Source organism: Ixodes scapularis, unplaced genomic scaffold (assembly GCF_016920785.2).
Source record: "Ixodes scapularis isolate PalLabHiFi unplaced genomic scaffold, ASM1692078v2 PGA_scaffold1__304_contigs__length_218370807, whole genome shotgun sequence".
In the NCBI taxonomy this organism is placed as follows: Eukaryota; Metazoa; Arthropoda; class Arachnida; order Ixodida; family Ixodidae; genus Ixodes; species Ixodes scapularis.
This window is the reverse complement of record NW_024609846.1, coordinates 65,146,481-65,218,569: the sequence shown is the minus strand read 5'-3', so window position 1 is coordinate 65,218,569 and position 72,089 is coordinate 65,146,481. Positions and strand designations below refer to the sequence as shown.

The 72,089-nt window shown below is 43.8% G+C and overlaps 1 protein-coding gene and 1 pseudogene across 1 annotated transcript; both read left to right on the top strand.

Annotated features, from left to right (window-relative positions):
- Positions 1 to 14,840: 14,840 nt before the first annotated feature.
- On the top strand, positions 14,841 to 40,486 carry LOC115320999 (annotated as a pseudogene).
- A 3,387-nt stretch (positions 40,487 to 43,873) lies between these two features.
- On the top strand, positions 43,874 to 65,832 carry LOC115321022 (chymotrypsin BI). Its single transcript, XM_042290517.1, has 6 exons — positions 43,874 to 44,403; positions 51,221 to 51,431; positions 57,832 to 58,024; positions 58,108 to 58,237; positions 59,432 to 59,766; positions 65,707 to 65,832. The coding sequence occupies exons 1-6, from the start codon at positions 44,340 to 44,342 to the stop codon at positions 65,791 to 65,793; spliced, it is 1,020 nt and encodes a 339-aa protein (XP_042146451.1). The 5' UTR covers positions 43,874 to 44,339; the 3' UTR covers positions 65,794 to 65,832.
- Positions 65,833 to 72,089: the final 6,257 nt, after the last annotated feature.

The following is a 72,089-nucleotide window of genomic DNA, read 5'->3' as shown; positions in this document are numbered from 1 at the left end:
TTATTATAGGTCACCTGTGCCTGTGATCTTTCAAATCATATCAGTAAAAACATCTTAACACAAAATAAATTATTGCTTTTAATTCACTCTCATAATCTAGGTAAATACCAAAAGAACAAAAATCTCACTTATCCTCGTTACACGCACTCACTTGACTTTCAGAATGTGAAAACAAGCTTGGAACAGCTGTCGCTTTCAGTCTTCTCCAGCCGTCAGAGCACCTCGTCTGAAACTGGGAGGGCTCGAAGTGGTCCTGCAGCAAATAACGTTTTGGTCGACGTAAAAACTGTGTATTCAGCCGCTCAAGTCACAGTATAGTTATTCCACTGACGAGAGGCTCACGCTTTCAAAATACGCGATCTTACAAATCCATCATCGCACGACGCCACAGGCCTGAACCACTCGTCTTTCTGCGGTGAAGCGAAAGCGCACAGGACGCTTCCACGGCAATAGAGAATAGATCACGAAATAGACGGTTTTGTCACAGTGCACTGGCGTCCACCGTGCTCGCGTCACAATATTTACCATGAACAATGCCTCACCTCGCTCGCGTCACAATATTAACAATGAACAATACCTCACCTCGCAGGGGTACGTCCTGTCGGGAGGTTTCCACCCCGCGCCGCGCTTGATTCCTGAAAGCCACAGTTTCTGTCTCCTCGGGGATTTCGGCAGCTTGAACAAGCGAATTCCCCTGGAAGCTCTGTTCCGGCACTTCAGAGCAAAACAACGACCCATTTTTCAAACAAGACCGGAACGGCGGAACTCCCGCGGCTACACAAACTTTTTTTACGTTATTTCAACGCACGTGTCCGCGTGCACATTCGTTGATTCTACCATTAAAGATGGCTATGACGAAAAGCTCACATGCACCAAGTTTTCAGTCACCAGGCGTTACCTTTTTTAACTCTAGCGACGCTAAAATGAAATTACCGAACCCTGCTTTACTTGTGAGGCTCACGACCACCGCTAGGGGAGGTTTTGCGGCTTGTGATTGGTCACGAGCGGCCTGTCAATCAACTTTTCGGACAATAGATTTTCGCCTCATTGATACCAATGAATGGCTAAACTCTCCCAATATACGGCTCTGGGTCTTTGTTGTGAGTAGCGCCGTCTCGCAACTTTCATGGCCTATAAGGGGCGCACTGGTGCCTATCAAAATGGCTGTCATCTGGATGATCGTCGCAGAACAGCGGTATGAGGCTGGGACTACGACGCGTAAGTAATTTTGGTTTTGCTATATACGAGCGGTATTAGAGCCTTACGTTAGTTTCCCATGCCAGGAAGCTGTAGATAAGCCCATTTATTATGAGGCCAATCATCCAGGATCTAGGGTGCGAATTTCTCAAACCGCGGTACCACCATCGCTGAAAGTTGCGAGTTTTCTGGTTTGCGAGTTAAATTTCAATTATTTTTTTTTTCCCTTCGTGTCCAGTAAAAGATTTGCAACTCTCAGGCTTGGAGCAGCGCCACTGGCGAACGAAATCCTATATTCTTAGGTCGCTCCACCCACGTGCGTCACCGCGCGCTTCGACGTTCCTCAAGGACGCCGATCTGGCACAAATATAAATTGGAGAAGTAAAAGAGCAAGAACAAAAAACAAGTAACAAACATAAAAACCTAAAGCGAGGTATTCTTGGCGGTCGTTGATAGGACGTTGAAGGCACGAGGTGAATTTATATATTGCAAATTTGAGATCGATTTTTTTTCTTTTTTAGTTCGCTCATAAAATGTTTTACTGGCGTGGGTGGACGGGCGCTGACAGGAGTTCAAGCACGACCTAGGCCCGTTCCCGATTCGACGCTGCATTCTAAAACCGGGGCCATACTGCTTGTACATCATACAAGAGGCGGTCTGCACACAGATTTGAACGCAAGTCCCCGCGAGATCCGTGCGTCGAATGCCGCATGGCAATGAGTGCAAGGAAAAAAACTTGGCACGCGGCATTCGAACCACAAAAATTGTGGTGACTCGTGTGTGCAGACTGTTTTTTGTGTGATGTATCAGCGTTGTGACCGAAATCTGGAACCTTTACTTTCCCGCCAAGAACTTGGACGAGCCAATCGCCGCAATTTACGGAGGGAACTCGGCGAATGACGACGCTCAAGATATGCTAATTTTCCATAAATAAAACAGTCTGCGGTTTGGCACTGAGCATGCGTAAAACGTCAAGCTCAACGCCTAATGGCACAGGCTGTTTTTGTATACATTTGCATTGCATTTATTTCAACGCGTTTTATATTCCATCACGTAGATTGTGCCACATTGCAGACAATCATTGGTCATGGGGCAAAGAAATAAGAAAACGGTTGTGGGGATGATGATGACGATGGTGGTGGTGGCGGTGGTGATGATGACGATGACGACCACGATAACGTATTCGATGACGTGTTCGGCCTCGTCATTCTACGAGCGCCCGCCGCAGACTGCAGCGATCGGTTCCTCCCGGTGGTTTGCAGGAAAGTAGACGTTCCAGGTCCTTCTACTGTATAAAGCTCCACCTTATCAACATCTCCTAGATAACAAAGTCGCAGTGGCTGAATTTTCGTGGTCAGCTAAAGAAGAGCGACGAATCGAGGAGAGGAGTTTCAGCCAAACGCTGACGCAGCACTTAGGTGCAATGTGTGCCCCGCAAAACGCCCTCTTTTGGTGACGCCGTAAATTCAGCACTATCGGGCTTGAGTTACCGACGAGGTGTTGGCCTTACGCGTCGGCACGTGGTCCTAAATTGCGATGGAAAGTTCTGCACGTGTGCACACCGGGTGTTCCCCCTAGTGACTGATTACCGCACGCTGTTTTGGTGGAAAAGAAACAAATCCAACTTATCGTTGACCGGGGGCCCTAGTTCGAAAAAGTCGGCGAGATGCTCGGCGGCCGTGGTTGGCCAGCGCCACATTTGACCTTGGCGCCGACCAATCATATCATAGCCGTCGGATTTCTCGCCGAATGTTTCGCCAAGTGTCCAGATTAGTGCCCTGGGACGTACTACATCGTCCTCCGCTCTTTAATGTCGTCGGGCACTTCGATTTCGGAATCGTCATTGTTGGGACCGCAATCCTTCGATTTTCCCGCATTTTTCGCCGGGTTTCTTCTTCGTGCGGAAAAGCTTCATAGCGTAATCGTGTCTTACTGACGCGATCGCGCCACTAGCCCAACAGAAAGATTAGGCCTCTAAAAAGCACAAACAAACAAAAATGCGTACTTCAAAAAAAAATTTTTTTTGCTAAGAATTAAAATACTTACAAAGACGACGCCATCAATAAAACAGAACTAAGTACTTTATAAATTATTATAGCCTTATGTCCTTTCGAAACGGCCGGGGATCGTAAGACCGTGCCGTTTCGCCCCCCCCCCCCCCCGCCCCCCCCCCCCCCCCCCCCCATTACAATTCTGGGTTCATAAACGTATCCCAAACAACTTTGCAACGTGTTGATAGTTAAATATCTTGCGAGACATCGTAATTCTGCAGTAAGAGCATACAACAATCGTATTCCTAGGCGATCTGTTTGACACGTCAATCGTGGAACAGTGAAGTTAGCATACTGTATGGACCTTTTCTACGCTGGAGCCGCCATCTTGATCCGCAACACTTCCGGTATGCGGGAAAACATCGTTTTATTCTCGCCACACCACTGGGGCAATCCAGACTTGTACCGCACGCATTACAAGTAATCAAATTACTTGTAATCGATTACTTTTTTGAGTAATTTTGTAATCAGTTGATTACTTTTATTAGGCAGTAATCACAGGAGTAATCTGATTAGTTTTTGAAGTAATGAAAATTACTTCTAACCGTTACTATTTTTCCACGAACCCCCCCCCCCCCCCCCCTTCTCCCGCACATACCTTTTTTTTTTCCTGAAATGACAAAAATAGAATTTGCTTCTTTTTTCGAACAGATTGTTTTTTTTTTATTGTTTTTTTTTTGCGGATTTCTAGGAAACGGGGTCAGCCCCTTTGTATGTATAGCTTCTGTGGAATGTCCGAGTATTTTTTTTTTTTTTTTTTGAGCTGGGGCTCGGATAGGGATGCCCCAGGGAAGCCCCAGGGCGTGACAAAGGCCATTCAGGGCAAAGTTTGAGGGAGCAGAATGTAGCTTTGTAAGTCCTTCGTTCAAACTAGCCCCCTCACGCACACACACACAGAAATAAAAAGAATTCTGCTTACGGTACCTATTCGCAGCCCACAGGAGAACCAGAACCGAAAAATGTCTAAAACGTATGCAAAATATAACAAAGTCAGTTCAAATACACGTCAAGGTCCCGTATTTCCCCTACGTGGTCTTTATGACAAGCAAGGCTTCGAGGTTGGAAGTAGCTCATTCTTATGAGCGCTAAAGATAAAAGTCTTGACACAATAAAGTAATCGGAAATGTAATGGTTACTTCTTAAAGTAATGTGCAATTACTTTTGCCGTCGAGTAATGAAGTAATCTAATCGAATACTTTTTAGCCAAGAGTAATAGTAATTGTAATCGATTACTTTTTTTAGTAACGTGCACAAGACTGGGGCAATCCCACGTTTTAATCGCAACTGTAAATCGTTCTTGTTTTGCCTTTTCTGGATTATTTTACTTGTTCCAAGTTATATTGTCTATTTTTTGTTGGTATTTCGTTTGTTTGCCCACACATCTGTTTTCTTAGGTATGCGGCTGGGCAAAAGAGCAAAAAAAAAGGTCTATAGGTTCAAAACAATAATACGAACTTCGAAAAACGAAGAAGGTCCATAGGTTCAAAACAGTAATACAAAATTTAAAAAAAACGAAGAAGCTGCGTGTTTTTTTTTCTTCTTATCTGCTTCGTTCGTCGTCTTTGACGGTTTTATAGAGTAAACACAGTTACATCCCAAGGTTATCTACTCTATACACGATCTATTGAGAAACGCCCTGCTATCAGTTTGTTCGATCTGTAGCTCTATTCCGACTGACTTCTCCGACATCCGCGTGTCCATGAGCGTAGGAAGACGAAGACTTAACTCCGTGCCTCCTGCCTGCTTCCTCTGTTTGAGCCACGAGTCTGGAGGTCTCGGATCTTCCGCAACAAGGCCAGTCTTACTTTCAAACTTATCGCAGATCGTGCTATACTTTAATCTTCTTTTTGTTTTTGGTATTCGTCGTAAAGAGGAGGACCCACTTCCTGCCTAAAAAGCAGGTCTATGCATCGTTAAGTTGAGGATATGGTGCAACTGAATGCTTAAAATTATTCCTTTTTGCTGGTGAACTCTCCGTCTGCCAGAAGACCCGATAAGGAATCCAGAATCTACTATTCACAACATCGAGGAAGCGGAAGGAATACTTCGAAACGTGTGAGGCACTGACTGCGTTCTGCCTTGAAGTTGCACTCCAACGTTACATGTCAACAGCGAGTCGAAACTAGTCTGTAGATAGCATATTTAGACATCTCTGTGTCGACTAAAGACCGGAGCAGCGTCAGTTCTTCTGTTCCGACGACGGGCTTTTAAGTCGCTGCCGCTTTCAGAGTTTGTGCGAATGGCGCCCGCCGCTTTCCCAAGGAAGAACACGCGAGGGTGCTCGGCTGTGGAGATCGCACAGTTGGCTGGGGGATTGTAAATATTTCAATGGTGTACGCCATACTGAAATATGTTTCTCGGTTATTGGAAGCGTTATGCTAAGAGGCATGAACGCAAAGGTTGCAAAACATGCGAAAGTGGCCAGCCGGCACGATATCAATGAGAGTTGGGTTCGACTGAGAATGGGTGTCAGCAAGCACACCGGGTTTAGCATCGTTCGGGGCAGACTTGAAATAAAATTCCTATTCGTTCCATAACAGTGTTCACAAAATAAAATAAAAAAGTTTCATAATGCATGAGATGGAATGAAATAACGAAGGAGCGACCGTTTAAAATTGTTTAGGAAACATTACAAAGTTTTCTCGCGGAGGGAAGAAGGATTATTGATTATTACCAGACTTGTATGTAACGAGTTACAAATAACTGATTGCTTGTAATTACATTTTATTGTAACCATTTAAGGCTTCACTTACTTTTTTCTGTGGTAACATTCGCTGTCAATCAAGTCCTATTTTTCTGTAATCAATTACAAGTATTCAGTTATGTGTTTCCGAAAGAGTTAAAATTATTAACTTTAGTTTTTTACGTAAAAAATCGCTGTCTCGGCTCGCGCGTCAGTCGTCCATGTTTTAACAAACGATGGATATATTTTTGAACCCCTAAACAACTGAAAAAACGATACCACGATACCAGAAGGATTAGAATGTCAACGCGCCCAGTGACGTTTTTACTGTCGAGCTATCGAGAGTGCATCGTTTCCTGTTTACGGAAATCCGGAGAATCCGTCCACGGACAATTCTTTCAGCTTTTCGCCACCTCCGCCTGAAAAGCTTTCAACAGGCGGTCGCAACAGTGAAGCGCTTTGCTTCCTAGAGGACACGGAAGCGTCCGTCAAAGCACTGCGCAACCACGAACTGGTATGCCGAGTATTTGTGAGCTACAACACCGCTCTTCCCTCAAACGCATCCGTCGAGAGGGTCTTCGACGTCACGGCAGATATTTTCACCAGGAAACATGGGAAGATGACCGAGGAGAACTTCGAACGACAACTGCTGTTGAAGCATAACAATTGTGTGAATAACAAAAAGAAACAAAATGTAACTACTTTGAACATATGTATGCATTTTTGATTTCGTAATAAAAGTTTAAAAAAGTAACGTGAAAAGTAATCAATCGTTTATCTGATTTTTCAATTACTTTTGTGATGCAGCTATTGATTACTGTAATAAGTCACTTTTTTCAATAAAGTAATTGTAATTGTAATCTGTTGTAATCTTAACTACTATAATTTAGTGTGGTGTACCGCATCTTTATCAAATATCAACAAGTTACACCTTGAAAAAAAGGCTGTTCGCACAATACTCAATGTTAATTTCGACACACCATACCTCTCCACTGTTGAAAGAACTACGCCTAATATTTGTCCCAGACCTATATGAGTATACTCTACTGACACGCTATAGATCTGCCCTTCGTTCTAATGAGCCTTTCCTTGGACACAAATCAAACCTAACAACAAGTATAAAGGTACCCGACGTTCGTGAGGGGGAGGCTCGGAAAATACCAATAAATCGTACAAATTATGGGATCCAAATGGTGAAGTATAATCTTCCATTTGTTCTAAATAAACTCAAGAAGCTCAATTTGACAAATATCGAGGGACTGGATCTCAGTGCAATCAGACTGCATGAAAATTTCGCTTGTATTGTAGGGTCGTGTGCTCTGTATACTTCTGTTATCCTTGAGGTAATACGATTGTTTTTTTTTACAGTCCTGTCATGTACCTAAATATGTCGTCATGTGCCTGATATATATTATTTATTTGCTATCTTTGATTGTGTGCTTAATTTATACTGTTCTTTATGACTTTTTGTCTTGATCTTGAAAGCCTGAAAACTGTAAATATTAACACTTCATATGTAGTATGTCGCCGTGTACCAAATGTAAGGCTGCAGAAACCTTGTCAAGTCAAACCTCTGACTTTTTGCCCCTGCAGTCTACGTCAGTTTCTAATATATAATTCAGGATTGATTGATTGATTGATTGATTGATCTTTTTTTCAGTAGCAAGTACAAGGCTGTTTATTACCGGCCATCCCCCTCCTCTAAAAACATAACCCTGCAGTACGAAGAGTATCGTAAATAGTCGCTATTTATTCTCAACAGAAAAGGAGTAGCCACGATGTCAACGGGGCTACCAACGTCTACTTTTTATTATTTTTTGTAGTTGTAAAAAGAAAGATATAAAGACACGTGGGAACTGTATTAGGAGACAGAGGCATGCACCATAGTTGGTAAACGTGGACAAAAGTTCATATGGCTGCATCTTAAGAGGTTCTGGATGCAATTCTTGGTCAGCAGTGAGCAGGTATCGGCTTTACTTTGAGTAAGTGCTCGTGTACATTGCCATGCTTATCATGCTTACCAAACCGGTTGCGTTGATATGCCCCGCCATGGGATGTGCGCCGATGCAGGGACGGACGGGCGAATTTGTGTGAATAGGAGGTTCCGGTATAAAGCATATTATGCTCTAAAAGCTATCCAACGAACCATTAGTTTCTCACAATTTGCTATCATGTTTATACGTATGATAGCAGCACCAAGTGTTCAATTCGTATCTTTCGCAATAAAAAATAATTCAGTGAAGCGGGTAAACAAAACATCGCGCTTTTGGAACGGTTACTAAAGAATCCATCTGAATACTGAAAACATTGTTTTGCGCTCATGATTTTAGTCACTAATAGCTTCCAGTTTTAAGCGTACTGAAAAAAAAAAAAAAAAGCAATCTGCGTGCGCCTCGACTTCCAGACAACGTGAGGCTCGATGGCAATCGACGACCTTCATTACAAGCTGTCAATAAACAGGCCAAAAAATCTAACAACGACCTTTTAAGAAACGAGCCCATGTCTAATGAAATCCCAAATCAAATGATCTTTTTATTATTTTAATAATTAATTTATTTGTATTATTGATAAAAACAACTTGCCGCGCCGGAGCGATATAGCCGCTCTGTGTGTGCGGTAAACCGTCACGAGTAATGCGGAGAGCCAGTCGTCTGCTGCTTGCGCAGGTGTTGCGGTGACGTCAGAAAGACGCCGAGCTCTGATTGGCTCTGGTCGAAGGATAGCGGTTAAACCTCAAAGCAAGCTGCCTTGAGGTCTACCCACTATCCTTCAATCAGAGCCAATCAGAGCTTGCCGTTCTGACGCCACCACAACCCATAACGTTACCCGTAGTATGGTGCCTAGAGCGCATCTTCAACGGGTGTGTTTAGCGTCCTATGCTGCCCATGCATCAAAAGTGGTCCCGAAGTTGCAACAACTGATGTCGCAGAAGCCGAAGTGTCATACTGTTGCATGTCGCGATCCTGGTGGTTGGTCGTAGAAATGCTAACGAGAAGCTGCGAGTTGCACAACCGAACGCTAGTGTCGCTGTTGTCACGGCGTCCCAACATCTGGCTGCCGATGCTGCCGTGGACTGTCACAGTGGAGAGCGACCTGCAGCGGAACAGGCACCTGCCACACCCACCACAGCTGTTGGGACACCGCCAGGATCGCGACCGGCAACAGCCTGACACTTCTATGACGTCAGCAAGCGGAAATCGAGGAACCACTTTTTTGGAGGCGGTAAACACACCAGTCGGAGACGCGTTCAAGGCACCATACCCATAGCGCGTGACTTTTTTCGGTAACTTAGTAGCCTTCTCATTACGCTTTTCAAGACAGTAACAAATAACGTATTTACGTTAGTTATTTAGCGTAATGAACAAATAAGTTACGTTACTCGTGACAGCATCTTTCCAAAATAAAAAAAATAAATAAAAAAACTTACATTTAAATTGTTTTCGTGTGTGTGTGTGTTAAATTGTTAAGTTATATGTGTTACGTTATATGAATAGTCCTATATTTCAGGATTACCCAAGCATGAACGATATGCCGGGAATGCAGGTCTACGCTACGCACGCGCTCGCCTTCCTCGTATATGAGATTCGAAGTAAATGAAAGAAATAAGCAAACAACCCAAGCATCAAGGACAATGCAGGGATTGGTGTTCCACGTGCCACACGTGCCGGCTTCAGCAGTAGTAACTTTTCTAAAGAAAATGCCTAAAACAATTTGCACCTTGCATACGCGTTCGTTAACGCTTTATTTTGGTTGTTTACTTCGAATCTTCTATACGGGGAAGGCCAGGGCGTGTGGCCCGTGGAGCACCAATCCCAGCAACCTCTTTGGTGCTTGGGTTATTTAACAATATGCCAATTGTTTTGGGCTTTCGCTTTAGAACAGCCACTAATGCAGACGCCAGCACGTGTAGAGCGTGTAATTACACTCGTAGCATGAACCCTTTGTGCTTGGGTTGTTTATCGAAAGGTCTATTAATTCTTGTACTCATCCCACTTTCTTGAAATATGGCGCTGATGCTTGCCTGTAACTTCAAAAGAGTAAAACGTTTTAAATCGTAATAAAGTAATGCAATATCAACGCACGTTACTTTTTATTGGTAACGATAACGCATTCCTTTGATTTGCAAGTAACGATTAATGTATTTCGTTACTGTTCTTTCGCTAACGCCTACAACACTGTAGCATTTACAGCCTAGCAGTCGTACAAAAAAAAAGCTAGTTTGTGAAACATAAGCAGGTAATGAAATCAAGTTTAAAAAAAGCAAGTTTGAAATCAGTATTACTTTCTAAAAAGAAGCGAAAGTCAGTGTTGGAAACCGAACGTTAATAAAACAACGTGCACACTAAGCTCATTTATTATTATTATTATTTTTACATTCCAGTTTATAATACATTGCCCGTTTTATTTCAGTTTCAGAAATCATGCATGCCGTTTCGCGTTTCGCGCACTTCCATTTGTTACAATATTTTTTTTTTTTTTTTTTTCAGTTGGGTGAGACGACGGGGGCTGCAGTTTCAATCAAACTGTGCCTTGATGGGGCATCATCCGCCGGAAGTGTCGAGTCTTCGATGGACGTCGCGCAAATAAATAAATAGATGCAATAAAATGAAACGCAGCACTGCGCAACGGAGTGTTCCCGGAGCGAGAACGAACCGTGTCGGCACCGTGCGGCCGAGGTTGGAAACATGGATGGATGGATGGATGAATACGGCTGAGCCCTTTGGATCGGGCGGTAGCTTACGCCACCTAGCCATTTTGTTTTACCATTTAAGCTTAGAATATTTAAATGTGAAATCTATATTCACTCCGCAGTGCAAAGAAAGTGAGGCTATGAAACCCCCTTGCCATCAGTGATTAAGAAAATACCTAGTTTTCTCTCGATTTCTGCCACCATTCACTTAATCTTTGCTTGGTAATCTCTACAGTCTTGAAATCCACTCTCCCTTCGCTGTCTCTAAAACCCAATGACTTTATTAAATCTATGTTGTCTTCGGTAGGCATAGGGTGAAGCCCTTTACAGTAGAGTATCAAGTGCTCAGCCGTCTCGTCCTCCTCTCCACAAGCAGTGCACACTGTATCAATTTCCTGGTACTTCACTCTGTATGTTCTGGTTCGCAGAACACCCGTTCTTGCCTCAAACAGCAATGAGCTTCCCCTAGAATTGTCATAAATGCTTTCTTTGGCAATAACTCTTTTGTTTAATCTATAGCTTTCCAGAGCAGTCTTTGTCTGCATTCCCTCTAGCCACCGATCTCTTTCTGTGGCCTTAACTTTCTTCTTAACTGAGACTTGCTCTTCCGTATCTTCGCTATAGCCCAAAAACCTTCCTCTTAATTTCCTAGTGCGCTGTCTCCACTTTGTGTCTACACTCCTCATGTATAAATAGCTGAAAACCTTTCGTGCCCATTGCTCCCCATCCATTAGCCTCAACCTATCCTCAAATTCTACCTTGCTCACCGCTTCCCTGCTCTCAAATGATGCCCATCCCATGTCTCCTTGTACTCCCTGGTTTGGCGTTTTGCAATGCGCCCCCAAAGCCAGTCTACCTACTCCGCGCTGTTTTATTTCTAGTTTCGCATGCACTTCGGATTTCATGCATAGCACTGCGTTTCCAAAAGTCAAGCCAGGCACCATGACCCCTTTCCAAATCTCTCTCACCACCTCATACCTGTTGTAATTCCAAAGTGCTCTATTTTTCATTACAGCTGCATTTCTGTTGCCCTTACCTATTATATACTTTTCATGGTCTCTGAGGTATTCTGCACCATCACATATCCATACTCCTAGATACTTGTATTTACTAGCTCTCTCAACTGTAATATTCTGTATCTTCAGCCTCTCAACTTCATCCTCGTTAAAAATCATGACTGCCGATTTTTCGCTACTGAATTCTAAACCTAATTCCTCTCCTTCCCTACCACAGATGCTCATTAATTCCTGCAACTCTGTCCTGTTGTTAGCCATTAGTACAATATCATCCGCATACATCAATCCCGGTAAGGATTGCTGAATTTTTTGGCCTAGCTTACTGTAAGAAAGGTTGAACCCAAGCCCACTCTTCTCTAGTCTATCCTCCAATCCTCTCAGATACAACATAAACAGCAAAGGCGATAACGGGCACCCCTGCCTAAGGCCTCGTCTTATCTCTATTTTCCCTGTCGCCATTCCTTCCCATGTTATAATCACCTTGTTATCTTTGTAAATGTTCCTTAATAGTGCTGTTAGTCCTTCATCTAGGTTTAAGTTCTCCATTATGTCCCACAGGTTTCTTTGGTTCACATTGTCATAGGCACCCTTGATATCCAGAAATGCCAGCCAGAGCTGTCTGTTTTCTTTTTGCGCTATTTCTATACACTGTGTTAGAGAAAATAAGTTGTCCTCCAACCTTCTTTGTTTTCGAAACCCGTTCTGTAACTCGCCCAGTATGCCCTCGCAATCTACCCATTCCTCCAGTCTGTTCTTTATAATCTGCATTACCAACCTGTAAATAACCGGTGTCACGGTTATAGGACGATAATTCCTAATATCAGACTTATCTCCCTTTCCCTTATATATCATACTCATCCTACTAAGCCTCCATTCATCTGGAATATTTCCTTTTGTTATCATGGTACTCACTACCTCCCTTAGTTTTGCCTTAGATTTAGGACCCAAATTCTTCACCAGCTTGATAGGGATACCATCTGTGCCTGTCGACGTGCCACTAGGGACTCTTCGTTCCGCCTTTTCCCATTCTCTTTGTCCAAAATCCGCGATGTCACAAACTGGACTGCTACTTCCTTCGGTTCTCCTATCTTCCACATGTACCCGTTCCCGAAATTTCTCCTCCATCACTGCTCCTATATATTGTATCGCATCATCTCCCTCTAATTGATCTCCCTGATGCGAGAGTATAAACCTCTGTCTAGCTTGCGTTGTTTCACCGAGTGAGTTCAAGTGCTCCCAAAACTTCTTGGCAGCATTTCTATCTTTCTTACTTACATTACTCATCCATTCCTCACCCTTTCTCTGAATTTTCGCATTGATCAAACTGGATGCCTCTCGGCGACATGTTACAAAATTGTCCCATTTTCTTTTTACTTCCGTTTCGGACTCCCCACTACGCTTGGAATACCTGTGTTCTCTAGAGGCTTCCTGACGTTTTTGTATCGCTTGCTTCACTTCTTTGTCCCACCAACTTTTTGGTCTATGTCCTTGCTTCCCCTTTCGTTTACTCTTAACTTTGTCTAGTTCTAGAGAAAAAAGCCTAGTTAGGCTCTCATAGGTCCAATCTGTATGCCGTTGCCCTGAAACTGCTGCCTCTATTCTTTCAACAACTATTTCCAACTCTTTGTCGCTGCAGAAAGTTTGCTTTGAATTATGTTGTCTAGTTTCAGCATTTACTTCTCTGGCAAAATTCAGCTTAATACGTTTGTGATCACTACCAAGACTTTTGGAACCTTCTTCATCTATTTTCATTACTTGTAACTTACCATATATTTTGTGTGACATGAGTACGTAATCTATAGTTGAATGCAGATTGCCAGTTTCCCAAGTTATGTGCCCGTCACACTTCTGACTGGTATTACATAAAACTAAGTCATGTTTTTCCACCAGTTCTAGTAATATGCTTCCAGTTGAGTCCGTATACCCATCCAGACCCTCAATATGGGCATTCATGTCTCCCATAATAATTATTTCGGAGCCTTCCCCTAGTTCACTAATGTCTCTTGATATGCAATCAATCATTTTTCTGTTTTCCTCTTTAGCACCTGTCCCTGTCCATAAGTAAACCACTCCAAGGACTGTTGATTCCCCAGCGACTTTTCCTTTCAGCCACAAATGTTCGGCGCACTCCTTTCTGATCCTTTGAAAGTTCATATTCTTCTTAATGAATGCTCCAATTCCACCTCCCTTCCTCGTTCCCTCCATTCTGTAGGGAACGAGGTATCCCCGCTATGCGAAAGCGGGGATACCGCCGTGCGTCGTCTGCTACGGGCGCACGTTCAGAAGCATGGATCTGGACGATGCAAGCCCGTTTGCGGCTGCGCTGGACTCTCCTTATTAAATGTTTGATGTTTTTGTTGTTGTTTCTGTGTTGTATCGTTCCACACGCGTGGAAATTCAGCAAAGCGATAAATATTAAGTAGGATGTTCCTATAATCTGAATGGTGTGGTTTGTAAAACTTTTGGTCTTACGTATTTTTATCTCGCACAATCCATAGCTTTCATAAAACATTGAATCTTGATTGGAGATAGGGTTTCATTAAAAAATTAACCCTACTGATCACCACCCTTTAATAGACTAATCAATCAATGAATTTGTTAATTGATTATTCTTCAGTCATATTACACGAAAGACGTTAAAAGTACACATTGTATTTACTATTTTTTCTAAGTCATAAATGCTACATTGCATTCCCATTTTAAACTTCACGTTGTGATGCCTAAAAAAAATATGAGCAAAGAAACGCTACGTTTATAATGTAATTAAATGCAGAGGTGCAAGCGAGTTGGACCAGGCGGATTTTTTCGGTCGCGCACCACTCACCTAGCTGTGTTCGGAGATTTGTGTTTGTCCTTTGTCCCTCTTGTTCCCCTTCTCCGGGGATTATTTTCGTCAAGGAAAGGCTTTTAAATTAAATACATTTTTAAGTTATTAATTAAACAGAATAATCACCCTCGATGGCAATCACAAACATGCTGCAATGGTTTACCGTGCAAGCATGTGCCCTGGAACAAATAAATACATCAAAAATATTAAAGCGGGCATTTCTTACTTACTTGGAATGGGGAGCTGGTTGAAGGATAGAATAATCACCCTCGATGGCAATCACAAGCATGCTGCAATGGTTTACCGTGCAAGCATGTGCCCTGGAACAAATAAATACATCAAAAATATTAAAGCGGGCATTTCTTACTTACTTGGAATGGGGAGCGTGCTGGTAAGGGTAATATTAATCGTTTGTACAGAGATCAAATACCGTGTCATCTAATGAGCTCCATGGCGCAAATGAGATGACTCATTTACAGGGAGCTTTGGTGAAACGTCACTACCCGAGGCGTTTTGTTGACGAGGTCAAAAACAAAATGAAACAAAATGTGGAACCGTGAGAAAGGGAAAGAGATAAGAATGTAGTGTGCATCCCCTATGTCAAAGGAGTCTCCGAACCTCTTAGTCGCGCTTTGAGGCCCCTTGGCATCCGAACTGTTTTCAAGCCATACAGAACTATTGGAAATTCCGTTTCCAAACCAAAGGACCCAACCCCGGCGAACGTCCAAAGAGGCGTTATCTACAAGATTCCCTGCAGTAACTGCCCAGCATCCTACATTGGTGAAACCGGACGGAGGAGAGATACCAGACTCAAAGAACACAAGCGTGACGTCACGTACGCATCCCACGCGACGCGACTGAAGACTGAACTGGTGGACCATGCGTGGACAATGGGGCATTCTTTCGACTTTCCGGCCGCGACGACCTTGGCGAGAGAGGACAGATGGGGGCCCCGAAAGCTTCTAGAATCGTGGTTTCTTCGCAGGGACACATCCGTGTGCAACAAAAACCGCGGCCCTCTCCACGAAGCTTACACGGACATTCGTGATAAATAGCGTTGAGTTTAGGTTGAACCCTGCATTTGCTGTGTAACTACTGATGATGCCTCCCGCATGGGAGGCGAAACGTCTAATGAAGTTGTTTTTTCTGTTATGTCAAGTCGGTGTACTTATTTTAATTATGACGTCTCCCGGCTTTTGGAGTATTTTTGCAATTATATTAATAAAGGGAAGAATGTTTGCTTCCAGTTGGGAAGAGTCTTGTCCGCCCTTCTCTTTAATGTTCTTTCTTCTTTTTTTCTTCTTTCTTTTTCTGATTTTCTTCAGCACGAGATTCCGATTCAACGGCAAAAAGAAAATCGCAATGGACCTTTTCCGAGAAGCGTTCTGCGCACGCGCGAGCGCCCGATGCCAAGCGGTGGAAGTCGGCACGAAAAAATCGAGGAAATTCGGAATGAGGCTGTAAATCGACGAGTAGAACACGTAATTGCAGCATATATATAATTGTGTTACACAAAAAAAGAAAGTGGACGGAAAGAAAAACACGACGTTTGGGTGGACGCTACGGATTTCCTTCTTTAAAGTCGCGCTAGGCCTACCTCGTTGCGTTGGGCGGTTGGGCACGCGACGCTGCTCAGAGAGCGAAGCAACTGGTAACGTAGCTCCCATTATCGATGGTAGCGCAGGTAGGTCACTTCCTCGATTTTTAGTTCGTGCAGCCACCGCCTGGTGCCGTCGGTATTTGGAAAAGGTCCATTAAACAATCACTCAAATAATCTTAAGGTTCGTTGATGAACTGCCAGTTCTGATATGCGTTAGGCGGACGGTGATCAAAAAGCCTCGTGAGAGACACTAGCCCTCATCAGTAAAAGAATGTTGCTGCGACCGATGCTGTCTGTGTCGTGGTGCGGGTCGTTTGTAGGAGTTGGAGAGTCTATTATGTTTGAATAGAAGATTATTCAGCAATATATTTATAATGTTCGCCTTTTGACATCCGCAGTCCTCACCGAGAAAATTGAAGCGGGTGAACTCACACTACCGAGAAAAGAACACGCACGCTACTGCGTTACTCGGTTACACTGGTTTGTTCCACTCGCGGCAGATATATTAGAATAGTTTGTTTCGCTTGTTTCAGTTGTCCTGCCAACGAACAGTTTGCGGGTCGTAACCAAAAGAGGCTCTCTCCTCATAGCAACGTAGTGGAATTGTTCCGACTCCGAAAGACGTACCCACACCATGGCACAGTAAAGGAAACCATTGTCTGCAGCGGAACTTAATAGCAGGCTAAGTTCCAATATAGAAATAACTTCTTTTCATGCCAAACAGTTATATTACTGCAAAAGCTAAAAGTGAAAACAAAATGCATAGAACCTGCGCTTTTACATCCCACAGTACCAATACTAAGTAATCTGGGTTGGAATTCATTGTTTTGTCGAATTGCCAAGCTGGTGAACCTATTCATCTATTTTAAAAGAAACAAATATTTAACATAAATAGTGCAGTTCACCAGGAGACAGGCATCCCTCGTCGTCTGCCTAGAGCAGACGACGCATGCACACGAGTGATTATTTAAATTTAGGTCGTACGCTAGTAACACGATTTGATCTTCGCTGAAACAACGAGCGGTACCGAACCCTTTTCCGCTAAAACTGTTTTCTCAGCGATACTATAGAGAGTATTCACTGGCGGCCATAGCTGTGTGCGCGACTGCTCAGCGGTTGCTGACAGCGTGCTTCCACAGTTCTTTCGCCACGTGGATTCCGCACCACCAAGATTACCGGCCTTAGCAGCCTATTAACGTGAGCTCGTTCCGTGCATGCGCTCTAAACATCGCCCTCAAATATGGCGTCCGGTGAATACTCCCTATACGACAAAACAAATGCAAGAATATACACCATCGCGCGCGCGAACGTGGAAAGCCTATGGGGCGACAGCGCTTCTATCCCCACTTTGATGATGATGATGATGGCGCGACAGTAGCGCCACCTCTAGGTCGATCTCAAGGCTAATACTGGAAACTCCTCCAAAAACCCATAGGAGCGCCGGCGAACCCAACAGTGGCGCCTCTAGCGGATTCGGAGTCTACGGAAGCAGATGACGCAGTGGAAAAGTAAAGGCTCCACGATGTCCTCAAGCATTGCGAGCACCGTATCGCTCCCCCAACTGAAACAATTAATTACAGCCAGTCCGCTTGCAAAGCGGAATCCAATGATCGCAACTGCAACGACAATCAAATAACAACGCGCGCACAAACAAAGATAGAGCAGTTTATTTAGCGGTCTCAGACGACACTCAGTGGATCATAATCTGGGAAGCGGAAAGAGGCATTTAGCTACTCGAACTACGTCGTAAGAGGTTGACGTTGATCTGTTACAAACCAATCTGTCACAATTTCTTACCTAAAAACGTGAGGAATTAAAACGTGCGCAAACAACATGTTAAGATTACCAGAGCAAGCGCACCAGCCACTGCAGCATAAAAAGAATAAAAAGTAACGAGAAAAATGACCGTGCAAACACTTTCCGAACTATGCAGGAAAGACAGCTAGGGTCCCCATCCCAGACAAAAATAAAAAAATAGTTAACAGTCTCGAACAAGAGCGGATAAAGCTAGGGAGTTAGGAGACGGTACAAAGATAAAAATCACGCGGCAAAGTAACTCCATTAACGATGACGATTGTTCCGCAGGTGGTGGTCGCCATAAGTGTTAAGTCCCCAACAAACAAAGCGGAAGCAAGAGGACAAAAGTAATCGGAAAAGAAATTACTTTTTTTCAGCTGCTTGTTACACGTTTGTTTATTTCCTTTCACGGCGTTGGTAGGAACTAATAACAGAGTAGGGGAAAGGAATAACGTAGTCCAGCTCGCACTGCCCGCTAACTAAGAGTCGCAAGCAGCAACTTGGTACTATCGGGAAAAAATGAAATCCGAACAGAGGAGCGCGTGGCTCGCGGTACAGGCTGCGCCGCCTGGAAGTGAGCCTAGGAGCGAGGGTGCGTGGCCTACTCCGACGTGTTCACGCCCCTCCATCTGCGCTCCCCAAGCTTCGGCAGTGCGCCTCTTAGTGCGCTGAAAGCTATCACCGCTATCTTTGCTGGCTCAGCGCGTGCGATGCAAAGAAGCTCGCCGCACTCGCCGAGCAGGCAAAGATAGCGGTGACAGCTTTCAGCGCACTAAGAGGCGCACTGCCGAAGCTTGGGGAGCGCAGAGGGAGGGGTGTGAACACGTCGGAGTAGGCCACGCACCGTCGCCCCTAGGTTCACTTCCAGGCGGCGCAGCCTGTACCGCGAGCCACGCGCTCCTCTGTTCGCATTTCATTTTTCCCCGATAGTACGTGCAAGCAGTGTGTGACCTTTTTCGCTTTTGCATTTCTTTTCCCAGTGACTTTGGCAGGTTTTTTGTTTGCTGGCTCGACGATGCCGTTCAAAAGTGCATTCAAGTTCTTGTTGACGTACGTGTCCAGGCAATCTTTGCGCACCGTGCCTTTGTTTCGAGTGTCCATCAGCGGACTCAAGCCCGCCTTCAGCTGAACTTTTGTCTGGTGCAATATATCCGTGAAGTGTGTCGAAGGTACGGCTGATGTTAGCAGTTAGGTGACAAGCTACGTCGAAAGGTGGCGTCATATTCGCATGCGAATATTTCTTGTTCTTCACCAGAATGTCTTTCAAGGTGTTCCGTATTTCTGATCGCAGTTGGACTTAGCAAGCATGATGACAGATCGGACAGGTTTCCCGGCTACATAGAACTGAGTGTCCAGTTGTGCATCTGGTCTGTCGTCCGTGAAGTTCTTCGCAATCTCCGAGGAATTGTCATAATCGTCTGTTGAGGTGTCAGTAGCAATTTTTTAAGCCAGACTTGAATAGCTCTTCCAGTTTAATTTGAATGCTGCAGTAACTTAATTGCTCACATTTATTCGGTCTGCGGGAAACGGAAGAACAATTTCCCACCACATCGCAAAAAAACAAACAAAAAAACTTGTTTTTGCAGTGGTAAGCAACAAATGGCATGCCTGCCATCTCCAAGAATGCGCTAGTGTATGCCCGAAGGCGGCCGGTTGATCAACAAACGATGACCCATAGCAGATTTACCCGCGTACAGAAATAAAATCCGAATAGGAAATGTATAACAAGATTAAACGTTTTAATATATATAATAAACATCGAAACGCACATATGAAGATTTGGGATTAGAAACTCAATCGAAAGCGAAACTAGATGGTTATCGCAGATGGCAGTGAAAGAAAACAACAACAAAATTGCAAACGGCCCTCAAAAAGTCCGGGCATAGCGTAGCAGCCGAAACGACGGTAGTAAGCGTCGAAGTGAAGGAAAGGGAGTAAAAACTAAGCCAAACAAGGCAAAGCAACATAAGTGATGGTTCTAAAGTCAAGTCAACAATATAAAGAAAAAAAGGAACAAAAAAAAGTCAAAGCCGTTTACAACTCCCTGTAACACCGAATTAGAGCGCAGCTCTTGAGGAGGAGGAGGGAAGGGTACTGAAGGGAGGGTATACCCCTCCTCCTCCTCCCCTCATTCTTCAATCTCCTCCGGGGGGGTCACCTGACCTCGGGGGGAGGGGGCTCACGTGACCTCGGGGGGTCACATGACCTCGGGGGGTCACGTGACCTTGAGGTTACGCCGACGCCGACGCCGCTCAAGCCGGAAACGTGCCCCGAAGAGCTGCGCTCTAAAACATAAAAGCAAGAGGAACAGCGAACACGCCGGCGTTGCTTCGCTTCAACATAAAAAGATAGTGGACTTTGGAAAATGGAAGGAGTTGCAAGATGGTCCAGCGGGGGCCGGCCTTTATCGTAAAAGTCGCAGAAAACGTTAGTCGTCCTGACGGTAACAATCGAAATTCGTGCACCGTATATAACGTCACCGAAATCACCTTTATTTGCGCTAGGACGCTCTCCTCTTTTTTCTTTTGCACGCGCGCGAAGTCTGCTTTTTTGTAACTCCGCTTTTATTAATTTCAGTAATGGCGTGAAACTTGCTTGTGTAACATCGACTTCTTCAAGAGCATACTGATATCGCAGTAACGTGCGTGGTTCAAAAGTGGTATTTTGCTTCCTCATCCGGAAGTGTGAGTCTGAACCAACAGATGGTGGTGGGATCGCCTTCCAGACCTGTACATCAATGCGAGAAATCGTGTGTGGTGGCGCTTCGATACATTGGGGTATTTTTTTATATCCTGAAATCGACATCCCCGGTCCTTTGCTTGTTTTTCGCTGCACGAGCTTTCTTTGGGACGCGCACGGCCGCGGCAGTTTACGTGCAAAAAGGCTAGTTGCCTACGCCCCGAGCTCACGTCTCCAGCGTATGTGGTCAGAACAAAACGCGAAAATCGTCCTTGGCCAAATGGCGAAACACATACACAACAAAACAACTAACGCGTTGAAAAATGTGGAATGGCCTGTGCGTCGTTAGCACCCCGCGGGGATTTCGGAGGCCAATTACATATATTTTAATGCGATTAGATTTAAATAACGGGCCGGCCCTTTTGTCGTGCATGTGTTTGACTCTTTGTGGAATTTCCAGGAAAGCGTGATGGCGCGATAGACTTGGGTTTCCAAAGTTCTAGCTTGATGAATTAAATACCTCAAAAATCAAAACAAAAGAACTATCTTTTGGACGGTCAGGTGCCTCATTTAGGTAGCTGAGTGTTTATTTTGACCAAAACCACGAGATTGAAAAATACAAAAAATGACACTCAGGTTTAGATATTGAGCTTGGTGAACCCAAAGTAGGACTGGCGCGGGAGTCATAACAAAAGATACCAAGGTTAAAATTAACTCAGATCAATAAATGATAAGAATTAATTTTAATGCGAGTTTACTGATACATTCAATGACTGTCCAGGCAAAGGTTCTTTGTCTGTAGATAGCTTTTGCACCGAATTTAGACAATGTACACGTCTTCACTTGGTGATATATGCGCGCAAGTAGTGGTGTGCAAAAATGAAAACAGGTGCAAACGGGTGGAGTTTGACGTTGCATAAAATATAGTGTGAGCACGCACATGGTACGCTAATTAAGACTGAAACAACGCTACATTTTACACTACCGTTTAGCGTATCGAAAGCTAAGGGTGCATCGAAAGCTAAAGCTTGTACACATATACTGCTCAGTCCGTTACGTTTGAATGTCCATCGTAGTTTACTACCAACACTTTTGGTGAAAATTGTCTCCTGACTGCTTGCAATAGAAAGGAAGAAACACTGTGTCTGATACACACTGCCGTCTTACCTCCACCCAACTACACTAACTGCTGTCTCAAATTTCAGTGAACTCTTAGAAGCTGGTGCGTGTATTCTAACTTCCAGTCCATTTTTCTAATCGAAGTCCTCTGCTTAGATATGTTTAACAGCTGAAATTTTATACGGTGTGGGCTATAACAGGATTTGTTGTTGTTTTTCTAGATGGTTCATTATGATGAGAGGTGACGAATTTTGTGAATGTCGTAGTACGTTAACGTTGATTCATGTATCCTACATACTTTGTTGTGAGCTAATCTTTGAGAGCGAAGTTTTGCCTGATATTTTTCGCTTACCTTCGTTCTCATTTATGTCGGTTCCTTATCTGGTATGCGGTACGAAAAAAGAATAAAACATTTCAATCTGAAATAAGCGAGATAATATAGATGAGGCAAAACAAGAATTGTAACAATCACGGATCTCTCGTGAAGGAATTCCAACAGCGTAGAGAGATCAAAACGATGTTTTAATGCATAGCAGAAGCGACGGAATTCAAGATGACCGCGCCCTTGTGGAAAAGGTGCATAGAGAATTGTAAGAAAAGCGACTGCCCGCCGCCATGTCTTTGCTCATGTGAACAAGCTAGTGCAATTGCAAGCTTGCCCAAGATATGTTCACGCGCAAGATGCGCGTGCTTATACACATGGTGCACAAGTCAGGGCGTCATGCTTGCAATAGACCCTTTTCAAAAGTCACAGTCATCTTGTGGCAGTCCCAAAAGCTTCAATATTGCCGCTCTAATGGCTGTGGCATGGGGTCATGAACACCTAAACCAAACATCCTCGACTTCGTTAATCGATTGGACGTAAAAAGACCAACATCTTTTTCGCTTTCTGCTTTAATGGCGGCGTGTGCAAACTACAGGAGGGCGCTCTCTAGCTATCATCATCATCGTTCGTGACGTCACGGGTAGGACATGCTGGGACAGAACGCGCAGACCTTGGATACCTCAGCTCGTCAGCTCGCTTCATGCACTGTTTCGCTAACGCACGTCAATGCCTGTTTCACGCATTGTGTTTATATCTTGAAGGGATAACTGTAGTAGGATATTTTACCAAAGTTTGAAACCGCACGTGGCACGGGTAGTCGTGCCAACAAACATTTTTAGCTATGAGGTGTCGAAGCGTTCGGATGGTGGGATACTGTTATCTACCCCAGTACAAAAAGCTATATGATGAAAATAGAATATTCAGCGCTATATTCCACTACAACCTCTACCACGGAATATTGTTGAAAGTTAGAATGATTAGTAGCTTCTTTTTTTTTTCGAGTTGTGTTTATTGTGTTTGGTTTTAAGGCACGCTAACATCACGGACCTACAGTTTGCTTCGGAACAAGAAAAAGGTGCAAGCCCGACTACTACGAACAAGAGATTAACACCACTTCCCAGCAGAATTCTTCCGGTGTAACAAGTGAAGCCGAAATGGAGTGCGGAAACATAGAACAGATATGTGCCCCACGTGAACTGGGTAACTGCTTCGCTTTGCCGGTACGTAGAAAAGAAATAAAATAAATACGCGCGAAGAATAATTGCGCGAACAAAACAACAGAAAACACGCGTACTGATTTCAGGTAGATCTCGGTATTTTGAGGCTGAAAGAAAGAGTGAAATTCAACGAACTTACCAAGCCTATTTGTCTTCTCAAAGATTTTCAAGACGTATGTCTCAACGCTACCCTCTACATAGCAGGATAGGGTATGGGTAAGTTAAAACTGTTCTAATCGCTTGCCTTTGCGAAAGAAAAAGAAAGCGTGATTATTCATAATGTTTATCACTCTAACGTTTCTCGTCACTTCAAATCTCAAGTAGCTGACAGCTCAAATGACGATGAAGTAATTAAACAAAATAAAAATATACTTTTTTTTTTTTTTTTGGTTGGGTAACGGGTAGTATTCCTTTTTTTTTCTGTGCGATATCAACAGGTGCCACACCTAGATGGCCCGATCTTTGCACTTGTTCGGGGTTGTAGTTACATCATGATTCAAAAGTGAATACACCTCCGAATTCGTATAATTTTCCTTTCTGAGTTGACGGTGACTTTTATGTTCACAAAAGGAAAAAAATATTTAAAAATTTAGTAAGGTAACAATTGTAAGCAAGACATAAGAGTAACTTAGAGCACGTTACGTGCAAAATTGGATTTATATAGCGATCTACGTGACGAAGGTGAAGAATATACTTTAAGTTCTCAGAAACCTATAGGAGAAAGTAAAATAACCACGTTTTGGAGAGGGAATTTTATTTGTACACGTTTGACAATTACAAGGTTCTTTTCCCCCATACACACTTTTTCAATTCCCATTTACTTGGACCGTCTTATTACTGTGGTGTATCGCTTTAGGTTAGCACTACACCATCAACAACACGCTCGAAGTTATAGGTTTCTACGACATTGAAACATAAAGAAACCGATCTGCTAAATAAATGTTTATGGCTACAGGGTCAACCGAAAAAGAAGTGTCCGTATTCCATCACGTTTCTTGTCGTCGGTGTGAAAAAATTGAACATCAACACTCAGATTCTTTCGCATGTTTGACTAGATATCTGTCATGATATTTGAGTATACGAGTATCGCTCCGGCAATCTCAACTGGACAGATTTATCAACATGCCTTGTTTATTGTTCGGGACTCTTATCTTGACCGCAAAATGGACCTCTAGCTGTAGACGTTTTATTTCAGACATTAAGAAGATCAGTGATACTGACGAAGATCATACCGACGAGGAAGCAAACGACGAAACTAAAAATGAAACTCACAAGTTTGAGGTCTCTGCATCTAGCAGGGAAATAAACGACCGTAATAAATTTGCCGAAAAGCTTGCAAGTGAAAAAAAAAGGGAGATAACAGGACACAGTCGTCAGTAAGCTTCCTATTGATTCCAGCACTACAAGTCAATCTCTTGGAAACTCAAGTTAGCTACATCTCGCAAGAGGGGTGTAGCAATGAGGCGAAAGTTGCAATCCCTAGCTATATACGCTGCTCCAGCCTGGAACCAGCTGGTGGCTCCGAGGTTAGTCTCAAAACTTAGATAAATTTGTTATCCTTTTTTGTGACGAATTCTGAAAACGTGGCACGACAAACACATCAACCCTTGTCCCTGACGTCACGATAGACAGGTGGCGCTGGCTGCCAGAGATCCTGAGATGCATCCTGAGATTTTTTTTTTTTGTAGGTTACAAGCATGTGCAGTGCACATCATGGGTCCCACGTGCAGACGTGGCTGTTCGTAAAGAAATTAATTTATGTATACCCCGCCACACGCACCTCAGCTCCGGGTGCTCGCCTAGCCTCATTTGCCGGATATTAACTTAAAACATTCAAATATACAATTATGTAATAGGCTTATGCATACTAACGTAATACGTTCAAAATAGCCGACAAGTTGGTTTTAAAATTATATTATGCTTACAAATCTGCTTGTCTTAATCAGTTCGAACGGAAACCGATAACTCTGAGTATGAAGAGCGATTTCATTCTGTATAACTAGATAAGATCGCGAAGAGAGAGCTCAGGCTTGTACACGTTGGTAGAATAGAAAATGAGAGTTCTGGACCATCCCCCATTCCCCCGATTTCAAAAAATGACCTTCAAGAAATAGCATAAAAACAATATACAAAAATCACCCTGTAGGAACGTATTTCACCACGTCCTTTTTATAAATCGTTCAAAGTATATCCTCTCCGTTCATGTCAACTATCGGTATTACGGAACATCGGCGCTTAAAACTTATCCGATTTCGCCATATCCGGTTTCACCCGGACTGTCAATTTTTTTTTAGTTGATTGAGTTCTTCCTGCTCACTTCCGAGAAACGAACACGATAAGTCCTTATCAGAAACGAACTGTATAAAATAAAACGTTTTCATTTGAAATAACAGCATTTTAAAAATACGAAAAAAATGTATCTTATTAATGGAATCTTTAAAAAAAGATCTCCCGCTCAAAGGCCTTCTATCCTCTGGCTAAGGAGTTGAAGATAACAAACCCAAAGGAAAAAAAAGGAACAAATAGTCCATGAAATTATTATGAACGATGACTACGAAAAATGTCTACGCTTTTTTTCCGTATTTAGCGATGATACGTGCGATAAATCAAAACCCAAAAAGACTAAAAGAAGATATATAAAATGTACATGCGGTCAGCAGATAAATTAATCCTACACAAAGACCTTCATGAACGGAATTCAAAAAGACATCGAAAGTGTGAAGTGACATCAGAGGCCCAAGAAAGCAGTGTGTAAGACTTATACTATGAGAACCTCGATGAATCCTTAACCATTCATGAATCTCTCGAGTTATTTCAAGACAACGCGATGCGAAAGATATTCGAAAGTGTGACAATTACAATAAAGGAGAAAATTCGTGTAAACATTCGTTTAGATGTTGAAATAGAAAGAAGACCAGATCATTGAGTATGGTATAGTCCTTCCGAAGATTGATATCATGAAGAACCTAGATTGAGAAAACGATTCATAATGATGTTCTCATCACATTTCAATAACGTGAATTAGAAGGACCCGGTTGAAACTTTCGAAAAGCAATTAGAATGAATATGGCAGTCACTAAATTGCAACCATTGAAAGGGGCAACAAACATTCCTCTACCAGATGACATAAAGATTAAAAAGGCTGTGATCAATGTTCAAAATACGGACAATAACTGCTTTATGTAGGCTGTGCTCTGAGCATTACACCCAGCAAACGATCATATTTATAGAGTTTCCAAATCCGAAGATTATAAAAATGAACTAAATTTTGACGGCATTGAATTTCCGGTTGGTTTCAGCCAAAGATCATATAAAGTTTGAAAGACAGAATAAAATAAAAATTAATGTGTTTGCCCTGGATGGCACTGTAGGTGAACTCTATAATGGTAAAAAAAACTTATTATAAACGCATAGAAAACCTCCTATTTTATAAAGAACACTATTGTAGGATAAAAAAATCTAAGGAGATTAGTCTCCCACTCAGAACATAACGGAAGGGTATACATGCGAACGATGTGTTTATCAAACTAGGAAGGAAGACATTTTGAATGATCACAAAGAAACTTGCAAACATACCGGAATTGGAAAAGTCGTATTACCAAGACCTTGTCATATTGCATTCAAAAAGTATTTTCGTAAACTCAGAGAAATCGTCTTTTTACGATTCAAAATCACAAAAAAAAAAAACGATTTTGAACCGATTCTTCAGCCAATTTTATTTTTCATTTTATTTATTTCATTTATTTCACCTTAAAAGCCCAGTTAGGGCATTACATAAAGGGGAAGGGGCAGTTTATTAACGTAAAACAACAGAAAAACGCACTAATGGAGAATAATACAAAGAAAGAAGAAACAAGTGTAGTAAAAGTTATACAAAATATAATACAGCAAAGTAGCACACTCATATAAGATGGATTTGAAGGGCACTTAGGAATGCAGTAGAGTCGTTAATTTTAACTAAAGATGATGGCAACTGGTTCCATTTAGAAATGGATAGAGGAAGAAAGGATTAATTAAGAGCATTGATCTTACCCAAAAATTCGTTTGATAGCACAGAGTTATTGAAGCGAGATTATATTCTTTCTGGGGTGGGGGGGGGGACAGCAGTGAGTCCTTAATGTCTGAGCAGTGATAATAAATTTTGTGAAGGAGGCAGAGTCGGGAGAGTTTCCTTCGGCAGTGCAAAGGCGCTAGACCGAGTTTATTTTTTAACGTAGAAACACTGGTGAAATGATCATATGATGATAAGATGAAACGAGTCGCCCGGTTCTGCACTGCTTCTAATGTATCGACAAGGTATGATTGATGTGGGTTCCTAATCTATGCTGCATACTCTAGTTTAGGTTTAATGTATGTTCCTAAGCCATCTGTCGAACGTGTGGAGGGGTCTCTCGTAAGTTTCGTCTCATGAATCCAAGAGTCTTCGACGTTTCTGCAGAAATGATTTCAATGTGGGTTGTCCAAGAAGAATTAGTAGTTAATCTGATGCCAAGATATTTGTACATGGAAACTGGTTCGATAACTTCGTTGTCTATGGTATACTGATATGCTAACAGGGACTGCTTTCTGCTGAATTAGATTAATTTGCACTTGAATTTGTTGAGCGACATCAACCATTTTCTGCACCAGTGGCCAATTTTTTCTAGATCATTTTGAAGTTGGAAGTTGTCTGTTACTGATGAAATCTTGTTATATATAACAGAGTCATCTGCAGAAAGCCAAATTATTGAGGCGATGGTACACGGAAGGTCGTTAATGAAGATTAAAAAAGCAGGGGGCCAAGAACGGAACCTTGTGGAACCCCTGACGTAACGCTTGTTAGTCTTGATTCGTGATCGTTAGTGACTGTATTGAACGCAAGATGCAAGAAAATGATTAATCCAGGAAAGTACTAAGGGGTCTAAGTGCAGTGATGAGAGCTTGGAGAGAAGACGTCGGTGAGGAACACGATGAACGCTTTTGAGAAGTCCAGAAAAATGGCGTCGCTTTGTACACGACTTTCAAGGTTTGTGTACAATTCGTGAACAATTTCGCACAGCTGAGTCTGGCAAGAGAAACCCCTGCGGAGCCATGCTGATGTCTGAAGAGAAAATTGTTTGAGGAAAAGTGAGTCATGATATGTGAATACAAGATGTGCTCTAGAAGTTCAGACGATATGCAGGTTAAAGATGAGAATACAGGAACAAGATACCAAATCACACACCATCCAGTTTTGTAATTTACGTTGTCAGTGTTTACAGTAATATAAAGCGTCCACTGCGTGTTTATCGAGGTAAAAATGCTGCAAAGGTATTTTGTGAAAAGATCACAAATATTGCTAAAGAAATTCATAACTTACTCGGGTTAAACAAAGAAATGATTCCTCTTGATAAAGAACGAGAAACTTATGCGGATATGACTGTCATGTAGTTATTTAAAAGAAAAACCTAAATTATGACAAACCAGATTGGAAGCTTTTTCTAAACAATAAAGAAAATATATATCATTCTCGGAAAAGCTAAAAGAAAAATTGATATTTCTAGATAACTTTAACTTTATGAACAAAAGTTTGAATTAACTTATTTCAAACCTATTTAAGGAACAGTAAGAGAGGTCTCCAAATATCTCAAATATGACATCGTGTTACGAAAAGGTGCATTTCCTTAAGATTAATAGATTCCATTGAAAAATATGATAAAGCCAAACTTCTTTAAAAAAAATAAATTTACAAGTAAGATGACAGGATATGAAACAAATGATGAAGAATGCGAAAAAAGATTACCCGTCTATAAAAATACTGTAAAACACTAGGAGAGTACTCTGACCTGTATCTCAAACAAGAAACAAACTTCCGAGATGTTAAACAACTCCAAGTTTAGAGTGGGACGCGATGTTAAAATTGACTAAAATCAAACTTCAAAAGATTAAAAATATGGATATGTTTCTTACGATAGAAAAAGTTATGAGAGGTGGAATGGCCTATGTAACACAGATATGCGAAAGCAATTAATAAATATTTACCAGATTACAATGTAAATAACTTTTATGGATGGGCCATATCCCAACCGTTACCCTAATGATGGTTTCGAGGTTATAGATCTTCATGAGCCCTTATCCAAAAAAAAAATGGTTACATCCTCGAAGTCGATCTTAAATATACCAAAACATCACACGATAATTATAATGATTTTCCACTGTTCCCAAATAATCAACAGAAAACTTCTCTTAACAATAGAAGATAAAAAATACGTTGTTCATTACGGGGCCTTAAATAAATACATTAAACTTGTGATAAAAGTAACCAAGATACACAGAATTCTTAAATTCAAAGAGAAACCCTTTATAAAGGATTACATATACCTAAACAAAAAATCGAAGTCAAAGCAAAAATGCCTTTGAAAAAGATTTCTTTAAGTTAATGAACAATGCTGTATATGCAAAAGACAATTAAAAAAACGTAAGAAACAAACAGCTTATAGAATTAGTTTTGGATCTCAAAAAGCTTCCAGAACTTGTAAACAAAGTGAATTTCAACTCCAGAAAGTATTCAGTGCGGATTTGGTTTCTATTCACTTTCACATAACAAAAATAGTTGCTGACAAGCCAATATATATTGGAATGTCAGTCTAGAGTTGTCAACAAAGTTAATATACGACTTTCACTATATTTTTTTGAAAAGGCAATACACTGAGGGGTTAAAGATTCTTTACAAAGACACAAATAGTTAGTATATGACATTCATAATAAAGACATCTGCAAAGATATAAAAAAATTAAGTATTTTAATACCTTGGATTATGCAAGAGATCATGAACTATTTACTGGGGGTAATAAAATGTAATAGGTAAGTTTAAAGATGAGTTGAGTGGAAATATTTTGTGGTGACAGAGCAGCAAAGAAGAAGACGTCCATCGAATGCTGGAGCGCGGGGCTGAAAGGCGCCCAGCGCGCGTGACGGATGAAAAAAAATTGTCTTGGCCCGAGCTTCGTCGTATCCGGTCCCTTTCCTTGCTTCTCCACCACACTGGTGACCCGAGAACTATGGACACGAACATGCAAGAAACGGATCGCACGGGCGAGCCTCCCCGTACCCTCAACCACTAGGTTGTACGCCTTCCGCCCTTGTAGCCACAGCACCGGAAATCAGGCTTCTGCAGGTTGAAGCCCGATTCGGCGTCTCGAACGTCACATCACAAGCGACACGTTTCGGCCACCTGGTAGCTGCCCTCCCCAACGAAGTGGCATTGGAAGTCTACGACCTTCTCTCAAATCCGCCCACCGCTGCACCGTAAGACACGCTGAAAGCGGCAATCCTAGACCGAACGGCGGTTTCGGAACGCAAGTGCCTACAGCAGCTGTTGGAAGCAGGAGAGCTCGGAGATCGGCGACCTTCACAGTTACTCCGTCACATGTAAGCCCTGCTTGGCGAGCGCGCAGCGACATTTCATGCGACATTAATAACATAAATTTTCCTAGAACGATTTCCTTCTACTGTCTAGATGCTAGTTACAAGAGCAGCAGATTTGACCCTGCCAGCTCTGGCACTGCAAGCCGTCGTACCACCACAGCCTTTTTTGCACAAAGGTAACGTGCATCAGCTCTCTGAAGCCCGATAGCAGAGATTCGCCTCCTCTGAACATATGACGGCCCTTCGGGAGGAACTAAAGAACCTAGCCACAGTCGTCGCAAGCTCCTTTGTTCGTCATTCACAGCGATCCCGTAACCTGTCCCGTTCTGCTCGATCTCCCAGCCGAACATCACAATCGCGACAATTTTCCCCTTCAAGAAGCCAGTCTCCAAACGTCCAACCTTGCTGGTACCATTGCAAATTTGGTTTTAGAGAAGAACGCTGCGCGCAGCCTTGTGGATGGTCGGGGAACGAAACCAGGGAACACTAGCAGCGACAAGTGCTCATCCAAAACCTTCTGACAGTCGCCTGTTTTTCCTCAAAGACGGAATGTCAGATGTTCAGTTTCTCATCGACAAAGGGTCCGACGTCAGTATTTTTCCGTCGCAAACCGCTGTCAAAAGCTTCCCTCCCATCTGCTATCTACGAGCAGTAAACGGCAGCAGCATCCCTGTGTACAAGGGAAGGATCCCTTGCTGTCCAACTAGGCATTCGGCGTAGATTTCGTTGGGCATTTCTCGTTGCACCAGTCAGCCACGTCATCCGGGGTGCGGACTTCTTATCACATTTCACACTTTTAGTTGACATGGCACACAAGAAACTCACTGAATCTACCACCGAATTCTCCTTGATGGGCATGCTCACAACTATCTCATCGTTCGCCTTTACAATAAAATGCTCTATTCAAAGAATTCTCGATTTTGACTGCCTCTCCTGACTGAACCAAACCTGCGACGCATGACTTTGCACACCGTATCATCACCCGCAGTCAGCCTACTCATGCAGTTCTCCGGCTATTATCCCCTGAGAAACTTCGCATCGCCCGGCAAGAATTGGAACAGATTTTGGAAATGGGAATCGTTAGGTCATCCTCGAGCTGTTGGTTTTCGCCCCTCCACATGGTTCCCAAGAGAACTGGCGTCTGGGGGACTTGTGGGGTTTACCGTGCTTTAAATTTGGCCACGCTTCCCGATCGCTACCCATTGCCCAACATTCAAGATTTTACTGTGCAACATCAGAGGATCGACTATTTCTTTTTTTCCGAAATAGACCTCACGAAAGTATACCACCAAATTCCTGTAAGCACAAAAGACATCCCCAAGACGGCCATCACGACACCATTTGGCCTGTTTGAGTTCACTCGCATGCCATTTGGGTTAAGAAATGCCGCATAAACTTTTCAGAGATTTATCGACGTCGTGACAAGGGGACTTTTGTTTTCGCGTACGTCAACGATATTCTTGTCGCAAGCACATCACCAAAGGAGCACCTCTGTCCGGCTCCTGTTCAGATACCTTCGAGGCTACAACCTCATCATAAACGAGGACAAGTATGAGTTCGGAGTTCCTTCGCTGGTCTTTTCAGGAGATACGGTGGACAAACCAGGCATTCGACCACTAACGACAAAAGCCAAGGCCCATCTCTGAATTTCCTCACCCTGAATCCCTCCGTCAACTGCGTTGTTCTCGGGGGTTGGAAAATTTTGCCGCCGTTTAATACCACATTGCGCGACCATCCTCCGACCTCTTGAAGCAATGCTCACGCAATACAAGTCTCCAGCAGCTATACTAGCTCTCTTGGACTCAACAGGCCAATAACACTTTCTCCGCTGCTAAGACTAGTTTAGCCCATGCGACACTGTTGGAACATCCCCAACACGATGCTCTTACAAGCATTATGGTAGACACTTCCGGCGTCACTGTCGGTTCTGTGGTACAGCAGTACCCTGGTGGAGCATGAAAACCGCTCTGTTTTTTTCTCGAAGAAATTGACCACTACCGAGAAACGGTAGAACGCTTTTGGCCGAGAGCTATTAGCTGTCTATTAGGCTGTGAAGCATTTCTGATATTTTCTAGAAAGACACCAATTCATCATCGTCGGGGACCACAAGCCGTTGACTCGTATTTTCTAAGCTGACAGAACCAGTTACTCTCCAAGCGAGGTCAGGTACCTCGCTTTCTTGGCAGAATATTCCACAGACATACGACATGTCAAAGGCATGCAAAATATCTCTGCAGACACGCTTAGTCGCATTGCTTCAGTCAACGCCCCCAATTTGTCGCGGGAAACGTTCGCTAGACTGCAGTAACAGGACGAAGAGCTCAGGAAGCTACGCCACTTCTCAACCTTTCTACAGCTCACGGACGTTCCTCATTTTTCGTCAGACATCACCATTGTGCGTGACACTTCCACAAGCAGACAACGCCCGTTCGTCCCTGCAGAGCTAATTACACCGACGAGTTTTCGACTCTTCACATTCTCTCGCTCACCCTGGAATTCGAGCATCTCAAAAACTGACTGCGGAACGCTACTTCTCGCCGGGTATGAACAGCGACGTCCGACAATGGGCAAGAGCATGTTCGCCATGTTTGCGAGCGAAAACGCATCGGCACACTGTAACTCCACTTGCCAAGTTTCTGCCTCCCGACAGCCGTTTTGAAAAAGGCCACATTGATCTGGTCGGGCCTTCACCAGCCTGCAACGGCTACCGATACCTTTTCACGGTTGTTGACCGGTTCAGTCGTTGGCCGGAGGCAACACCGATCCAAAACATCACAGCCGAGACCGTTGCATCAGCTTTCATTATAACTTGGGTTGTGCGCTTCAGAACACCTATCGATGTCGTCACAGAAAAGAGACGACAGTTTAAATTGCCCCTTTTCAGATGCCTCTCTGAGTTACTAGAAACCACACACATACGGACAAATTCCTATTATCCGCAAGCCAATGGACATTTGTTGAGAGATTTCACCGTCAACTGAAAGCTTCTATTATGGCTCACCAAGATCCAACTCGTTGGCCCTTCCTCATTATTTTTCTTGGTCTTCGTGCAGCTGTCAAAGAAGACCTAGCTCGCAGCCCAGCCAAACTCTGCTATTGCACTTCACTTCGTTTGCCGGTTGAGTTGGCAACTCCCTTGCACCCCACAGCAGCGCCTCCCAAGATCGAGCCAAACGTCAAGAGACTAAAGAATATCTTCAGAAAAATCAGGCCAATACCCACCCGGGCAAAAGCAAGAACCAAACCATTCATTAACAAAAATACCTTTGTGAAACAACTCATGTTGTTCTCGGGACAGATGCAGTACGACGCTCTCTTCAGCCACCCTATAACGGCCCACATCTTGTCCTTGCGAGAAATTAGAAAAGTGTCACCATCAAGATTAACGGACGACAGAAAGTGGTTGCCACGGACCACCTCAAACCGGCCTACCTCGAGGCAATCCCAACATTGTGTTTCGACGCCGAAAAACAATGCTCATCGAGGCAGGCAGCTTCCGGCTGACCAGCGACTTTCATTTCAAGACTTCATCAGAAAACTGTTCGTTGGAGCAACTCCGTCTCTGGAGAGGGGAGTCATGCGGTGACAGAGCAACAAAGAAAAATATGTCCTTTAGATGCGGAAACGCGGGGCTTAAAGGCGACAAGCGCGCGTGACGGATATAAAAAAAATAGTCTTTGCCCGAGCTTCGTCATGCCCGGTTCTTTTCCTTCATTCTCCACCACAATCCTAATGGAATTTGTGGCACTTACAAAAAATGTTATTGATATAAATTTATAATACAGGAATATCAAATAAGGTTAAAGTAGTTAATAATATGTAGTGAAAAAGGATCTATACTTTGTCGGTTACAAAAAAGTATTATAAGATAAAAAGATGCAGGCATAAACCAAAATGTGTCAAGGTCGAAAAATTATTATACACCGAGATAGTAGTGATGAAAGCTCTAACCGTTCAGGATGACAAAAGAGTTATCTTAGAAGATGGTGTGGTTAAAGGACCGGTCAGGGGACGGGCGATTCAAAGGCGCTCTATTTCGGTGGTGTCTAGAAAGGAACTTATCCTCGTAAGTGTATAGCTCACGCGCGTCTTTTTTCTCTTTTTCTAATCATGAGACCGGACGGGCCTAGTGTTGCGTCCAGTCCCTACAGATATGCCCCTTCCCCTCCTTAGAGAGAAGTTGGACGAACGATCAAATCACACAAAGATCCGGTTGCAACGAAGTTTCTTTGTCGTCTGGTCGATGTCAGCTAACGCTATTTCTTGCACATGCGCTTGCTCAATATGTGCCGGCTTCAGTGATTTCACAGCGACGGTGTCGCTTTTGCTGTTGTCACACAGGTCAAACGTGTCGCTTCTGTTTTCGACCACTGGAAAAGGTCCCATGTAATGTGGGCGTAGTGGCTTTTTTTGCACCTGTCCTACAAAAACATGAGTGACGTCTTGGAGATCTTGGGTCACATAGTGAGACTTAGAAGTCACATGCCGGGTAGGCACCGGTCGCAAATTGATAAAAAAAATTGCTTAAGTTCCTCTACATAGTCCAACTGCTTTTCATTTTGAGGCAGTTCTATTTAAAAAAAAAAAATCTGATGACAAGCGAAGTGCATTGTCGTACACAAGTACGTCGGTTGGGCATTCGAGGTTCACCTTCAAGGTTGTCTGGATTTCAAGAAGCGCAAGGGGAGGAGAACGAACCCCATCCGAGGAACCACCGTAAGCTGCAAGAGCCGATTTCAAATGTCGATGAAATCGTTCGACCATCCCGTCTGACTGTGGGTGGTAGGTAGTCGTTCTCAAGCGGTTGGTTTCCAGCAATCGTGTGGGCTCGGCAAAAAGTGTCGATTCAAATTGTCGACCCCTGTCGGTAACAATCTCTGAGGGACAGCCAAAACAGGATACCCGTATGACGATAAACACCTCAGCGACGATGGCAGTGGTGATATCGGGCAGTGGGATTGCCTCTGGCCATCGTGTAAATTTGTGGAAGCACGTTAGGATGTAGCGCTGTCCCTGAGAAATCGGTAGGGGTCCGACCATGTCCTGATGTATCTTGTTGAAACGGCTGTCTGGTTGGAGGAATTGTCGACATGGCGGTACCGGATGCCTCTGGCCTTTCACGCACTGACATGCGATGCAAGAACGTCGGTTTGACCAAAATGTGGTCAAACTCTCGGTGAGTATCGCGGGGCTACTCTAGGGCTTGACGGCGAAGTCGACAGTAAACAGGTGGTCCTGTCGTCACGATCTGGTGTTGCACGTCGTGCGAAACGGGTTTTGTCCAATCAAGTGACTAAACAAAACTCGGAAACTTACTCAGCGAGGTCTTGAACGCTTCTTATGGGATCGTGTAGGTAGAGGTGTAGACTGCATTATCGTCCGTTGCGATACCATGGATGGAACTTCGCGTGGTAGAGTCTAGCAGTCACCTGCTTCCAACATCCACGAGGAGCTTGTAGTGGTTGAGAACGTCCGCGCCGAGAATTTCTTGACTGACATCGACCACCAAGAAAACCTACCGGAAAACCCGCCGGAAGTCAAGTCTTAAGGTAATCGACCGTTCTCGGTAGACTGGGATGGTGCTGTTGTTTACAGAGCGCAGAAAATAGATCGGTATCAAGAAACGGTCGGAACGCGTTGCTGGAACTGCGCTGATCTCGGCTCCGGCGTCGACAAGGTAGCGGTTCTTGGTGATCACTCGGTCACACATGTAGAACAGCCAACTTCGTCAAGGCCCTGACCACTCGTCACCTCTAGAGGTCGGCCGGCTTGTTTCCCTGCCATGAACAGGGGCGGAGGCAATGACGGGCGTTGGCACAGAAGCGGCGTTGGTAGTAGCAGACCCCGGAAGGACCCAGCTATCGCGTGCTTTCGACGCGTGCCCGACGGGACGCCGAACGCCTGCGACGTGACACACGAGGGGGGGGGGGGGGGGGGGGGGGGGGGGGCTTGTGCAGCTGCGATGACGATCTCCAAACGTTGACAAAGTTGCTCGATGTTGGTCTGGGGAGGCTGGCTGTTGGCGGCCGATACAGAGTCCAGGGCTATTGGTTGCTGTGGAGTCACGGTAATATTGGCGATGGATGGAGTGGTCACATCTATGACTGCGTCGGCCAGCGTGGCAAGTCCGGTGAGGTCCAACGTTGTTACTGTTGTCAAAACCATCTGACCATTGGAAGGAATCCTTTGAAAGAACAGCTCGCGGAGGAATACGTCGTCCAGAGTGTTAGCGCGCTCTCCAAGAAGCTGGGTCATGCGCCGCAGTAACTAGCTTGGCCGCCGGTCACCGAGCTCTTCCGCCGAGAGAAGCTGCTGCACGCGGGAGCGTTCCTAAACCTCGGTGCGCCTGAGCAGAACATTCTTCAGTTGGTCATACGGTATTGCTAGAGATGGATTTGCCAGAACGTCGTAGACTTCGTCGGCGGCCGCTAATCTCGCAAATTCTAGATTGTTTGTTACTTCCACTCAAATTCAAAAACTAAATAAGGGTAAGCCTGTGGACATAAAGTTCAGTAAACCACAGTTAAGAAGTCAAAATACACAATAAGGTTTTTTTGTTTTTTTTGCCAGTCTTTGGGGTCTTAGCAGTGTTAGCAGCCAGAGACCTGCCACTTGTCAAAGGGGCCTTAATAAGAGCCCCAGCGGCTGGAGCTGCGAAAGCTGTTGAGAAAATTGCTAGCAAGGGTGTTAGGATAATTTGTTAAAAAAACTAATAAAGTTACCGCTAAGTTCTACAGATATTATTAAGTTATTAAAACAAAAACTGAGATTTAGTTGTGTATTTTCAACACATATGTCGCCTAAACGAATAATTAAGTTTGGTGTGAAAAATAATTATCATTTTCCATTTTCTAGAACTCATATGGTTTTGTTATTTTAATCTGTCAAAAGTATATGGAATTCTCCGATACCTTTGGTCTACCCCCGGATAAAAAAAAATATTAAAGTATATGAGAACAAGTAATAAAGATATGCTCTCTGATTCATCACAGATTCTAAGTATAAACTTCTTTTTACGTGGTGAATATTGTATTCACTCTTTTCCTAATTGTCTTGAGGATAAAACACAATATGATATTATTCAAAAGTTTTCATCAAATCTAGAACATAATGATAAATAATTGGTTAGGCATTTTTATCCTACTAATAAACAAAAAAAGAACTTAAGAAAAAAGTATACGTATTCAGAAGACCCTATCAATATTATCAGACTTTAAGTGGATTTCTCACTCCCACTAAGATTGCTTGTTCAGCAAGTGAATTAACTGCATTTGTTTTCTTTCCCTTGGCTGGTTAGGCGGTCAGTATTTTACTCGTTGATTCAATTGAACAAACTTTTTATGTACATGAAAGAAAATAATGATATTTAATTCCTTTAAGTTTATAAAGAACTTCTGAGCTTATAATAAACAAATGAAATTTCCGAATTTGAGGTTATGAATAGACAAAATTGATTTCATAAAGTCAACCAAACATCTTGCTAGGCAGAAATATATATAAAAAAAACTGAACGGCTATAAATGTTTTCAGGAAACCTTAGGTTCTTGGAGATTTCATCATCAGTTAGCGTGATGTCCACGTCCCAGATCGCACCTGTGGCGTAATGTCTGGGAAGAGTTTCATACACTCTGACTTTAATTTTCCCGAGCGCTTTGTAGCGTAGCAGTCCTCGTGTCGTCCTTCCATATTTTACGTCCACATCAATGAGATTCAGGCGGTTGTTTTACCTGATTCTCAAGATACATTCAGGGAACATCTCTAGAGCAAGGAACAGTCTCAGGCTGCTCAGCCACGTAATTACTTGGTTCTCCTCTATTGGTGTGAATATGCCAGTAAGCTCTTCAGGCACTTCTGCAGCAGTGCAGACTATCTCAGCACTTAGGCTCGATTTAAAGCTTTTTTGTTTTCGATTTTTTTTCTTTGCGTCGTTTTGGTATGGTTTGTCAAAATCGGAAAGCTCTATGTCACTAGTTGGCACAATGACCCGCCGCGAAGAGGCTGTGGCACATTGCTGACCTGGAGTAATAGCCTCAGCTGTTTTTATGGGCGAGTCCTTGCCTTCTGATCCAGCGATTGAGCTGGCATAGGTGGAGGAAGACCGAGTGTACCGGTCGGTGGAGACGTGATGACTTGAATGTAGCGAGGGTGGCCCAGAAGACATGCGAGGTCGATTCCCGTGCACCGGAGAAAACCACAGTGTGGCAGACCACACCGTGGATGGGAAAAGTCAACTTACAAGCTTTGTCTGGAGCTCAATCTATTCAGACTGACTGATAATAATAAAAAAAAATAATCCAAGCAGCGAGCTTGGAATAACGCGACCGTCTTCAAAACACTACTTCATCCCCTGTGGGTGCGTGCAATTGTTTTTAATATATAGTACAATACAATACAATCCAGAAAGTTTGAGTATAACGACGTATTACCACTTCCCGTAATAATCCCGAAACTTTAAAAAAGCTATTAACATTTTTCAATAAAAGTAATAATACGTTAATGCGAGATTCATGTTGTCCTGTCCTGCAGTTTCTCCACTCTTCATAATTAAAGAAATGGTAATTATACGTGAAATGCAAAACGTTAATAAGTTTGACAGTATCCCGAGGTCATGTATGATATTTAGCGCATATAGGTAAATAATTACGAGCTAAGAACGCAAAGCAATCATCGCTGCGTTGGAAATTGACTGACACATTCCTCCCGTTCCCAAATGTCAAACTACGAGAAATGAGTGAATGTTGGTTTGGGCTAATAAATGAGTTCAAATACCTTTGACTTCTTGGGGTCTCGCAGTGCCTGTTTCTTTTCGAAATGAACGCTTTAAGTAGAAACACATGGAAAAAAGCGGACACCCTGTACGGTTCCGTGTCGTTCTGAACGTCTCTAAATCCACGGTCATACCCTGTACGGTTCAATCACGCTGCCCAAGAGGGGCGGTGTTCGCCACATGATAGCAGGACTAACTGACAACACGCCTTAAGCACCTTAGAAGCCTGTTCGAGTCATGTTTGCTTCATACATATGTATGCTTAGAACATGTCTGCAGACTGTTTTTGTACGACCAATGTCTGACAGAAGCGTCACACATCTGACAATTTTCGCAGACTATTTTGATTAAGATGTATTAGCTGGGTGAACGAGGCTGAAGGCTCGCTGCTAATGTTGGGAACTTATAACGCTCATTGTACCGCGTTATAATTTTGTTGATTATGTTTCAAGGCTTCAGGTGTTCCTGCCTGTATACCGACCCGCGATGCACTCGGAACCCCGCACACAAAAAGGGCACGCGGTGCTACCGTACCCCAATGATCAAGCAGCCTCACTGGCAGAAACGCGTCCGCATCTTTTGTTACTACATGGTACGTGCCACGTGGCAACATGACATGGATGCGTGACATGTACTGTATTTATAATATTACATGACTATTGAAGAATGATACATGTCACCCTTCTGTGTTGTTCGAATGATGGAAGGAAAACCATTGTTCGGTGTCCCTAGTGTACAGCGCGTGCACTATGCATACAGGCACAAGTGCAAGAGCAGAGCGTCACCACTTGTCTTTAAACGATTCGTAACAAACTTTTCACCTATACTCTTTATCTTCTTTTCAGGGAGATAGCGGTGGTCCTGTGATGTACGAGCTCAATCGTCAATGAACTGTAGATTCGATATACGTCATCGCCGTTTATAATGAACGTACTAAGAAAGATGGAGTTCTTCTCTATATTCGAGTGTCGCACTTCATGGAGGTGTTCATAAAACCTTACGTGAATCTCCTCAGTCAACAGGGCGCTGCGGACTGCGAAAGATTGTGCGCCACGGAAGAAGCTCTGAAGCAATGCTCCGATACATTCACCCAAACACAAAGAGAAAAATACAAAACTCCACGGAACAATGAACCCACGGTCTTTACTCACTCATTCCGTAGACGGAAGCTGCACAGAAGCCTTACATAACGCTTCATACTCCCTCGTTGTCTTCGATCGAACCACCAGCATAACAACAATTCAAACGACCATATATTATTGCCAAATCTTTCTAAAGGCAAAACTATGTTTTCCCTACGATTCCTTGGAAGGCAGTTTGCGAATCACAAAATATTACGTGTGTGTGTGTGTGTGTGTGTGTGTGTGTGTGTGTGGGTGGGTGTGGGTGGGTGGGTGTGGGTGTGCGTGCGTGCGCGCGTGCGTGTGTGCGTGCGCGTGTTAGTGTGTCTGTGATGCAAAATTTCCTTGGTGGATTGGGAGCTATCCAAATGCTCTATATCCACCGATCCACCGATGTTTGTTTGCAAACAAACTCACTACTGCCTGCTACTGGTGAAAACATGCGCGCTTCCGGTTTTCCTCTTCTTTCCATTATTTTTTATTATTGTATTATTTCTACTACTTCCTAAAATGCGAGCCGGTTCCTACAAACGTATTACAGATAGTTTTCCAAGAGGAAATCTTCTTACCCGATCGCTGTACATTGGTGGAGAACAAATAAACACACTAACGGATGTCTGCTCGGTAGCCAAATACTTTTCCGGCCTAGTGGTATTAACGCCCACCGAATGCGGCGAAAAGGCGATTGCGAACTCTGCCTCTGGGCACCGCCATGTTCCTGCTCGTGTGAGGAAGCACGTGAAATTGCAAGCCTGCCAAAGCCACCTTCAAGCGCATGCTGGACGTGCTTGAGCGCATGCGTAGGCAGCATAGGGCGCCAGTCGGGACGCCATGCTTGCAAGCGCCTTTATTGCGGTAGCCATGAGGACGAGTTTGCGTACCCAAGAAGATGCCAACAAAACAAGCGCTCCAAAACCACTCCCAATCCACCAAGAAAATGGATTCCGCATGAAAGTGCACAAGTAAATAAAACAAGAGAATAAATCATGTATATAAAAAAAATGAAAATCAGAGTTTCATTTTTATATATATATTCTACGAAGCCTCCCCTTCTTCAGAAATGTTTCACTGTTGTCGATAAATCATGAATACAAAATAGGATATGTGTGCAATTTGTACGCAGAAAAAAAAATCAAAAATGTCTTCCAAAATATTACAGTTCATCAATGTACACTCTAAAAAAAAGCCCGTGCATCCGCTTTCCCGAACAACACTTGGAGAGCCAATCACAGCAACTTACGAAGGCAGCTCACGAATGACGATGGCGAAACATATGTTTAGACCAAAAAACGCAGTCTGAGTTGTGACATTAAGCAATGCAAGCTTGATGTTTTGCATTGCTTATTGTCACAACTCAGACTGCGTTTTTTGGTCTAAACATATGTTTCGGCATCGCCATTCGCTGAGCTGCTTTCGTAAGTCGCCGTGATTGGCTCTCCGAGTGTCGTGCGGGAAAGTGCACGCGCGAGCGTTTTTTAGGGTGTAGCAGCGTATTCCACTTAGAGCAATGTACCCCTATGTCGTTCCTGATTGGTTATCCTCCTCTGTGGAGGGACACACTGGAGGAGCACGTGGCTGCTCATCTAATGCTCCACAAAGCACGCAATGGACTAATCACTGCGACTTACGTAGTGCGCCCACCGAATGAAGTGACAGCAAATGAAGAAAAAGTAAATTAACATATCGAGTAGAATGTTAAAACTGCCCTCCCCCCCCCCCCCCCTTTTCCACCCGCCCTCCGACTACAGCAAGCAAAGGAGTCATGACGGCTTTACACCGCTTCACTCGAAGTCCGAGCGCCAAGGCTACGAGCCAATGAGGACAATGAAACTGCTCGAGAAAGCACCTAGATCACGGCATTCTACGCGCTTCTGAGCGTGTGTTACCGCCGGCTAATCCAATCAAGTGAGAAGAAATCGTCGGGACGTTGCGTTTTTAGTCTGTTGTGTATTGCAACTAGGTTTTGGCCCCACTCCGACTTAAGATGAGACGAGGTATACAAAAACAAAACAATTGTGTTCACGCTCCTCATAAAACTGCGTGTTATTATAGAATAAATACAAAAGCAAGAATATCGACCCTACTCTTAAAAAGTAATTTTATGAGAAACAATCCAGCGTCAAGTGTGGGAGCAGAATATATGAGCGAACGTTCGGTGGTGATGCACCGCCTTTAAACTAAAATCTAATAATATTTGGTGTTCTTCTAAGTGTAGTAGGTAGAACAAAAAACGCAATTCCAGGAAAGAAAACAAATATAGCTCTCACAAAGCGCTTGTTTAAATTTGAAACCCTGTGTACGCCGCCCACTTTCTGTTCTTAAGGCCTGTCTCTAGCATCATGCCGTCATTTTTCTATTTCTTTCATACTCTCTCGTGTAGTAATGGCAGCCACGTGACGTGTACCCCAAATAAAGAATTAAACAAGAAAAGTGTTTCGCCCCTCAAAATATGGAGAAGCTGGAGAACCTCAGAAAATTATTTTACGACCAGATTTTTTTTTTTTTTGGGGGGGGGGGGGGGGGGGGATAATGAATTGACTTGGCTGCCATTAAGTAGCAAGCCCTTAAAAAAAATGTTTTATTGCTCCAAATTCTAAAATTAAATTATAGCTTTAGTTTTTTTCTTAATTAAGTTTTCTTTTCTTTTTTTAATCTACGTTCAAAGATTTTAGGAGCACTGGACTTTGTTAAGTGATCATGACACCTAAAGTGGTTCCCACAAACATTATTATTACCCCATGAGTCCAATGTACCGTTGACCCTTCGAAGAAACCGCGCGCATACCTCGGTTTTCAGTAAAGCCTGGAGTCACGCTGCTAATTCATCACACTGGCCGCTGCAGACATGATAACAGTCTCGTCTGCCGGCACACAACACACATGCTCGTAGCATGTTTGATTCCTACCTATGTATTCTTGGAACTTGTTTGCCGGCATTTTTTGTGTGATCAATGTGATGGGACAGTCGTACAAGGAAGAGACACGCATCAGACAGTGTCGCATGACTGTCTTTTTTTATTATTATTATTTCTGTATTAGCGGTGTGGCCGTGGCTTAACGCATCGCGCAGGGATTTTGTACAGAAGTGTTGGAAGGTAGGGAGTTTTTTTGTTTTTTTTTTCTGCTTGGTCATTTTAAAGAACCAACTTACTCGAGTAAAGAGTCAAATGTTAAAAAGAATCCGATTCCGCTACCCACGGCGCCTTTCGGCTCGCAATTAAAGGGCATCTGGTTGTTACAAAAGTCGAGACAGACTAGCATGTGCAAGCGAGGGCGCTGCCACTGACCTCTGATATTAGACAATGTCTTTTAAGTCCCATCCAGCGCGCAAACTTTTTTTTGTTTTTTCTTTTGGTGTGGTCTGATTTTATTTTATACTACTTATCTTACTTTTACAACGACAAGCTTCAAAGCTACCGCTACGAAAAGGAATCGTTTAATACTACTTCTATAAAGCATCACGCCAACACCGCACCCATATAGTCTCCGCAGCAGCAGCTGTCTGGAAATCCGCTCTCTAATGCCGCGAGACTCTGCAGGCTTCGTCGTGGCGGGCATAAATGTCAGGAAGGATATTTTCCCCCGCGAGTAGTCTCTCAAACGGTCCATAAATAGTTACACCCGCAAATATCGCTGCGGAAGTTGAAAGCACTGAACGCACGTAGGTGTAATTTTAGGGTCTCCGGATGTTTGTTCCGTCGGGCGAAAATCAGTTTCACGCTTTCATTACGCTGAGAACGTCGCATGGTGCTATAGGCTGAGAAGGTCTTTGGTTGCAAACTAGGCTTCAATCAGACTCCCTACACAACCTCAAGATCTTTCAGACACGAATCAATTTTGTCAAGGTCGGAAAAGTGATCGTAGCATGAGCAATTTAATCATCTCGATTTTTTTATGGGAGATTGCTTGCTTCTCTTGGAATGTCGCCGGTAAGTGCACTTACTTTCGTTTCACTGTATAAAAAATACGCAGTTACGTCCGAGATCTTACTTTACTTTTCTAGCGTTTTCCCGTATTACGCGGTTACGCCGGGTATGAACGTTACGCTCGAGTCTACTTTAAAGAGAAGAGCGCGTGATGTTGTATGACACAGTATATTGCGCAGACATGACGCAGCATATCATTGTGTAGTGCATCGTGAACTATATTTGATTGATTGATTGAACATGTTTTATGAAAGAAGAAAAAAAATTGAAGCGCGTATGTCTCTCTCTAATCCATTGTCCACTGACATCGGAGAGAGAAGGGAATGGGGTGTGGATAGGCAGGGGAGTACCAAAAATGTCTCTGATCAGATGGAGTCCTGGATGTTTGCTGTCACGACAAAGTCAAGCAGCGAGTTCAATGGCTTTGCGGTGCTGCGGTGCGCCCCTCGGGTGTATCCAGTCCCGATGGTATTCCGGGCTCAGTTTAGGTTGCAGTTTTCGAATTGCTTTTTCCCGCGTCCGGCTGAGCTCCACACAGTCGCATAAGAAATGGTCACTTGTGGCTTGTTGTTCAGTGGCGCATCGTCTGCAAGACCTGTCGTCGGCGTGTTCTTTTTCTGCATCTGTCTTGAGCGCACATCTCTCGAACTTAGCCCGGACTGCCGGGGAGACGGCCGTTCCGGTTCAGAGTCTCCAAAGATGCACTGCAGCCCACCGGCCGTACCCGTTTGGCAGTGGGTCATCGTCTTCAGGTAGCATATTACGCAGGACCCTCCGTCGCTCGAGGCGGGCAAGTGTCGCCTCCTCGTCCTTGTCGGACTGCTCTTCGTCACAAGAATCCTCTTGAATAAGTACGGGCTCAGGGTAGTCGAGAATCGCGTTTCGGCCTTTGGCGTGTGTGTGTGTGTGTGTGGGGGGGGGGGGGGGGGGAGGGGGGGAGGGGGGGGGGGAGTGAGAAAGAATGAGCTCCCGCATGGCTTCGTGTGCTCTCTCGTTCCCCTCAATCCCGGCATGGCCCGGCACCCAGCAGATGGTGACTTTAACTCCTCTGGATTTGAGGGTCGTTGCTCTAGATTTTATTTCTTTTTTCGCCGTCTCGCTGGGGGAGTCTCGCTTCCTGCAGGTAGATAGGGCCTCTTTAAAGTGCGTGTACACGTGTAAGTGCTTGGACCCCTCTGGGGTCAGGGGTTCGTCTTCCACGGCGAATAATATGGCTTGCAGCTCTGCTTCTTGGTCGAATGTTTTTCGTGAAAATCCAAGTTTGCCTTGGAATCTCTGTTAAGACAAAACCGTGCAATGGCTGTGCCTCCGTCTTTTCTGACGGTTGCGTCGGTGTAGACGTGTACTGTTTCGGAGCCGAGACAGGCGTCTTGCACTGATTCAACGCGTTTTTTTTTAGGGGGGGGGGGGGGGGGGGGAAGGGAGGGTTGCGCTGTTTCACCTGCCGTTCTGATCTTTGTCCCGCGTCTTGTTTCATGTAGTGATGGTCCACCACTGCCTCGTCCTCCCACGGGAGTGGAGGGTTAGAGATCGCGGGACGGCCCATTAGCCGGCGCCCAAACAGCTGGAGGATGGCCCTTCCGGGTCTGGTTCGCTCGAGTCTCTAGACTTGGGCGATGCGATAGATTTCGGTCCCATCTTCCAGAGTATTGATCCGGGAGTGTTTGTGGAGCTCCTCTATCGGAGAAAATCTGGGGATGCCGGCGACTGTCATCATTGCCTCTCTGTTCAGCACCTCTAGTTTGCGCTTTTGTGCTCCTGTGGCAGGTAGGTAGCTTATACCGTACATTGCCTTGGACGTGGGAGGGCATATACTACCATGCGGAGGGTGCTTTAGTTCGTCTCCGCGATTTGGAGGTGGCCCTTCTGATGAGTCCCTGGGTATGTTTCCACGTTTTGGTGACTTGTGTAAGGCAGGCGCTCGCTCCGCCGTCCTCGTTGATATGGAGTCCTAGAACACGGATGCTTGTTGACACTGAATGGGACGGCCGTCGAGCTTGAAGAGATTCTTCACGCCCTTTTCCTTTTACTTGCATTCGCTACCACAACGTAAGACGTCTTTTCAGGACAGGCAGCCGTTCCGACTTCTCTCAGATACTCCGCCAGGGTGTCCAAGCCTTCCTGTAGGGCTTGTTCCTGGGCGCCAGGTGGACAGCCTGAAGTTTAAAAGCGTAAAATCATCGGGGTATAAGGCCGATGCCCTCAATTTTGGCCAAGGCTGGAAGGCCTGCCATCGTGAAGTTGAAAAGCGTCGGCGATAGGACGGCCCCTTGCGGGACTCCTATGCCGTTCGTCATTAGTGGGCCCAAGGTAGAGCCCGCTCTGGCTCTATACTGACGTCCATCGAGGAACGAACGAATGAATGCGATGACTCTACTGCTGAGACCGCTCTTACTTGCTCCTTCGATAATCGAGTGGTGCGGCACCGAAACAAACGCTTTCTTAACGTCGACTCTGACGACCACCTTCGAATCTAGTTTGGGCTTCTTTTCTAGGACGTCCTGATGCAACAGAAGAAGGCTGTCCTGGGTGGAGAGTTGGGGTCGGAAACCTGTCTGACGCGGGTTCAGGACGTTATTTGCCTCTACGCACCACCGGATACGGCCCAAGACAAGCCGCTCTATTAACTTGCACAGGTTTGACATGACTGATACAGGTCGCATGTTGGCGAGCGCCGTGGTGGGCGCTCTGGGCTTTGGTATGGGCACAATTCAAGACTCATTCCACTCCTCTGGGACCCGGCCTGTCTCCAAGATATCGTTTATACAGCCCAGGAGCTCATGTTTTCTGTCTTCGGGTAGGTTTCGAAGTACTGTATTTGAGATTTCATCTGGTTCAAAGGCTCTTCCAGACTTGGCCTCATGGATGATCGAGAGAAACTCCCCGAGCGTGAAGGGGGAATCCAAAAACGAGCGGCCGGATACTGCATGTACCGCCCTCCAGTCTTTCAGTCTCCGTGTCCACTCCCGGCGCTCCGCTGCTTGTGCCGGTTGGTCTTGGGAAGAAATGCGCTCCCTCTAGGATGGCTAGCTCTTCTTCCGGAAAGCCCATTCGGACTGCCAAGTACTGGCCTACCTTGCGTGTTTTACCACGATTTTGCATTTCCCAGAAGGTGCTCCAAAGTCGAGCAAGTCCGGTCTTGGCTTCAATGGACGTGCATTGTTTCCTCCACCCTCGTTGGCATAGCTCGAGGGTGTACCTCTTCGCTTTCGCCATGGCGCAGTTGAGTTTCACACGTAGCGGCATTGTCTTACCGTTGTTGCGGTACCACAGAGGGCTTGTAGCCTTGACGCCCAAAAGCTTAATAGCTGTAAGTCGGGAGTTGGCGTGCCCCGCTTAGTTCCCCGGGGTTCTGTTGCAAGGCCAACAGCTGCTTGTGTCCATATTGAGAGGTTCGGCTGTTCGTGCTCCCGCTGATCCTTTTCCAGTGCTTCCCAAAACAAGTCCTCATCGATTATATGAGTCGGTCTTTCCGGCGCCTGGGACCTGCGCAGTGCGTTGAAGGTAACTTTAATGGGTTGGTGATAGCTACCCGTGGAGCTTTGGTAGCACCTTCCAGGTTACATGGAGCTTCGATGAGGCCCACTAGAGATCCAGGGAGTGCCATGTTGCTTGTTGCGCGTTGCAATCCTGGTGCAAACGTCATACTCGTTCACAAGCTTGAGCTTGGCTTCTGACGCGGCTCGCGCAAGGTTTATTCACCTAGAAGCATCCGGAGGGTAACCCTACCGCACATAGTGTGGGCGGAGTTAAAGTGTCCCCCTATATCAATATGTTCATCCAAGGGGATCGCTGAGCAAAGGTCCCGGAGTCAGTCCGCTTTTTTGCACTGCTTAAACCAGGGTTTAAAGTGCACTGATACAAGATTATTCTTCGTCTTCCCAACACTCGCCGTGGCCACTACTACCTCCCTGTCCGAATTGTAAAAAGGGTCGGTGTCCAGTTGTGCGTGAGGAACGTCTTTATCCACGAAGATTGTCCCGTGACCCTTGATATCTTGAATTGGAGGTTTTCCATTTCTGCGGACCCCTTTCCGGGTTCTGGCTATCGTAGGTGCAGTGTACGTGTAATATTCTTGCAGTTTCATGACGTCATTATCCGTCTCTTGGAGGAGGAGAGCGAGGGGTCTGCACTTCGGTGTCTTGCCTTCTCGAGACGGAGTCGAATTTCGATGAGGCGGCCGGTGAAGCCCCTGCAGTTCTATTGCAGAACCTACATGAACTTCCCTCCGCCACCTCGCCTGCGCCTTCCCCTTTTGCTACACTGCGCCGGGGGTGTTGGTTCTTTCTCGGGTAACTGTCGCCGTCGCTGTCACGGCGGGCGAATGCCATTTGCTTTCGTCTAAGGTTTCCCCTGATGGAGTGAGTTGATTCCGATAAGCGTATTAACAGTGCTTGCTGCTGAATTATCTGCTGTTGTGTATGTGCTCTCTGCTGCATTATCGGCTGTTGATCTCGGAGTGCGGCCATCTCTCCCAGAAGCCTTTCGAAGGCGATCGTGAGGTCATCGAGGGAGCACTGACTCCTGGTCTCCTCTGGAAAGGGGGGGGGGGGGGGGGGGGACTATCCTTTGGGGGCCCTCCTCGCCGTGCCGAGGTGCTATCCTTAATTGTTGGCATATGTCTGGCCCCATGCCGCTTTGTTGTGCTTGGAATCTACTGAGCCGAGGATGGGCGCCCTCTCCGAATCGGGAAGTTCAGAATACGAGTGCGGGAAAGTCCCCCGCACTCAGTAGGAGGGTGGCAACTTTTTTTCTTTCGAACGGAGGCCCGACATTCTTCGTTGGGTCGTGTTGTTTCTTGCTGGCTGCCCGGTTCCAGGGCTGAGACCTGGGAACCTTGTTAAGCCTCGTGTTCTTGTGCTTGAGTTGCCGCCGCGCTTTTTGTGTAGCCTTAACTCTCTTGGAACACGTGCAATCGGTAGCCACGTCTTCATCCCTACAATTTCGGCACTTTGGGGTCTGGTTCTGGCAATCGGACGTTACTTCCTTGTGAGGGCATCTACGGCGCCCGCATCATTGTGAGTCATCAGGGCACACATCCATTTTGTGTCCTATTCGGTGACGCATGTAACAGACGACCGCCCTGGGTCGGTATGTGGCAACTTTGCAAACCTTGTGGAAACACGTGATTTGGTATGGAATCCTGTTGCCCTCTAACCTGAACCTGATGACTCCGGTCTTGCCGCTTTTACCCAACTGTCGGGCTCCGATGATCCCGTGTGTTCGGCACTTCAAGTTGGCCAAAATTATTTCCGGCGATTCATTCATTTCCGGTGAAAAACAACGGGTAACCGAGCTCGACGTCAGCACGTCTTACTTCCCATGCCTCGTCTTCCTCCGTGAACTATATTTGAATTTTAGTACGCCATGTGTTGGAAGAGACTGTCGATCGTAGAAGGTACTGTCTTTTCGTGATTTACAGGTGCCCTGAGGAGGTTCCTGAGATCGCCTAAATATGGCGATAACCCACACTGCGGGCTCTAAGCATCCTAGAAATCCATAAATTATTACAACGCGCGGCCGATTTCCACTTTCAAAAAGGAATCAAAGATAGAAATTATCTCCTGCGATAGAAAACAGGAGGGCAGCAGCTAGGAGGGCATGTGACCAATGAGAACGCGGAATTTCGCTGAGATTGCGAACACAGCTATTACAAACTGTGTATGTTTTTGTAGATGATGGAACCAGATAAAAAAAAAAAGTCGTCAATTTTTTTTTTATTTTTTTTATGGAGAGGGAACGTAATACTGCCATAATCGTCTGAAAAACAGCAAACTTTGTTTGTTTGATTATTTTTATTCAAGCCTTTTGAGTAGGTTTCTTAACATTAATTAATTAATTAGCAGAGAAAATTATTCATCTAAGAACTCTTAAATTGTTTTAAAATGAATTGTACGCTTTATCTGGATCTTTCTTTTTGAAAATATCGTCCCAACTTGCGTTGGCCAATATTTTGTTCAAACGTCTCCAAACCGCCCGGCATAATACAATGAGCTGGCACAAAGGATGCTAACGCTGTCTTTTTTTTTTTAGTAGTTTTTTTAGTAGTCAAGAACACAGAAGACAAGAGGCAGGACCAAGCGGAACAACAATTAATAACTTAACACCAAAGGAAAAAAAAACGAAACACAAATACTCACAATTGCTCGCAAGATTCTCCAAGTTCGTTCCAATGCCAATGTTCAGCTGTCTACCTGTTTTTCTTTTTAATTGACTTTAAGGACTAAAGAAACGTTCGGTCAATTACGGCCCTCATTTTTTATATTATATTGGATCAAACCTGTTATACCGTCAAGTGGTGCAGGTCGAGAGGAACAGTTTATTTCCTTTTTTTTATCTCTCACTTAGAAATTGAGTAATTGAGTAGTTAATCTTAACGCACATAAAAACAAGGTCATAACTTAGCACTACCGATATTTCACGGCTTTCGCCGTAACTTGTAATTGGTAATAAACATCAATCGAGGTTCCGGAAATAAATTTAACCTGGTGAGCAATTTGATAACGAAAAACAACCATGTGCCATAACAAATTTGTCAGTTCTCTTTTTGAAACAATATTGGCAAGCATTTCGATGTTGAAATCGACTAAATAACTCTCACTACGTAAAGTTAGGCCCGCTAAATAGATGTGGAGGGGTAACAGCGATACTACCCTCTCCCCCTTTTTTTCAACAGTTTAATCTAAACGTTTTTGTCGTTGTTTTTTGCGTAAAGGCGTAGCATGATTGTTACTCTTAAAACCGGGAAGAAAATGGCATTGCAACAAGATTTACGTTTGTACAAGCTGGAGGACCTTGGGATATTTATGCTCATTTTCAGGGTCACCAGTCCATGTTTCCGAAGGCAAAGCCCCTCATGAGTGCGGTCGGCGTCAACTGCCCGTCAGTGTTACGGAGAGAATATTGAACGGCACACCAGCGGACCCTGGAAACTGGCCATGGATGGTCAGCCTGTACGCGAAAGGAGACTTCGTATGCGGGGGAACGCTCATCAGCGACCAGCTCGTATTGACGGCAGCACACTGTGTCTGGTACACACTGACCCCCATCTTACCTCCATCCAACTACACTAACTGTTGTCCCTAATTTCAGCGAACTCTTAGAAGCTTGTGCTTGTATTCTGGCCCCCGGTGCAGTTTTCAAAATGCAGTCCTCCGACTAGACATGTTTAAAAGCTGAAATATTATGCGGTGTGTGCTAGAAAGGACTTATTTTTTTCTAGATCGTCCATTATGATGAGACGTAAGGAACTTTGTGAATAACATAGTACGTTAATAATAATTGATGTATAATTCAAATTTCTTTGTGAGCTAACCTTTGTTAGCTAAGCATTTTCAATCGCGAACCTCGGTTATCACCGTTTGGTCATATGTGTATATTTACCACATCTTCACCCAACTATTACGAAGCGCCGTGGGCTACCTCGGCATCAGCCACTGGCCTTCCTCCAACATCCCGGTGGTCCTCGACCAAATAAATATACAAATACAAAAAGTAAAGCGGGAATTTGTAAAAGTGTGAAATGTATGAGATTCTTTTAGGTGCGAACTATGCACCGGTTGCGTACTAGGATCCAGAAAATATACGGTACTCCGAAATCTCATGATTTCTTTTTCTTGGGCCAACCTCAGCTAGCAATAGGTCAAGCGATATCGCACCCGAAATATCATGATGTGTAATTGGAAGAAAAAAGACGCCTATCCCTTTTGCCGCGGAGACCGCGGGGACAAAGGGTGTGATACCAGTCGCCCTCTTAATTGTTTTATCGAAATTAAGGCGAACCAATAACAGACCTTTATTCAAACTTACATCACGCAACATCGCCGGTCGCCATTGCTTCGACACAAAATCTATTTTCTGGCTTCCAAGTGCCATTATTATGTTATTTCTTAGTGTACACTCTAAAAAATGTATGTGCCTCTACTTTCACGCACAACACTCGGAGAGCCAATCAGCGCAACTTACGGAGGCAGCTCAGCGAATGACGATGCGGAAACATATGTTTAGACCGAAGACCGCAGTCTGAGTTGTGACATTAAGCAATGCAAAACGTCACGCTCGCATTGCTTTATGTCACAACTCAGACTGAGTTTTCTGGCCGAAACATATGTTTAGACCAAAAACCGCAGTCTGAGTTGTGACATTAAGCAATGCAAGCGTGACGTTTTGCATTGCTTAATGTCACAACTCCGACTGCGGTTTTTGGTCTAAACATATGTTTCCGCATCGTCATTCGCTGAGCTGCCTCCGTAAGTTGCGCTGATTGGCTCACCGAGTGTTGGACGGGAAAGTAGACGCACGGGCTTTTTTTAGAGTGTATGCGCTTCCTGAGATGTTCTAATATAGCGCTTGTGTACATAATTAATGTAGGCAATGTGTTTTGTTTTTTTTTAGCTACGCCAGATGTTTCAATTAAGGATGAAAAAGTTATATAAATGTTGTTTTTATTCTTTGTTTGTATGACCTGGTGGACATAAGTTCGCCAGGTCATACACTATTATCAAGCTAATTAACTCACATTTATTATTTAACGTTTAATTACTGTTTTCAGGATATATTTGATATTACAAACTTTGAGGCGGTGGTATGCCAAAACTTCAATTTTGTAGAATCCGCGTAATCAGCCCCTGTTCGCCGATTTTCGTCTCCGAATTTCGCACTTTTATCCGGCTAATGTAGCAAAGTTCGGTTATAGCGCCAATTGGCCGGATTGACTGGAGAAAAATTTGAGTTAAGTCGAAAATTCGGGAACAGATATCTCGGAACACGGACTGGTTACGCGAATTCGGATAAAATAGAACAGCCTTGGCATACGACCGCCTCAAGGTTTGTAATATAAACATATACTCTAATTAAAGTAATTAGAAAGTTCATTAATGAATTTTAGTTAGTCACTCTGATAATAGTTATAGTTCTATTCTCATATATTATCCGCTGAGCCATATAAACAAGCTATGAAAATTTCATTCATGTAAGTTTTCCCCCTTTACTTAAACATTTGGTGCAGCTAAAAAAAAAAACACCCCAATTAACACCCCCCCCCCCCCCCATTGCATTGCCATCCGGTGCTGTGGGTAATAGAATAAATAAATAAACAAGTGTGAACCTACCCGAGTTCAGGCCGAACGCTGACACAGCCCTGGTGTACAATACTTGCTCAGAGTACGTGATCAAGCAATGCCAGACAGACGAGGGCGCGGACTTTTGAAAACAAAAAAACAAAACAAAAAGGTATATTGGTGTTTTGAATAGATCACAATGCGATATACTGCCAGGGGCTTCTGGTGCTATAGACGATTGTAAGCAAGGCGACTAGCCGCCGCCACGTCTTTGCTCGTGCGGAGAAGCCCTTGCAAATGCAAGCTTGCCAAGGATGTTCAAGAGCAAGCTGCACACGCTTACACGCATGGGGCACTAGACGGGGCGCCTTGCAAGCAATTGTTCATACATATCTCTTAAAAAGAAAAAATATTGGAAGCGATTTTTACCTTCAAAGTTCTAGGAATCGGTGCGGAAATTGGTATGTCACGTGACATATTTTTCGACTAAATTAGCGGGAAACTGAATGGCTGTATAGGTCACGTGACACCAGGTCACGTGACATCGATTTCCCTATCTAAATTTAGCGGGAAAAGAGGCGTCACGTAACTTCCCCCGACGTCACGTGACGCATCTTTCCCCGCTAAATTTAGCGGATAATGCAAAGCAGGACGGACAAACGGACGGACGGACGGAGAGACAAAATTTTAGGATTGGGGATATCGTTAAAAATTATTTTATGGTTTAAAACCTATCTAAAGTCACCTGTGTATTATACGAGAACTCTGCATATACCGTGTGTCGCAAATAGCGGCCAGGCTCTTTAAAGCGACCGGAAAATTCTGTTTCTTAACCTACCGCGCTACGATTTTCTGCAGCTCTGCCCACAGATGGTGCATTTATTTTTACTTTTTTTAAGTTTGCAAAGGGCGAACTCACTCTAGGAAAAAATAAACAACAAAAAAGGCTTAACTCCTATGAAAACGCAGCGAAGCCATCGGTCTTCAAACAATACGGCGCCGTTTCGCACGGGAGACAAGAGATGGTGCAAGCGGTCGCGACGCCAACTGCCGCCAACGAACGAGCATACGGCGGCGAGAGCCGGCGTCTTTAGCAGACGATCTTTTCGACTGCTAAAGACATGTCGCCCAGCAACTCTAATAACCTTTAGGCTACTTTTTTTATGATTATTATTATCATGAACCAAGTCGTGTAACTTTCGAAAGAACCACGACCGCTGCAATAGTCCTAATGCCAGGTATTTTAGGGCGACCTATAAAGAAGCTAACGAGCATTTTGGTTTTTCTTTTTTACGTTTTAACATTGTTTTGTTTTCTACGTTTCAATATCTTGTTGTTTTTTGTTTTTGTTTTTTCTTGAAATGTAGGGATATTTTATTGAACGATCTCGTTACTAGAGCGTTCCATGGGGCTACTCTTGAACGTGAGGTCTAATGATGTTGCCTCGGCTCCCAGGCGCCCTTATGCTACATCCACACTGGTAGTGTCACCGTCCCTGTTTGTGAAATATTAGTAATTACCAGACTTGTACCGTACGCATTACAAGTAATCAAATTACTTGCAATCGATTACTTTTTGGAGTAATTTTGTAATCAGTTGATTACTTTTATTAGGCAGTAATCACAAGAGTAATCTTATTACTTTTTGAAGCAATAAAAATTACTTGTAACCGTTACAATTTCTCCACGGGACCAGCCCCCCCCCCCCCCCCCCCCCCTCCCGGGCACGCGCGCCTTTATTTTTATTTTTTTATGAAATGACAAAAATAATTATTTTTTTTAAACAGAAAAAAAAAAAAGATTTTTGCGGAGCTGTAGGAAGGGAGGTCAATCTCCTTTTATGTACAACTTCTGTGGAATGTCCGTTTTTTTTTTTTTTCGGGCTGGGACTGGGAGTGGGAAGCCCCAGGGAAGCACAGTGCGTGACAAAGGCCATTCAGAGCAAAGTTTGAGGAAGCAGAATGTAGCTTTGTGACTCCTTCGTTCAAACTAGCCCCCTCACGCACACACACACAGAAATAAAAAAAAATTTTAAAAATCCTGCTTAGGGTACCTACCCGCAGCCCGTAGGAGAACCAGAACCGAAGAATGCCTAAAGCGGATGCAAAATATAACAAAGGCAGTTGAAATATTTCCCCATTTCCCCTACGTGGTCTTTGTGACAAGCAATGTTTCGAGTTGAGAAGTGGTCGGTGCGATCTCTTCCGCTAATAGATACTACACATGATCCGTTTCAAATCCTGGAGCTGCTGCTCTTTTGTATAACATGCGAGCTCATCCACATGTGAATAATAAAATGAGCGACGCAAACTTTGAGCGACAACCCTTGCTTAAGCTTAACAAGATCTAGAACCCCCTCCGCTCCCCCCCCCCCCCCCCCCCGCACACACACACAGTGGCGAACGCCCAAATCATTAAACGTCTACAAACAAAATTTAGGCTTGTGTCCGGAGTGAAGGTGCAACGACCACGAAGAGGCAGCCAGTTTTTCTTCTTCAATACTTGTGCAAATGTGAAATGCAGGTTGGAAGTAGTTCATTGTTATGAGCGCTAAAGATGTGTATTCACACAATAAAGTAATCAGAAAAGTAACAATTACTTCTTTAAGTAATGTCCAATTACTTTTGCCGTCGAGTAATCAAGTAATCTATTCGAATACTTTTTAGCCAAGAGTAATAGTAATTGTAATCGATTACTTTTTTTTAGTAACGTGTACAAGACTGGTAACTACTAATGCATATGCTTAAAATATATAAATTAATCTCACTCTTATTTTAGGCAAAAGTGAGCTGATCCTCTCCGCGGAACAATGAGAGACGTTAGGGAGTTTTAACAAGTGGTTTTTCGATCGCACGGTTCCGAAATCGCAAACGGTGCAGCTGGTCTGTTCCATGAAACAGTGGGTGAAATTTTACGCATTTTAGCGAATCTTTAAACTAGCGCAATCATGTAAACGATGATGATAATGATTATGTTTGGCACGTAGCGCCATCTTCTAGTAAACATGTGAAACTTTCTGCAACTTGTAAATCTGTCGCGCCTCGTGTTTCCGGCGTGCGACTAATGTAAACAAGACGGCCGACGTAACTTTAGCGGGTCAGAATTTCAACAACTGCGAAGCTAGATAGAGTAAAAAGTGTCTGAACGACCGTAAAGGTATGTGGTGTGTCTCCGTCATTTTGAACTTGAACGATCGTTCACGTTGTGTGCCGTCGAACCATATCATTTCGTCTGCTCGCGGTCGCCAAAACAGCTAGACTGCCCGCAGATCGTAACAATTTACTAGCATGCGCAGATTGCAGCATTTACTATCGCTTACCATTGTGAACAGTCCTCAAAATTATTTGTTTCAACCTCTCAAATGAAGCAGAGTAACAGGATGGCAAATCGCCTCCCGCTGTCACAAAACCTAACGTTCGGCTTGGTCGGCGGAATCAGTCGCCGAACCGACCGCCATCTTTTTTTTTTCCCCCACGCCCCGAATAACTCGCCCGCGCATGCGCAATGGCGTCGGCGATGCGTTTGAGGACGAACCATTTGTGTGGAAACGACTTCCTAAAATTTTCTAATAAAAAAGTGTCTAAACAGTTCAAACAGACGATACAGTGCTCAACGAAGCGAAATGGACCAGCTGAGCGCGTGGCCTCACGGATCGACTAGTTGTGACTCCAGCGATGCCAGTAACCAAATAGGAGGGCTATATATTACTCTAGGCTACACTATAAAACAAAATCTGGTCGTAAGTACTTCAAAGCCCCGTTATCTTTCTAGAGCACCAAAGGGCAATAGTGCTTGAGGCGAAACCGTTCTTCACGAGCTCGAAGTGTAATTGGGGTGGAGAAGAACCTTTCAATAACGACTTTTTTAGAGTGTAGAATAATTGTTAATGCTAGCTGTATATTCTGAAGTAATTCTAGTAAATGATCCTTCAAGCGCAGTATATGAAGTTGTGCTAGCCAGGTCAGGTGCACCGCCGGTGTGCATTTTGTTTCGCTGAGCACTGTACGTTAGACTAAAACTTCGATTTGGAGGCTTTATGCGCCAAACCAACCAAGGACACCTGGCACACCCAAGCGGAGAACTGAGGATTAATGTCGACCACCTGGGGATATTTCCAAGGGCCCCCAAAAGCTTGGTTACACGATTCCTTTTCCGGAATAAAAAACCTCCGTTAGATTGTGGGCACTCTGTCCGGGTACCTGCCAATTTGGGATCCGTTGGCCGTCGTTTTGCCTCGGAGACCCCAAGGCAGTCAACACACTTATATAACAAAAAACTAATATACAATATTGTTGAAAGTTAGAATGAGTGCTACCTTTTTTTTATTATTTCTTTCTGTTTCGAATTGTTTTTTTTTTATGTTTGGTTTTAAGGCACGTTAACATCACGGACCTAACAGTTTGCTACGGAACAACAAAGAGGTGCAAGACCGACTATTACGAAGAAGAGGTTAACACCAGTTCCCAGCAGAATTCATCCGGTGTAACAAGCGAGGCCGAAATGGAGTGCGGAAACGTGGAACACATATGCGCCCCACGTGCACTGGGTAACTGCTCCGTTTTGCCGGTACGTAGAGAAGAAATAAAAGAAATACGCGCGAAGAATAATTGAGCAATCAAAACTACAGAAAACACGCGTACCGATTCCAGGTAGATCTCACTATTTTGAGGCTGAAGAAAACAGTGAAATTCAACGAACTTACCCAGCCTATTTGTCTTCCCGAAAATTGTCAGGACGCACCTCCCAACGCAACCCTCTACATAGCAGGATGGGGCATGAGTAAGATAAAACTGTTCTGATTTCTAGCCTTTGTGGGAAAAAAATACAAAAATGTGATTATTCATAATGTTCATGATTCTGACTTTTCTCGTCGCTTCAAATCTCAAGTAACTGGCAGCTCAGATCATAATCAAGTAATAATAATAATAATAATATATATATATATATATATATATCACATTTTTGTATTTTTCCCTATTTTAGCGATTCTTTAAAGTAGCGCAATCATGTAAACGATGATGATAATGATTATGTTTGGCACGTAGCGCCATCTTCTAGTAAACATGTGAAACATTCTGCAACTTGTAAATCTGCCAAAATAAACAAAAATCAAATGATATATATATATATATCATTTTATTTTTGTTTCTTTTGGGTAACGGATAGTATTACTTTATTTTGCCTGTGTAACAATAACAGGTACCATAACTAGATGGCCCGATCTTTGCACTTGTTCGTGCTGTAGTTACATCATGATTCAAAAGTCCAGATTAAAAAAGACATCTCAATTCGTATAATTTTCCCTTTTGAGTTGACGGTTACTTTAGGTTCACAAGCAGAAAAAAAAGCATTAAACATTAATAGGGTACTAATAGTAAGTAATACCTAAGAGTGCAACACAGAACCCGTTACGTGCAAAAGTTAATTCATATAGTGATCTACGCGACAAAGATGAAGAATATACTTTAAGTTCTGAGAAACCTAGCAGAAAGTAACATGACCACGTTTTGGCGTGGGCATTTTTCTTACACTCGTTTGACAATTACAAAGTTCCTTTCACTCATACAGACCTTCTCAATTACCCTCCAATTGGACTGTCCTATTATTGTGGTGTATCGCTTCAGGTTATCACTACACGATTAACAACACGCTCGAAGTAATAGGTTTATGCTACATTGAAACATAAAGAAACCGACCTGCTAAATAAACGTTAATGGCTACCGGATCGATCGAAAAAGAAGTTGCAGTATTTTATTAAGTTCCTTGAGTTTATTTTGTTTCATACAATAGAAGGCAACATCCACACGAAGTTTTTTTTTACATGTTTATCTATATATGTTTCATGATGTTTGAGTATACGAATATCGTTTCGGCAATCTCGACTGTAAAGATACTGCTACATGCCTTGGTCATTGTTCGGGACACATGTCTTTACCGCATAACAGACCTCAAGCTGCAGATTTTTTATTTCAGATATTGAGAACATCAGTGATATTTACGATGATTATACTGACGAGGAAGCAGACAACAAAACTGAAAGTGAAGCCGATGAATTCGAGGTCTCGACATTTAGCATGGAAATTAACGACCGTAATAGATCTCACGAAGAGCTTGAAAGTGACGAAGACGAAACGGGAGATAACAGGACGCAGTCGTCAGGAAACTTCGGATTGATCCCAACAATACAAGACGACCTCTTGGAAACGCAAGTTAGCTACATCTCGCAAGATGAGTGTAGCAAAGAGGCGGAGGTAGCGATCCCCAGCTATATGCGCTGCTCCGACCTGCAACCAGCCGGTGGCTCTCAGGTGAGTCTTAAAATTGAGATAATGTTGTTATCCCTGTCTTTGACAGATTCAGAAAATGTGAAAACCACAAACACATCTACCCTAGTTCCTGATGTCGCGGGAGGCAGGTAGCGCTGGCTTTCAAGCATGCGCAAATTTTTTTTTTCTTTTTTATGTTATGTTTATGTGCATTGCACAGCACATCACGGCCCTCACGTGCAGACGCGGCTGTTCGTAAGCAAAGGAGTTGGTATGTAACTCGCCACCCGCAGCTGCAGCTGCGAATATTCGTCTAGTTAGTCTCACTTGACGGATATTAGTTTGAAGCATTTGGATATACTAATATGCATTAATACCCGTGCCACACGGGCAACTCGTATGCAATTTACAACGAATGACACTTGAGCGGGCGGCCAATGAGCGCGCGACACTCCGGGCGTCGCGCATTCCACGCGCGACAGATTGCGAGCTGATTCGCCGATCACATAAATGCCATTCGTTGTAAATGGCATTCGAGTTGCCCGTGTGGCACGGGTATAAGTTTAGGCGTACTAACTTAAAGGGCCTCTGACACGCCAAAAAAAGATATTTTTTTTTTCATGCTAGGCGTTGAAATGGCATGTCAGGACATTACAAAAAAAAATTGTTTCACTATAGAGGTGCGTAGTTTGTTTTATAAAAAATAGAAATAAGAGGCCCAATTCAAAGTTCCCGCCAGTGCGCTGTGACGTAATAGTGTACCGCAAGGTGTCGGGGCGGTCAGAAGGGAGGTATCGCCGGAAGTCACGTGACTTGTATCCCTCCTCGTGCTTACCGCGAGCGCGTGTAATATTTTTTTTAATATTTTTGTTGTTCTCCGCACCTCCACGAGCGATCCAAGCAGACAAGGTTTCCTTTATCGGCTTTTCATCGCTTAATGTTGCTGTAAAGGTAGAAGAAGAGGAGTCAGTGAATTGACATGATCAACTACAATGCCTAGAAGGTGCTGTGTGAGGCACTGTCCCGGTATTTCAGCAACTGAAGAAGAGATCACACTGCATGCGTTTCCGAGAGACGGCAGGCATCTTCAGCCTGGAGAGTATACGAAGATTCGACGACCTTGTTGTCCGAACCTTCAGCAATGCAATTGGGCGTGTCGTACGCAAGTAATCCTAATTTCTGCGAGCGTTCTAAATTTTTTTTTTGCCAAACTTGATAGCTCCTTTTGTCCTCAGTATAGCCCTGTATCATCGGACTGACGGCATGCACTCGTACACTGGCTCGCAACGCTTTCATCATTGACCTTACTGACTCTTCGGGGATCGGGGGCCGAGTGGGCTAGCGCACACCAGCTCGGAGCACGTGGAGCGAAAGCTCGCGCTGCAGAACCCAGGGATCCTGGGTTCGAGCCCCACCCCTGCCCGTTTCGATCTGGATGAGCATCGTACCGGCGTGCGGTCGTGTATCACTACTGCGTGATGCACGTTAAAGACCCCAGGCTAGCGGCTGTACCGCACTGGCTAAATTGCTCATCTACAGCTGGGAGACTCGTCGCCCCTGTGAGGCAGACCAAGTTCTAGGCTGTATAAACACACACACAACCCAATTTACTGACTCTTCGTCCTCAACTTTTACAGCACGCAAACTAACCAACGGCACAGCGATAAAGAGCTAGTGGAACTGAAACTTCGTTTTCTACGATCGCTCGTACAAAGAGCAGAAAATAAAAAAAAAAGTTGTAGGCACGGTCGCGGAGAGCACGAGGAGTGAAACTCACGTGACTTCCTGCGAACCCACTTTTAGTGACGTATGTCGATGCCTCCCTTCTGACCGCCCCGACTATTGCTGTTACGTCACAGTGCACTGGCGGGAACTTTGAATTGGGCCTCCTATTTATATTTTTTATAAAAAAAAACTCCGCACCTTTATAGTGAAACAATTTTTTTATAATGTCCTGACATGCCATTTCAACTCCTAGCATAAAATTTTTTTTTTTGGCGCGTCAGAGGCTTTTTAATACATCCAGTAATTAATAAGTGACAATTAGGTTTTAAAAGTGTATTATATTTACCGATTAGCTTGTCTAATACAATTCAAACGGAAGCCGATAACCCCGAGTGTGAAGAGCGACCTCATTCCGTACAAATATATTAGATCGTATAGGGTACGCAGGTTTTTTTTTTTTTTGTTTTTTTTTTAAGCATTTAGATTGAGGTACCGTTGTGACGGGGACAATATTTCTATGAGAATGTGCAAATAGGCATGCGCGCCTCGCTGCAGTCATTTCTTTTTTTCTTTTTTTGAGTGTGTGTTTTTGTCTGTGTGTAAGGAATAGAATTTTTTTTTTTTTTTTTTTTTTTTGTAATGGCGTGTAATTGATGGTTAAACTTCCCGAAAACGTTGGAGATCGATCTCTAACATCTATACTGTAATCTGGGATAATTGGCCTACCGCTCAATAATTCTTCCCTCACTAAAGCTTTCTTGAAGAATGTGTCAAAAGCGTATATTGCATTAGATAATATTTGTAACTACCGGGTGCAAAAACGTAACTGATGCTGTTAAATGCAAACTGAAGCGGTACTGTATTTGAGGAAAACCATTTCAATCGTCTTCATTTGGCTTCCAGGTTCACAAATATTGAGCTTTTTTTTTTTCAATTTGGTGCACGGACACTCCAGAAAATTATTTCCAAAGTGCCGCTGCCGCCGCTCTTTCCCGGAGCGTGACGTCATGTCCAGAGTTTCCGGAATCTCCGCTCTCGCGCACCTTCAGCGCTTATCAAAGCTAAGCACTCGCTCTTTCTATTTTCAAAAAGGGCAGAAAAATATGTCCCGACTGGTGTCTGTACGGGTAAATATACCTGGCAAGCTTGCAATTGCACACGCTGCTCACACGAACGACAAGCGCTTGGCGGCCGAAAGATTTGGAAATGACGTAGCGACTGGTCGGAGCTTTTTCGTGTTTTCTTGCGTTTAGCTACGTGCTCGGGGTAAACGAACGTGACATGCAGATTTACGGGATAAAAATGTTCTAAAATTCACCTCTAACTTGTTTTTTTTTTTGTGCTTTTTTTAAGATTTTTTTTTTGTTTTTCTTTAAATAATTGTTACAAGTAAGCACTGTCGCTTACCAAAAAAACTCTATATATGAAGCTTTTCGTATTATATTATCAGTATCCTTGTAAACGGGTGCTTCTTGTACAAGCACCTCGGAGTCCATCCACTGTTCAAGCTACGTTTTTGTATCGCGTAGATCTTGTAACTATTGACAAGTCAAGGGCGATTGGAGACGTTAAATACACTAAAATGTTAACTCTCCAGCTGCACGAAGATAGCATGTTAATGGCTGGTACTTATACCTCCCCGAACTTGAGTCTGCATTTGCCTCTCGCAAGAATATTTAATTTAAAACCCGAAAAGAAGCTGCGCAAAATCTCTCGTTATATGTTATCATAATTTCAAAATTACACCATTCTAGCTGTACAATGTAACTATAGCCCGTGTGTACCATTGAACCTTTTCGTTCCAAAGTCAGAGTATGGCAGAGTGATATTAAAGTCAGAGCGATATTAAAAAATTCCTCGCATTATCCAACTATTCCTTCTCCCACATTCTCCGTGTGGAACAGCCACCCGGAATTAATTCCTCCCATATAGAGACCTGTTTATTTGTTGTTTCTTTCATACAAATTTAACAAACGTACATAAACTGATTTTATGTTGTGTCCATTCAATTTAATTCAATGTTTATTTGATGAGTTGAAGAGTGTGGTCCCATATCCTGGTCCCGGCTACTTCGAATCAAGTAATGTTGCCATAACATGTCCCATACTAAGGAAGTATGGTGCATGTTCTGTAATTCAGTAATATTAAATGCTGTGAATGAACGCGAAACGAGAAACCTTACTTCTGGAGTCGAATGAAGGCAAATTCTCTCTATGTTTTAGGTTCGTAGATTCTGAATAGTCTTTAAATATAAAAAGTGCACCCTCGTTTTGAACGTTTTCTATTTTATAATTCAAATAAATACCAGCACACTTGACGAATGATTTGAAAGCTAGGAGACAAGTTTCGGTAGATTCTAAACACAATTTTCGTATACTGAACCCTAATACCCGACTTTTCCTAATTAAAATGTATTCAATAGGCTCATGCCAGCTTAGGTTATCAAAAAAAAAAAAACTCCCAGATATGTATTTGTTTGACTTTTTCAAGGGGGGCTCCGTTTTTTTTTAATCTTTCTTTGTGTGTGTGTGTGTAATAGCAGCACATTGTGGTTTTAGTCGTTGATACATTCATTAGTTTTGTTTTGTTGGTGTTAATACTAATTTGCCCCTTATACAACATAAAAAAAGTTTTCGACCATTTTTTTTTTTCCAAAACTAGGGTCTCAATAATAGATACTGTTTTCCTATATAAGTATATAATAAGCGATATATTATTTCCAACTATAAAGTCAGTGCATGAAGAATAATACTCTAAGGTACCATACACTCAAAAATAAAACTTTCACACGGCGGGAGAAACGATTACACAATAAATACATACGTACATATGTACAGTGTTAATCACACTTGTCTATAACGCGCGAGCGCGCGGCTTTTTCCGGGGAGCGCTAGACTGGTGGCATTCGCGGAAACTAAGCTAGTCACGTGGTGCAACATGGAACGGCCCGCTCGAGGGGTGTCCTGCCCGCTCTATCAACTGGCGGCGAACGCGGAAGGCTGCTCGCACGCTTTTTACAAACATCATTGCTCGAACAATAAACAGACGAAAGCATGAAGGCGTATCAACCATTGTCGTCATAAAAAAACAAAAATACACCATAAAGCACTTTACTTTTATCGCTTGTCAAGCTGATAGAGTGGGCAGGACACCCCTCGAGAGGGACTTTTATCGCTTATCAAGCTGATCGAGTGGGCAGAACACCCCTTGAGCGGGCCGTTCCATGTTGCGCCACATGACTAGGTTCGTTTTTACGAATGCCACTAGTCTAGCGCTTGCCGGAGAATGCCGCACGCTCGCGCGTTATAGACGAGCGTGATTAGCACAGTATATATGTAAAATAAATTATTGTAACAGGTTTCCGAGCAGACACATGGTGCGTGCACTTCTTTTTTTATATATATAAGGCGATATAACGCCGTTCCGAATCGTTTAAATACAGCGCGTATTCCAACTTTCCGTAATAATCTAGAAACGTTAATACAAATTATAAATACATTTTTATTAAAAGAAACGAAAGACGGTTACAAACCTCTGTGATGCGAAACTAGAGTGCAGCTCTTGAGGAGGAGGAGGGGAGGGTACAGAGGAAAAGGTATGCCCCTCCTCCGCCTCTGTACCCTTTCCTCTTCCTCCTCCTCCTCCTCCTCCGTGCAAAGTCTTGAAACTCGTTGCCATGCGGCATTCGAAGCGCGCATCTCGTGGTAACTCGCGGTCGAATCTGTTTGCAGAATGTCTTTTGTACAGACTTGTACGCAGTTCATCTGCTCTACTCAAGTTACTGTAGTTTAAGCACTTTTCTAAGTAGTTTAGTAACTTTCAATTACATTTTCATTTCGGTAATTAGTAGTTTAATTTAATTACTTTTTCCAACCAACTTCTACTCGAATTACGAATTACTTTCGAATTTTAGTGGTAGGTTTGCTTATAAACAAACATTCCTGCACATAAAAATAAAAACATTTTGACGATCAGTTTATATTTTCAAGGTGGGGAGGTGGGGGGCATTTGCGTAGGCAGGGGGAACAGTGCAAGCGTCACGTTTTGCGTTGCTTCATGTCAAAATCAGACCGCCTTTTTTGTCTAAACATATGTTTCCGTATCGTCATTCGCTGAGCTGCCTCCGTGATAGGCTCTCCGAGTTTTGTGCGGGAAAGTAGACATAAGGGTATTTTTATGAGTGCATTGCACCCGGTGTACACCTGTGAGCGATATGAAGGTAAACAGCCCTCTTCTTGTTTTTGACGCTCCTGCAAGTTTTGGAACAAGCTCTGTTCCAGAAGAGAGCTAGAACGCAAAGTTTGGACCCCCAAGCCACGTACGATTCGAGACGTTGAGAGCTAAAATAGCTTTAGGGAGCCGTAAAACAGGCAAGAAACCAGGTAAGGTGTTCACCTTCATATTGCCGGCGGGTGTACTTAAGGTTATGTGCTTGAAGTACATAACTGTCAGTTACTTTGTACTTTACTTCAATCAATTACTTTTTAGATATACTTTTCGCAGCACTGTAAACAAGCAAACACTGTCTGCAAAATTAAGCTCAGGCAGTGCCAAGCCCCAAACTCGAAATTATACAACCCCAATACATCAACAAAAAAGCAAAACAATTAGACACACAGAAGCAAAATCAGCTATTAAAGCATATATCTGTGAAAACACAATACGTTTCATGTTTGGCGATCAGAATTTCGCAAACGGATCAAACCCAATGTCTTTTCTTGTTACCATAAAAAAAATAAGAAAGTAACTTCAAGGGTAATTTGCTACTTTTTACGGTAGTTTGTAATTGACTCAATTACTTTTCATTTGAATAATTTTTTCTCTACTCAAATTACGTTTGAGGTCAATACTCAGTAACTTAACTTAATTACTTTCTTTGAGTAACTTGTAGATGGCTGCTTTTGTATGACGTATAAGCAGTATGAGCCCGCCGCAGTAACACTGCGCATACAATACACAAAAGAGACGGTGTTCGCTACATTATGACAGGACTATCTGCGGGCACGCCTCAAGCACCTTTGAATCCCTCAAAAAGAGGAACGAAAGCTCGTTCCTCGTTCCTTCTGATTTTTGCAACGCGTTCCTGCTACATGTTCCATCTGTGGGAAAGGAACTCGTTCTCGTTACGGTTAAAAAATGTAACGTATCGTTACACATACGTTACTTTTCTATTGTGATAATAACCATAATCAGTTACATCAAACTGCTTTTCTTTATCCCATTAAATGGCAACATAAGAATTTGAACGTTGTGATGGAAGTACACCTGGAGAAGAAAACAACCGGAAGCAAGGTTCCATGTGTTGACATATTCACTTTTAAAAATCTCAGCGTTTTACCGTATTCCTGTTTGTGGTGGGCGATTCAGACGAGTCAAATATACTGTGAGCCAGGAAATATTCTTTATTAAAGGGTTACTCTACATTGCACAAAAGTTTTACAGCGACCTCACATGTTTCAATCTAGGTGCGTTGTTCGAACTTAACAATAGTTGCATCTCGATGTTGCTGTTCGTAAAACAAGCAAGTGGAGAAGGAAGGGGGTAGGGCTTTTAAAAGGTCAGTCTTGAAAGCTACAAGTCGTTCTTCGTGAAGGTCGGACTCGTTGTTCAGACTTAAGGTGGGGGAGAAGGGGAGAGGAAACAACGGTTAAATTTTTGTGTATATTTTAAGTGACAAACGTTCGAGCTGCAAGGATGCGTTTGATGTCTGGTAACGTGCTTTTATTGTAACTGTAGGTCTCTTTGTGGAAGTTCAGTGATGGCTGTAGTCGACCTTACATTTCTGAGTGTATAAGGATTCCTTTAAACAAAGAAAGCAGCTGAGCTTAGGAGGTCCCTCGTCCTGTGTATTTTCCTTCGACTAAAAGTTTTGCTTTTTGTGCCGCAGTCTCGGGCACCAAACAAAATAATCAATGTCCACCAGCTCGCACGCACCCGAGCTGTTACCAGGCGTGCACCCTACCAATTCAGCCCTAAAATAAGTAACAAAAAAGTTAACGAGATCCTGCTCTTCGTAACGTTATTGTTTTCATACTTTCTAGAGTTTCTCCCTTAGAAATAAAATTAAAAAATTACATCACTGGACAAAAAAGAAAAAAAAAAGAACGCCGTTCCTTTTTTCTCGTAAAAACGTAACGAGTTAACTATCCAGCTCCACCAATGCAAGATTCAACGCCGGCGTTCCTTTCTACTTCCTAGAAGGAACGCGTTCCAGGAACGCCGTTCTGTGCAACACGGCTTTGAATCATGTTTTTCTCACACATATGCCTGCTTCGAACATCTCAGCAGACAGATATTTTGTACGACCAATGAAATAAAGCCGCAAGGAAAAAAAAAAAACACCTGAGTCAGTTTCTGCAGACTTTCCTTTTTATGACGTATCAGACATGTACGACCACGGCTTAATGTTCGCTGCTAATTTTGGGAACTTATAAAGCTAAATAGACCCCTTTGACATTTTTGTTGATTATGTTTCTGGCAAAACACCCTTTCCGAAGTTCCTTCCTGTATACCGTCCCGCAATGCACCCTGAACCCCGCCAATGAAAAGGACACGTGGTGCTATAGTGTCCCAAGGATCAAGTAACCTTGTACAGTAGAAAGAATACTTGATCCTTGGGACACTGTAGCACCACGTGCCCTCTCGCCGCCGAGACCAAAAAGGTTCCTTAGCTAAAAAGACCCTTATGACCCTGTGGATGGGGTATAGGCTATACCTCATTCACGTGGTCATGAGGGTCTTTTAGCTAAGAAACCTTTTTGGTCGGCGGCGAATCACTTCGCGATTCTCCGTGCGTGGCACGTGCTCGCGACCCAAGAGCGCTGCCTGATTCGCCGTTAGCAAAGGGACCATGTGTCACATGTACAGTGCTAATCACACTTGTCTATAACGAGCGAGCGTGCGGCTTTCCCGGGGAGCGCTAGACTGGTGGAATTCGTGGAAACTTATGGTGAATTCCACTCGTAGATCTGGAGCGCTTTCCAAAATCCGCGAGGGAGGCAAAATTCCGCTCCGTGGGACCCGCTCCGTATCGACGAGGGGAAGATAAACTTGCATTTTTGGAGCGACCTCCCCAACACCCCTCCCCACCCCTTCTCCTTCCGCCGTTCAAAATGGCCGCTGCTCGAACTTGACCAGCCCACCAACGACTCGTAGATCTGGAGCGCTTCCCAAAATCCGCGAGGGAGGCAAAATTCCGCTCCGTGGGACCCGCTCCGTATCGACGAGGGGAAGATAAACTTGCATTTTTGGAGCGACCTCCCCAACACCCCTCCCCACCCCTTCTCCTTCCGCCGTTCAAAATGGCCGCTGCTCGAACTTGACCAGCCCACCAACGCCTCAGCCGGCTGATCTTTCCGACGACCAGTGACGACTGTCTCTGCTTAGCTGCAGAAGTAACACGCGACACAGGCCGGGCGGAATTATACGTACCACGGCGCCCATGTCACAAATAGCGAAGACGTCCGCGTTCGGCACCGTCACATACCTTTCGGCCGCCTCGAAGCGGCGGGGCACGGACAGCGATTGCCAGCGGTGGAGTTCAGATTGCTAGTACGACCTTAATAAACACAGAGGTAACAAACCATCACTTGAGCGGTCGTTGCCTCACCACTTCTTGCTTTATTTCACGGGAAAACGCCGATGGAATGCAGTGTAAAAAGGTAAACAATCACTGGCTGCAGAATGAATAGGCCTAACCTTGCGTCTGCCTCCGGCTTTTCTGTCGTTCTTTTTTTCGTTCTTCCTCGGTGATCACAGATGTCAGCGCTTACGATTTGCCACGCTCCGCATTCCCGGCTTTTTATCCCTGATCTACGCGAGGTAGAAGCGTTCGAGCCGTCGTCACAGTCCAGAGTTAACAACCGACGCACCCGAACAGATCCAACTCCACGATCCGACCGTGGCCCGACCGGCCCGCCGATCTCTCCAACCTCGCCGCGCATGCGCACCGCCGATTTAGACGGAAATCACGTGGGCCGCTCTGTCAATTTCCGGAGAGATCTGTGAAATCCCGCAGAGCAAGTTCGGCGGAGTTTGGGGCGCTCCGTGGAGCGGGCGCTGCCAGAGATCTACGAGCGGAAGATGACCAACTTGAGCCAGATCTGCGAGCGGAATATGCGCGCTCCAAATGGAGCGCTTTTGGAGCGCTCGAGATCTGCGAGCGGAATTCACCATTAGCTAGTCACGTGGCGCAACATGGAACGGCCCGCTCGAGGGGTGTCCTGCCCACTCTATCAGCTTGATAAGCGATAAAAGTAAAGTGCTTTATGATATATTTTTGTTTTTTGATGACGACATCGTTGATACGCCTTCATGCTTTAGTCTGTTTATTATTCGAGCAATGATGTTTGTAAAAAGCGTGGGAGCAGTCTTCCGCGTTAGCCGCCAGCTGATAGAGTGGCAGAAGGGCATCCACACCTTTTGCAGCTACGGGATACATGCCACATAACACTGATACATGACATGTACTGCATGTACATTGTTACATGCACTGTTAGAAAAAAAGACAGCTGATGTGTATAGAGACATACCCCCGCTACTCTTGTTGCCACAGCATGTTCCGTATCACTGAATTACTCAACATGTAGTACCTTAATTCCTTTGTACGGGACATGTCGTGGCAACGAGGTTAGCATGCAGGGGTACACCACTATGATGGTACCAGTGCTGTTCGCTGCTAGGCACGGGAAGTGTTAAGTTATGTTCAGAAACAGCACATGTTCTGTTAAAAACGATGTTGGCACGTGATCAATTTTTACGACTGACTGTACACTCGCCATTTTCACAAAATCCCCCTTCCCCCAAAGAAAGATTATATTTTTATTGCAAAAATAAAACTATGCATTGCCGGACGCACTGTTTGCACCCAAATTTAGCGCGAGCATACTCAACCAATTGACATATTTTCATAGCTTGGTGTTTGATTCAGGCGTTATAAGTTACATTTGAAATTGTTTTTACATAGGGAATAGATTTCTGCAGTTACAAGGAAATACACACCATGAGTTTACAGGAACGGGCCTTTGCCACTGAATCTTTCCGAAAATCACAGTACCTTCGGATAAGATGAGAAGTTCTGAAACACATCTGTTCCGGACTACTAGCGCAACATTTGAGCGGAAACGGAGCGTTTGGCAATGCATAGCTATTCTTGTTTTTTTTTTTTTTTTTTTGTCGTGAAAAAAGCATTGTAAATGTTCTTATGCGACACGCAGTATTATTGGACAGGTTTTGTAAGCCCAGTTCCGTGACTTGTACCATTTTGTGAGGGTATCTGTTGTATGTTCCTCTTGTATTACATATACATGCACATATAGTAGCTGCTGAAGCCGAAGTTCCTCATGGTGTGGATGCCTCATCTGTGCAAGGAACTTCGGTGGTTGCCTGCAATATGAGCATGTACCAAGGGGAGAATTTACTGATTCGAAGAAAGGTGAAATATAGATGCTTGGGTCCTGATGGTATTGAACCATTACAGTTAACACATTGCAAATGAAAGCCACCTGTTCATTGCCTCAAAATTCTTAGCATTTATTTTCAGAATGAATAGTACCCTCTGACTAGATAGAATGATCTGTTTTCAAATGACATCTTTCATAAAAAAAAAATTAATTGTGCAAACATCTTTAATAATGAATGAACAAACAGAACCTATTGGATTAAAACTACAATCTTCATATGGGGATAAGTAGTATGCATGAAAAAAAATGAAATAGATAATTGAATAAAAAAAAGTTTTAATCGAAGGATCATTCCACTTCCTCCACTTATATCTGTAAATTAGCAACAACTGCTGCTCATCTGTCAAAACTGTTTTAGATGTCTGAAGTGCTTGCAAGTCTTGATTTAATTTTTAATGTACAACATACCCCCCCCCCCCCCCCCCACCAAAAAAAAGTTAGTGTTTGTTTTGTTTTTTGCTTCTTGTAGCGAAACTAAACGAGGCATCGCCCAATGCTCATTCTCGGCCCAAATGTAGTGCTAGTATTCAGAACCATATTCCAAAGTTCAACTCTACCCGTTATCTTCTTCAAAAGTTACAAAGTTTCAATGGGGAAATGGAGCCCATTTTCGCCCACTTTCGGTAACCGACGCCCTAGGGATCCATGTATTCGAGAGCGCCATCGGCCGCCATTTTTCCCTCTGAAATTTTCAGAAAATCGTTTATGATTTTTGAATAATTAACCGATCTGTGCTGAAATTTTAGCATCAAGTTTGGATCGCTAGCGCTATATTTAGGCGGTAAATGGGCGTTCGGCGATCCGTTGTTTATAAATACAACAAGAAAAAATTACTGTAAAACCCTTTATTTTCGCGGCCCCTATTTTTCGCGAATGGGTCACAGATGACATAATCGCGACCACTAAATTTCGCGAATTCCAGACGCCTGCATTGAAAATCTTAAGGACCGAAATTTTCGCGCGCCCTTAAATTTCGCGAATTCTTCAATTCGTGAAATTCGCGAAAATTGAGGGCTCGTGAACATTAAGGGTTTTACAGTATTTTTTTTCTGGGGAGGGGGGGGGGGGGAGAAGGCACCTTGTATATGCGTGTTTCATTATTGCTTTCTCATAGTCCAAAAACTATGCCCTCGGGTATGCTTGCGCTGTGCCGTGGTTTAATCAACGGGCGTTGACTGC

Coding starts and splice junctions, on each gene's coding strand:
- LOC115321022 (XM_042290517.1), top strand. CDS start 44,340: ATGAGCAATTTAATCATCTCGATTTTTTTATGGGAGATTGCTTGCTTC. Junction 51,432..57,831: donor ACGGCAGCACACTGTGTCTG/GTACACACTGAC, acceptor TTTGGTTTTAAG/GCACGTTAACATCACGGACC. Junction 59,767..65,706: donor AACCAGCCGGTGGCTCTCAG/GTGAGTCTTAAA, acceptor CGCTCCTGCAAG/TTTTGGAACAAGCTCTGTTC.